The following is a 72,089-nucleotide window of genomic DNA, read 5'->3' as shown; positions in this document are numbered from 1 at the left end:
AAATTGTAGTCTCGTTTTCATCATGACCTCGCGTGACTTTATAAATTATGGCCGCTGTCAGCCATTATGGCGCCCGAGGCAGCAAATCTCTATAAAATACCTACCCTCCACTAAAAATCCCCGCCTACGGTGAAAAATTACGAGGACCTGAGCTAAACTGCCGAAAATTGTTTTCTAGATGACGGGGTGAGGCTGTGGAAATCAAAATATATGAGAAATACCCATAAAACGTGAATTAAACTTAGACGGCTGCTAACAGCTGTTACATTTACCTCCCTAATTAATCTCCCACGTGAACGGCCATTTTGACACCCCGAGTGCCTCGACCCAATCTCGCCCTATCGTCCTTATCTTGAAAATTCTGCATTTATCTGAGCTCACTGGGAGGGGGAGAAGCGCTATGGATACATTTTCCTTGTTCCTCTTTCTTAGTATACTTGCAGGCTATCTTAAAAAAGAGTTGTTCACGCGTACACCCGTGGATATTTTATCAGAAAACTCGCTGGTGTATAGAAAATGAATACTGATAAACAAATGCATTTCATGAATTAAAATCTGATTCGATGCCTTTTTTATTCTCTCCTTTAAGCACTACGGCTTCTGTTGTCTGTTTACTAATAAGCCGTGTTGTGTAAAAATGAAACAGTGTATTTGAATACATGATGTGGTTCTCTGGACAAGTCATCATTGTTCATATAGCGTCTTTGTTTTTAAAATGGTTGGTGCGACTTTCTAACCGTTACTCGCCATTTTGCAGATACTAGATATTGTATTTTACCTTTATTGAGTAATCGCTACAGTTCCTTTAATATTGCTAATGAAAATCATCGCAACAATAATTAATTAATTGTTATTGGCGTCACATTAAAGTAAGTAAACATGAAATAACACTAAACAAAGAACTCAAATATATACACGGATAAACAAAATCCAGAACAGACTTACATCACGATATTTATCAACAAAGACATCGTTTACGTGTTAATTCACAAAGATCAGAAAATTATCCAACTTGATCCTCACGCTGATTATGGTATATAGACAACAAAATGGTATGACTCTGTTACAACATACCATTAGGAATCGCTACAAAAAATGGACAATAATACCTTACATAAAGAGAGAGAGAGAGAGAGAGAGAGAGAGAGAGAGAGAGAGAGAGAGAGAGAGAGAGAGAGAGAGAGAGAGAGGAAACAAATAACTAAATAACACCGTAATGTTAAAGGAATCATAATTGTACTGCAAATCAATTCAACAACTACAATATATATAAGATTTCACGACTTTTCATGTATCCCAGAAGAGTAAGCGTCTCTTGGTTTAGCGTGGCAGCAAGTCCTATTGAATTTGATATATTAGTCGTCATGTAGTTCTTCATGTTTTTCTATTAGATAATCTTACCTAACTTACTTTTGTGTTGGTGTGACTTCCATATCATCGATATTACAAGCATTGCTGTTGGACGCAGAATTATATCAATGTTATCAAATTATATCTCCTTGTACGAGTTTTTCAAGATTCAAAGCCTTTCAGGAGAACTCAACCTTTCCATGAAGACCTGAAGGATATGAAGACAGGATGATGACCTTGACGGTGGAGAGTTGTCCATGCAGTGTATATGAGTTAACAAAAGTTTGATTCTGAATGCTTCATAAAATGTCAGATTGTTTTAGAATATGTTTAGGGTTATACTCAAATGGATGTGCAATATCATACTTCATCAATTGAAAACTGGACCAGGATTTTTGGAAAAACTTTAAAATACATGCATGTCTAAAATATAGCATTTGTGGCTTTGTGTAATAACAAAATTATCTTATAACACAGATTACCTTTACATACTTGTTTTCAGGGGGTTCTCGATTAATGTGATTTTTCAAAAGAAACGTTGTCAAAAAGTTTTATCCATAATTATTTTTGTAATTGTTATGCCTATTTTAATTTCGTTTCACTTTCGATTTCTTCATACTTTTATGTTACAGATGTTGATGGTTGATCGACGATGTCAATATTTTGATGTATTTTTTTATTTACAAACAAAACACTACCTTTGATGTTTGTTTATCTGGAATGCTGCCTTGTGATCATTAACGGGTACACCTCAAGACATCAGGTGTTATTGCGAGGTCAACAAAGATCAGTGCACATCCGCAACGGAGACCATGGCACCACCTAGCGGTGATTAACCTCTATGCCTTGGATGGATACACACCTTGAAAGACTTTTTTAACCACCTACATTTATTTTTTTCATTTCGATCAGGTGCCAATTTATAATGTAGTACTGTACTGTATGGTGTCAGCGAGGGAATGCCTCATTTGCGCCTCGTCAACAGAAGAACTCCTTATCTTCCGAAGGTCAGAACCTTCGGAACTACTTTTGGTTTCATCAATTAAAGGTACATTTTGACTTTTGTAATTGCGACAGGAGCGAAATGTTTTAAAGAATTTATATGAAAAAGTTTCAAGCTGGTCGAGGTAATGTCTTAAATTTGAAAGGAAGGTCGGGTCATTAGTTCCGGAATTTGGCAAGCACGTGCGTCATGGGTCATGTAGATAACAGTACTGTTACCTCAATCGCAGTCAATGGCAAATGCCATATTGCGCAAGACGTACAGACCAACATTCCTTTCACTTCAATCCTTTATTTCTGGCTCTCTCTCTTACTTACAGTTTTTATTTGGATTTTATTTCTATTTCATTTATTTCATTGTACAATTTCAATTGAAAATCCTTGCAAAAATGCAAGGAAACAACGAATTCTATCGTTGCATATCTCTTTCTGTTGTTATTCTTCAAGACGATTGTACAAACGACACACAAGTGAATAGCACCTTTTTATAATTCAGAGTAAGATGCAGTAGAGCCACACAATGAATAAACTACAGAGAAAATTAAGACACACAAATGAATAGCACTTTTTTTCATAATTTTGAGTAACATACAGTAGAGCCAAACTATGAATTAAACTACAGAGAAATTTAAGATCATCTGTAGAAAAATCTTACTTAATTACCAGAACCGCCTTAGTGAAAGGCAATTGCGTTAACCACTGCATCAACAAACGACCCAGTTATAAATTTTCTATGTGAATTTTATTCCCTTCCACTTGTCCATAGTTTTATATCTTTACCATTATATCTTCTCACTCATTCTTTTTTCATTCCATTTGCTTAATTCTTTCATTTTAATTCATAAACTATTTTGTTTCCAGAGTAAACATTTAGCAAGAAAAAATAATGAATCAAGCCATAGATTAAGTAAAACAAATTAGATTATTAATGTTTTTTAAACTCACATCGGCGTAGTGAAATTAACCTAATGATAAGCAGTTACTCGTCGAAACAGATAAACACGAATAACACTTATAATCATGTGTTGAAATTTCATTCTAGTCCATTAAAAATCTTAATGTAGTACAATTAAATGCCTTTGCCGTTTATATAATTATGTTTTAATTGATATTGCTTTCACTTAACAAATTTGAAACTGAATACACTTCTGTCATTTGTTTATAATTTAAAACATTTTTGTTTGAAATTATGTGGAATTAAACACAGCATATAACGATATGAAGAAACACATATAGTTATCGGGAAATCTCATCCACGTGACCTTTGGTATAAGATAACATGACCTGTACGAGATTTGTTTCCGTGTTTGGCTCTGTGCTTGACATAGAGTTATAAAAATATAAACTTTCTCACCAGCAGAGAGAGAAACCAAATCTAGTTATGTAAAATTTTCACTGCAGTGTTTAATACTTTATGTGGTGTTTGGTCTTGCATAATATGATTTAATAAAGTATACACATGTTTTTGTGCAGAAAAAAGTAACCGTTATCGCTATCGTTAAGTGAAGTTTATTGTATAATAATGATATTTTGCTCTTATTCTCACCCTTGAGATATGCTGGAACTGTGCAATACACTGCCAGCAGGTGTGATGACGACTGAAATGTTTGACACTAGAGAGACGTTTAGACTAGAACGGTGACACAACGTGTCCTTGTGGTGGTTCAAATTTACTTTCCAAAGTTAAGCACTAACTCAAAACTGCTGACATTATATTATCAACACTTAGAATCAATATGTATCGATATTTCAAATGTTTTATTAACATAAAAGTCATTGAATGATAATCACTTTCACCTTGTTTGGAGATTCGTTCGTAAAGACTTAAATAATGGCTAATTAATTGAATACACATACATGATTAGAATGATAGTAAGGCAAATTATTTTTTTAAAATCATATCATTTAGCGATTGATCGCATTCTAAATCATTATATCAAAACGAAAATGAATGTACATGAAAATTTGTACAAGTAAATATACAATCAAACTTTGTTATCTCGAACTCATCAGGACCAAAGAGAAACTTCGAGATAACCAAGTATTCGATTTAAGTGAGATCGAGTGTTTTGTTTAAAGTTAGGCACCGGTGAAATGCTTCAAATTAAACGCGTCTTCGAGTTCGAGATAACGACGTACGACAGTACCTATATTCGTAATACTGTTGTCTCACTGACAATTCTGAGTGTGGAATTGTTTGTTTCAAGTAAATTAGCATAAAAATCATTTTAAAATTAAGTTTTCCAATTAATATTTCATTTTGTCCTTTGATATGTTAACGGTTTTGATGATACAAATTGTTATTTTCAAATAACAATATTATCTTGGTTGTAATAAACGATAACATTAGGTTAAAAATTCGCTAAATATAATTATAATCTTGTTTTATCTTCGTAAACGTAACATGAACCAAAGTTTAAATCAATTCTATGAAAATTAGTTATCCTGGGTTTTTTAAGGGTATGATGTATTGTGCAAAATATTCATTGTAAGAAACACTTATCTGATACGATTTCTGTGAATAAACAGTTGGTTTTACTTGAAACTATTACATAAACTGCGAAAGTTTTATCCCTTGCAAAGGGCGTAAGAGAAATGGTTTGTTCTTATTCTTCAAATTGTTAAAGTTACGACTACACAATAAACTGTGAGCAGTACTGTCTCATAATACTTTAACAAAAGTCATATTGTTTACATTTCATTGACATTTGAAATCAGTTAGATTTTTTGCAGGTCAATTGAAAAGATGCGTGTGTTGTGAGTACAACAAAATTATATGATTAGCAGTATGTAATAATACTCACTCATATGTTAGTGGAGAACATCTAATGACATTGTATGAATATACTCATCGTTTAAGGCACTGTTTGCTCTGTAGGTACTAGTATTGATCTTTCACTTGTTTTACCATGAGAACTGTCATGCAACCGTGCTATATAACGTTGTTATGTAATTTGTTAGAAACAGTGACTTTACAAAGGGCATTTCTGTGGCTGACTGTGAGTTTAAGTAGAAGTTTTCACAATTTACGTTACGTGATTAAACAAATATTTTTTGTCTTCCCATGGTATAAGCATTTGCTCCTCGGTGCTGGAAGTCCTTCCTGTATTATTTTCCACTCGACCTGCAATTGCATTTACGAAAGAAATCACTTATATATATATATATATATATATATATATTATATATATCGGTAACCGAATCAGAATGGATGTCATCAGGAACTATTTCTACACAAATAATCGCGAGGGCTGAGAATTTGCAATTGACTTTCCTCGCGAATTAACGCGAAAAATCAAATTCAACGCGATATAAGTGATTTACAGAAATTGTGATTTTGTTTACGGTAGTTTTCCTTTGTTATGTCAGTATTTTTTTCAAAATATTAATACTGTTTGCAAGAATTATCGGTATTTTTGTATTGTTGAGTGTTCCTATAGTGAGTGATTATTTGTCTATCTTTTAATTTTTAACTTCTGTAACGACCCAGATAGAAAATGAAAATAACGATTCGTAAAATAAAATGAAAAATGCAAAGTTCATTATCAAAATGAATCTTACATACATATATGCAGCGAAGTAATTTTAACACAGTGTTTCAAAAGATGCATGTTGATGAAAATCATGGGGAAGTTTTATGGTCGCAAAAGCGATCCCATGGAGAAATATGCTTCTTTGTGTATGTGAAGCTGTGCGTGTTTGATGCTCGTTAGTTTGCCTGTTGGTTCTGTTGCTCTCAACTAAGAACGTGACATTGCTTACTTGGTTGGACTGAGGTTTACATGGAAGGATTCGTCGACGAAGCAGAAGACGCTTAATCTTCTGGAACACCTGGTCTTATTCTCCTTGTGCGTTTTCAGAATTATCCGTGTAAATTTTTCTTTTGTTCACATTTACCGAAGTTTTTCAGAGTTTGATTATGATTCTGTTGACATGTTGACCCCCAGTACTATCTAGATTTTTTTTTTTTTTTTTTTTTTTACAAAAATGAAAAATAACAAATTTTCTTCATATGGTAAAAAGGAATAAATACATAGATGCATAAAGTGCTCATAATAACTATTGGAAAACGAAAAATGCTGAATCGGATAGAAATTGACAGCTTCATTTTTTTTAAGTTAAGAAATGGCATTTAAAGTAACTGAAAACAAAAAATGTGATGATCTATTTCGTGAAATGATAATATCATTTCTTGCACAATGGCAATTTACTTGCCATAATAGATGTCCACCAGAGACAAGCAACTTGCTATTCTCAGAAAAGCCTCAATAAAGTGGTAAGATATGTTTAATGTATGAAACAGTATGAAATTATCGTACGAGATAATATTTCGCCCCAGAATATAACTTCTGATACTAACTGTATTTGTTTAGTTTAATGATACGCGTGCCTGTTATCAAACATGCCACTTTCTTATTAGATTTATTTCTTTAAAAAATAATTTAGAAATATTTTAGATTTATTTCTGAATTAACGTTAAATGGGTAACGTTTAAATTTGTATCGTTAACACTTACAGGTGTTCACTGTGAACACATCGGCATTATACATCTAGAGTAACACATGGGGAGATTTAAATGGAAATTTTTAAAACTAAAATCCTGTTGAATGCATGTATTATTTTATTTTACTGTTAAGATGTTGGCGTGACAACTCCAAACAGATTTTAAACAGGACAGAAAACCGTCAAACCCATAAAGCATTTTTCTTTATTGCCCATTATGCCTAGATTGGATCAAAGGGTATCAAACAAACGATAAACGTTAGCGTATGTAACATTTACTATCGGCCAGGTCGTTCATACAAGGTATGTTATCATTGGTTTTCTAGATATGGTCTTTATTACATATGTTTTAGAGGATATATAGTCTTTATGTTCACTCGTACGCGCCATAATCGTCTTAGTATCGCCTAATGTTCAGTCTTGTTGGCTTAAAGAATTATTTTTTTAGTCGCTCTCACTGTCATAGTGTATATTTTGATATTCTTATACATGGTCTTCTCAACAGATGTACTATTGGATAATTTAAATGATATTCAATAACTTCTTCTTTTTTAAAATAAGGTATCAAAGGAGCCTTTTTTATCTGTATGCTACAAGCACAAGCATTGGTATACGACTTGCAATGCCTTACTACAAGACAGTGTTCCTTTGTACTCAAATACCGCCGTATGAAACAAATCAGACCGCCCAGACACTAATTAATTAATCAACATTTTTATCGTTTGCCAATAAAAATAATTTTATGACATGAAGTCCTGAAGTTTTACATCTATACGAGAAAAAGGTTATTGTCAATTTGGTAAATATTTTGATGGTTCTAATGCAAAAAGGAAGCTTCAATATCGTGTTGTTTTCAAAATGTTATTAATCATATCTCCATTTCAAGTTGTGCGGGAATTTTAACATAATGGCGTTCTGTCGTTGAAATAGCATAATTTCATAAATGGGTTTTAAAATATATCTATAGTTATTTTAATATTTTCCCATTTTACGAGGTTGTAAAACGAATTTGTAAATGCTTGTCAAGAAACCAGAACAGGACACCACTGTACTGAGGAAATAGCATTTGTAAAACTTGCCATCATTTAACATACTTTTAAAAGCCAATCCCAAAATCAAAAGACATTCTGGAGAGATAGCGATCAACTCGTGTATATTGGAATAAGAACGGCCGAAACATTCACCATAAAAATAGGATTTCAGATATATGTGCCGAAGACATATATAAAAAAATGGAGATAAGAAAATAGCATGGTGCCATTTTGACACAACATCTGTATACAAATGTATCACCATAACATAGCAAGGTATACTTAATATAAAAAGGGAAGAGAGAGATTCCTAACGGAACAACGTAGGAGGCACTAACACACGGAACCGACTTCCGCCATTACATATCCGGAAAATCTGTATCATTATCTAAAAGCATCTACATTTAAATAGATATGGCGTGCTGTGTACAGACCGCTATCACAGCTGTTGTAAGTAAAGTCGGTCTGATATTGACGATAACTGCAGCATACGGAGAAAATTTATTGAAAGTTTGACGGCTGATAGTTTAGATATCATTTTTTAAAGCTAATTTTCACTTCGTTTTTATTTCGATTTCTCAGTGTGAAGAAAGAGGAAATTTAATGGCACTGTATCATTTAATCTTGAATTCATGAACATCGGACTAAATGTGTGTCTGTATAATTATACGGACAAGAACAAATGCACAGTATACGCCTAGAAATGCTCTGTCCTTCCTACAGTTGACTTTTTTAATCTAGTTGATTCTGCTTATTTGCAACTCTAAAAAAATAGACATTTTTTAATTTTTCTCGTCCAATTAATAATGATATCATTCAAAATGTATGTGATGTTATTTACCAAAGAAATTATCAAATTAATTATACCATAAGCAATCATTAGGATTTTTGTACCATAATTGTTGTCAACAAATAATTTGATGGGATGAATTATTTTTAAATGTTATAGATATACGGTTGCTTTGTCTGTAATTGTGAGTTTGATTTTATAATGCGTTACGTATGAAATCTTTGTATAAAAGTAAGTGTTCTATTTTCTAATGATGATTAAAAATTTAAGTTGCATTTGGTATTGTCATATAAATAATATCAACCGAGTTTATTATCAACTAAATCAATAACGAATTAACTTTTTTTATGGAAAGCTGATGCAACTGGACATTGAAGAATTAACTTGGATTGTTTTATGTTGTTGAGCCTTAACACAAAAAACATGGTGTGTATTCTAATTGAATTGCGAGTATGGATCAACAATATTAAAATGATTAAGTTTAAGATTAATAACAGATTGCAATATCTTTGATATCTATATTAAACTCTCTATTTTCAATAATTCCTTGCACAAAAGCATTAGCCAATCAAACGCAACGTTACAAAATGACGTCGATCTCTTTATGTTGTTAGTTGGTTGACAAGGTCAATGAAAATATTTGTTTCATAGAGGATTGAATTATATAGACATAACGTTATATTTTATTCATTTCCAAACACTTGTGTGAAATGGATAATATTGAAAACAAAATATCATGTAACGCACGTGCCTTTAATGATTACAACTATATTTTGAAATACTATAGTTCAAATACACGAACACTCCATGCAACAAGCAGTGGTGGCTATAAATACGACCTTTTTTCCCGACTAGTGAACGTAATACAATAACCTTATCAATCTCTGACAACAAGACTTTAGGATAATTTATGTCCATGTTAGCTTGCCAAACACCATGTGCAGTATTCCCTTTACCATTAGGTCCGTCTTACAGCCTCTTTGAGGTTCACCTGTCGTCGTCCACATCTTTGACGTACCAGGCAGATCTCAAACTGTGATAACAGCGGATGAATACCCAATACCAAAACAGGTGCGTCCTTTGATCCTGCTAACTTCGACTCTGGAATCACGTGTCGACATGATCAAGGAACATTGCTCCAAAGGTCATTTTTAATACCAAAGACATATTTATTCGTCCATTTTTTTTACATGTCATGTTCTAACATTTTTATGAAGCATACATGTATTTATAAACACAACACAAGAAAACACAGGCATGTCAACAAAATCTTAATTCAAATCAGATTTGATTAAACCAGGAAAAATGGGAGGGGGTAAAATATATTGTACACGGAGAGCATTGAATTTTTTCAAAAAAATATACATACCAGTAAATAATATTGGTCATATCGCTATCATATTCGCATTATCTACTACCCATAATATTATTTCCGCAAACACCTATTGGAGCTGTAATATGTTTTATGTTTCTTTTTTTTTTAAATTATGACGTCACTTTCTTATAGTACCATAAATAGTGTGAAGTCTTAAAAGGATAGTGCAAAGGAACTTATCAATAATATTTACTGAAATGTTGGTTTGGCCTTGAACAGAATCAAATATGAAGTTATATAACAAATATATAATTACTAGCGAATACACTCACTCTATAGTCACAGAAATGGAACATTTTTAACAAACTTTATCTCAGTTGAAAATGGATTTAATTTAATTTCAGCTTCATGATATTATCGTTTCATGGTTAATGTTTAATATTCCATTTCGAAACATAACGACATCTTAACAAAGAGACTTCGAAATGAAACGAATAACTACCCTACACGATGTTTATCACCATTCAAAATAACATTACTTCTGTTTACATCTGTATGTCAGCTGTTTTCTTTATAAAAGTGATATTTCACATACATAAAGAATGGGTAATACATTAAAGATTCTCAAAGAATTCTGTTTCGGTTTCATTGTGTTAAATCAATCAAATTGTGTTATCGTCAAAATCTACTCACACTAATTTCGACGTCAATTCTTTTAATGTCTTTCCCAAGAGGTTATCCTGTCTTAAACATCTGTTATCAATATCGAAGTTTGATAGTTAATTCTTGAACGAACTGTAATCACTTGCTATCTTATCTGTGTTGTAATGTACCATATATTCACAAGTGTATTAAAATGTTTGCGTATCTGTTTCTAAAATCCCAAATTATCGACAAAACTTGTGATTTTTTGTCACGCAATTAAAATCTGATAAGACCGTTGAATGTCGATTTCGCACATGCAGTTGTACATTTCACTCTAGCGTTGATGATGCCCCACCCCAGGGAGAGAAATATATACCCTAGGATTCCCGTCCGAATATCCCGTAAGCGTTTTCACTAAGACACAAACCACCGCAGTTGTCTGACATAATGACCTTAACAGATTTAGAACTGCAACGTTGAACAAAAGTAGAAGTTTTAATTATCTATTCTTGGCTTGCTGATGGATGTGAAATATTGGTTCAAGTCAAAATTTCATGCGTCATTCATGTAGCAATAAATACTTGAACTATGTGCACAAGAATCCATTTTCAATGAAAATTTTTGAATTTCGATAATTTATGAAATATAGATTCCATAACGAAAAGAATATATTAATACGACACAAACGTTGTTTTTAATCAGAATTAAATGATTGTGACATATTAACAGTTATGTAATACACGGATTACTGATTAGTGATTACATAACACAATTATTACACAATTATAACGATATTTAAAGTTTATGGAATTTTGTGTATGTTGTAACATGCAGGTCAACTAATATCATCATATAAAGTCCAAATACCGCAGCTAAAATACATGATACAATAAAAGTCAAATGAACGAGAATTGTGTAAAAAAAGAAATTGGAGTGTGTTGGATAAAAATATTATTATCTATTGATTCGTCAAGGCGATTATGCAGTGTTTCAGCAAGTCTAATCTGATAGACATATCATTCCTAATTATCAGTTTCTGTATATGTTTAATTAGGATAAAAAAAAATCTTTGAAAAACAAACTGAAAGAGAAATTCTGAAATTCTACTCTGGTTATGATGTTCGCGGCAATATGTTTACCGCGAATATTTGTACACTCGAAAAATACAACATTGGCGGTAACTCTAATACAGTTGCAATGCATTACTAGGGCGACTCTTAAAAAGACTAAATGTTGATTATCAGATATCAGCAAAACTAAAATTTTTTAAAATATATCATACTCAGGAATGTATAATGATTTAAACACCTATCCTAATACTATGATAAAATGTCCTAATAACTCATAAGTCTGTTTTCGCAAAGATTGTGCAAAAGACACACAAATGAATAGCATCTTTCAATACAAAAGCGGTATATATGGTGTATGCTGAATAAGGACTTTCACTCAGTCTCTGGGTATCGTTAGTGACGGTGTGTGAAAAAAAAACATAAGAGCTGAGCCTGAAGAATCAACATTTATCTAAACAACCGTTTATGATACGACATGGTTGTCATAATCTTACTTATTATAAGACAAATAATTTTGACTTGTCTCAGTGAACACTTATGTGTAAAATAATTCGAGTATTTCATAAAGAAAAACTATAACATTAAGTATAAATTGGCCGAAATAATTATTACACTGAAACATAATCCCCATGACACATTTTTTTAACTCTACCAAACATGGCATGTTCATTTCCCAGATTACCGTGGAATAAGTATTTACTATTACATAACAATCCTGTGAACAATAGATACGACGGATAAGTAATTCTAAAGTAATGTTTAGAAAATTCAGCGCATATGTGTACTACAGAATATAGCACTATCTTGTTCAACGTATCCTTTATTGAAGCATCCCATTTACTTTCGAAAATTTATTTCTGACAATTTCATCTTTCCGAAGTCACTTCCCATGCATCCGGTCCCCATAGCACAAGTCAGAAAAAGACGAAACAGCTGTATATGATGTAGTTTGATTCAATTTCAGGCTATACTCAATCTCATTTTGCATTTGTGTTGAAATTTGTTCAATCAGCTGTGTGTCTTTTGTGCAATCCTTGTTAAGGAAATTGTACCGAGCATGCAGATACCGTCAGAAAAGTTATTCATCATTAGTTAAGAAAACTTGGAGGAAATAAAAGAAATAATAATAATTAATGAACGGGAGCGTGAATGTAAATAGAAGCAGTGTTTCCTTATTTACAGTTTTCTTAATAGATTTCCACCAGTTGTTTCAACGATAGGAAATCAAACAAAAGAAGTCGTTTGTCATAATTGTGATGTTGATATGGCGTTCATTAGCAAGAAACCCGTGTTTGTTTCACAGATAAAGTCATTCAGTTGTTCATATCTACACAAATCAAGTATTCACATTTTCCACCTCGTTCCATCTGGAGGCTCCTTTGAACATAAATTTGCCAAAGTCGTAATCTTTTTTTCAACCCAAGCAGAACGATCTACGGCTTATGCCAAAAACCGGGATGAAGTCACGCGCGAGCCACGAGACCTCCCGAGACCTAACTCAACAAGCATTGGTCGACCTCGAGTAGAAGGTCGTCGCTTTGATCATTTAGATAAATTATTTTATCTTTCTGTTAAAATTAGGAATTAAGGTATCTCTTTAAAATATTTTTATTTCAAAATTTGGCTTAAATCATAGATTTTTTTTAAACAGATTATCAAAAAAATGTTTTTAACGTGAACGATTAACTACTTCATGTAGAGCGTAACATCGCTTAAGTTGGAAAAAGTAATTGAATTCATTCCTTTGCTGCAGGGCCCGATGTAGTCTACTATGACAAGCAAGGTCATTCTATAATACGTTTTCGCTTTCGATTCTACAATACCTCCTACCACATTTTCGTCGATATAATATTTAAGTTAAAATATAAATATCACCGATATTGACATGGAAGTCAGCTTAATGAAGCAGTTATGTAGGTCAAATTTGAGAAGACTTTGTACTATAAGAAAGGAAGGTGTAGGAAAAAATATTTCGGAACATTTGCGATAACTATTATGATGCGGTGGACCTTGCGAAGTCCTTCAGTTTCAAATATATTGATGATGTCTTTGAACAACAAGAAATTTAATTTGACTATGTCAATCGTATATACACGCCTGATATATGGTCATTAAGGACACGACTATTTAACATCAGCCGCTTATTTCCATCTTTCCCAATCAACAGGGACAGCTTATTGCCTAGCTGTATGATAAGCGTGAAGATTTCGGTCTGCTTATTTGTCCGTTTGTAGAGAGTAATACTCCTGCATCACTAACATATCATGCTAACAAGGCTTGTTTTCAATATCACAATTTTTATGCAAGACGTTGGCAACGAAAAGACAAACGAACAACATAGGGTTTCAAGAGATGCAAATTGAGGAAAATGATGGAGAAGTTTCACGGTCGTCGTAATGATCGCTTTGGGAACTATTTTATTTTCCTATGCAACATGAAGCTGCATTTGTTGGTTCCGTTATTGTTTATTGCCTTTTATTTGAGAACATGACATTCCTTACATGGCTGAAGTACCATGTCAGAGAAGTAGTAATATATTGTAGTACACACTGTAGTAAGTGTATAACATGGCGGAGTAGTAGTAATACAGTGTAGTACACACTGTAGTAAGTGTATAACAGGGCGGAGTAGTAGTAATACATTGTAGTACACACTGTAGTAAGTGTATAACATGACGTGTAGTAGTAATACATTGTAGTACACACTGTAGTAAGTGTATAACAGGGCAGAGTAGTAGTAATACATTGTAGTACACACTGTAGTAAGTGTATAACATGGCAGAGTAGTAGTAATACATTGTAGTACACACTGTAGTAAGTGTATAACATGGCAGAGTAGTAGTAATACATTGTAGTACACACTGTAGTAAGTGCATAACATGGCAGATTAGTATATAGTAATACATTGTAGTACACACTGTAGTAAGTGCATAACATGGCAGAGTAGTATATAGTAATACATTGTAGTACACACTGTAGTAAGTGTATAACATGGCGGAGTAGTATATAGTAATACAGTGTAGTACACACTGTAGTAAGTGTATAACATGGCAGAGTAGTAGTAATACATTGTAGTACACACAGTAGTAAGTGTATAACATGGCGGAGTAGTATATAGTAATACAGTGTAGTACATACTGTAGTAAGTGTATAACATGGCGGAGTAGCAGTAGTAATACATTGTAGTACACACTGTAGTAAGTGTATAACAGGGCGGAGTAGTAGTAGTAATACATTGTAGTACACACTGTAGTAAGTGTATAACAGGGCGGAGTAGTAGTAATACATTGTAGTACACACTGTAGTAAGTGTATAACAGGGCGGAGTAGTAGTAATACATTGTAGTACACACTGTAGTAAGTGTATAACATGGCGGAGTAGTAGTAATTAATTGTAGTACACACTGTAGTAAGTGTATAAAAAGGCGGAGTAGTAGTAATACAGTGTAGTACACACTGTAGTAAGTGTATAAAAAGGCGGAGTAGTAGTAATACATTGTAGTACACACTGTAGTAAGTGTATAACAGGGCGGAGTAGTAGTAATACATTGTAGTACACACTGTAGTAAGTGTATAAAAAGGCGGAGTAGTATATAGTAATACAGTGTAGTACACACTGTAGTAAGTGTATAACATGGCAGAGTAGTAGTAATACATTGTAGTACACACTGTAGTAAGTGTATAACAGGGCAGAGTAGTAGTAATACAGTGTAGTACACACTGTAGTAAGTGTATAACAGGGCAGAGTAGTAGTAATACAGTGTAGTACACACTGTAGTAAGTGTATAACAGGGCAGAGTAGTAGTAATACATTATAGTACACACTGTAGTAAGTGTATAACATTGCGGAGTAGTAGTAATACATTGTAGTACACACTGTAGTAAGTGTATAACATGGCAGAGTAGTAGTAATACATTGTAGTACACACTGTAGTAAGTGTATAACATGGCAGAGTAGTAGTAATACATTGTAGTACACACTGTAGTAAGTGTATAACATGGCAGAGTAGTAGTAATACAGTGTAGTACACACTGTAGTAAGTGTATAACAGGGCGGAGTAGTAGTAATACATTGTAGTACACACTGTAGTAAGTGTATAACAGGGCGGAGTAGTAGTAATACATTGTAGTACACACTGTAGTAAGTGTATAACAGGGCGGAGTAGTAGTAATACATTGTAGTACACACTGTAGTAAGTGTATAACAGGGCGGAGTAGTAGTAATACATTGTAGTACACACTGTAGTAAGTGTATAACATAGGTAGTACACACTGTAGTAAGTGTATAACAGGGTAAGTAAGTACATTGTAGTACACACTGTAGTAAGTGTATAACAGGGCGGAGTAGTAGTAATACATTGTAGTACACACTGTAGTAAGTGTATAACAGGGCGGAGTAGTAGTAATACATTGTAGTACACACTGTAGTAAGTGTATAACAGGGCAGAGTAGTAGTAATACATTGTAGTACACACTGTAGTAAGTGTATAACAGGGCGGAGTAGTAGTAATACATTGTAGTACACACTGTAGTAAGTGTATAACAGGGCGGAGTAGTAGTAATGCATTGTAGTACACACTGTAGTAAGTGTATAACAGGGCGGAGTAGTAGTAATACATTGTAGTACACACTGTAGTAAGTGTATAACAGGGCGGAGTAGTAGTAATACATTGTAATACACTAGGTATGAAGTGTATACTATGGTGGAAAACAACAAGAAAATACCAGCATGTGAATAGATTCATCGTCCAAACTTCATTTCAATAAAACTAAAGTAAAATATGGACAAAAGAAATATTCATACGGAGGCTAATTGACAAAGTTGAAGGAAGGAGAGTAGAAACAGGTGTTCCTGAAAAGTAGGCGTTTTCTGCTTCATCGATAAACCAGGCATATTAATCTTAGTCAGAATAAGTAATGTCTCAAATGAGAACAAAATATACAACAACAGAACCAACATGCAAAATAACGACCATTAGACACGTAGGACTTCATATCGCGCAAAGAGATAAAATATTACCGTGAAGAATGTAACACTTCATCATCTTTATCAAAGTTCATCTCTCGAAACCCGGTGTTGTAATTTGGTCTGTCAGTTGCTGATATCTTGCATGGAAATTTGGGATATTTGGAACAGACCGTTGATATCGAATCAGTTGGAAATGTAAACACTATAGGTTGGTGATGCAGGATGTGACTAACGAGAAATGGAAAATTCACAGTACGGAAATTGAAATCTTTACCCTTATCAAAAAAAGCTGTTTAAAAGCTTTCCTGAACATATCGCTGTTGACAAAAAACAAAGGCACACGGATGATGTAGGAAAGTCCGTCTTGTAATTGATTTCCATTTCCGGTTAGTATATACGACGGATGTGTTACATCAATCTCTGTGTTCGATAAATTCATCCTCGTATAAAAACAATAAGAAATCAGACAAAATCGGATAGGGTATGGATGGAAATAGTCCGATGGAAGATCTTACGACCGAATTTGACTAAAATATTGTCAACCAGAAACTTGACCGTTTTTATGAAATCGTCCTCTGTATATTTCTTCTTTGATTTGGACAAATGCTTAAAGAAATATTCTTCAGTATAGATCCCCATCATAAACCGCTTTCCTTTCATTGAGAAGAAAACTCTAGTAACAAGAAAGCGAAGGGATTACTTATTCTTATTATGGGGTTTCAAAGAGGGAAAAACCAAATATTATGAAAGAACCACTAAGTTTTCAGAAAAGCTCTCCGATGTTATTTAAAATCCACACAACATTGATTCTTCTTCCTATGAAAAAAATATATCAAAATAACGATTGATGTAACCTGATTTGATTGGTGATTTCTAGGAGGAAGATTCGACAAAGGTTTGTTAGAACAACTAGACAAGCCAGCAATAACTTGTTTTTACTAAAGAAATTTATCGATATATTCCATATTAAGCATCATATTTGCTGATGGGGTTATTTTGCAACAGATCATCCTTAAAAGACAAGAAATAATTATCACTTCGACGGATCACAAAAAATGGAATCTTAACAGTGCGTTATTTTTTACAGATCACTTCAAACCATTTATTAAAGAAGATTATCACCCAACTCTCTGCTGCTATGATCATTAGCTATCAAAAAAGCATCGTAATGGACAGTATTGACACGAAAATAGGAAAAGGGTGTGATAGTGTTAATCTGAAAAACCCTGATCGCTTCAAATACTTTGAATTAAAAACTTAATATGGTACTATTGAGTGGCAGATTGCTACATCTATGGATCGTTTGAAGCAACAAAACATGTTAAGCTGCTGTCTTCTGATTAAAGAAGTTATTGTACAAGTACTGTACATCAAATCTGTAGAATGAGCGGCTCTGTGATTGATGTATTTTATTGTAAATTTTACCTCGTTGACCCTAGTATTCAAACACACATTGTAATGAAAAGGGGAGAATACATGATAATGCTGAGATAAGGAAAAATAGGGAAAAATTTCGCCAGACTATCAGAAAGTATATGAAATATTATTTCTCCGACATCCTTTATAAATATTGATGATAACAATGGTCTCAAATCTCACGATATATCGCAACCATTTTGGACTTCTTTCAAAAGTGTGTTATCTTCTTCAAATAAGATGAGAAAACATTACATTGTTTTCTATGTGTTTATTAACAGTAACCGTAAACCAACTGATCCCGCTTCCAATCTATTTTCGGGACTGAAACCCCTAACACAAAAGTTTAACGCAACGAACGAAGACATTGGTTATACAACGTGTTATTAACCATAACATTATAGAAGTGTCTACATAGACATGTGCGCACTTCATATTAAATCTTATAATTTCTATATCGAATTTATTTTCTCATTGACATTAACAAAAGTACAAACGAATCATTCAAATACACAGTGTCATTACATTTGAATAGTATTGACCGAGAGGTAATTCCTGGTCCCTGTATTTCTCGGGTTCTCATATAATCAGTTTTATAAGTACTGACCGAGAGGTAATTCCTGGTCCCTGTATTTCTCGGGTTCTCGTATAATCAGTTTTAATAGTATTGACCGAGAGGTAATTCCTGGTCCCTGTATTTCTCGGGTTCTCGTATAATCAGTTTTAATAGTACTGACCGAGAGGTAATTCCTGGTCCCTGTATTTCTCGGGTTCTCGTATAATCAGTTTTAATAGTATTGACCGAGAGGTGATTCCTGGTCCCTGTATTTCTCGGGTTCTCATATAATCAGTTTTATTAGTACTGGTCATATCCTGCTCTGTTGTATCTGCCGGATATTCGATATATAAGATATACATACACAGTGTTTTACAAAACATAACATTTACGGTAACGAAGACGACATTTCAAGCATGTTATTGGATCTATTATGGTAAAACAGTGTTTTCTCACAGTAGGAAGAACGATAACTCGTAAATCAGTGTGACGTTTATGAAAGGATAACCTTATCATTCGTCACGTTTTTCATGGTTTGCTCTTTGTTTGCACAAATATTTTGGGTGGTAAATTTCTCAATGTGCATGAATCAAAACCAAACATCCACCAGATATGAAATCGTTTACAACAACTATCTTCGATTTTTTTTCTTTTTTTATTGAACGGCGTAAATCACCTGTATGTCTGTTATATATATCATTGGTTATCGTCAAGTAGAAAAATATCATACATTTAAACTGTTCAATACAACAATTTCAATTTTTATTGATAACTCTATTTCGAAAACAATAATATCAATAGATGACTTTTTTTTATTTATGATACATATAATGTAGTTTATGAAATCAATGAAACCCTTAAAGATTAATTTTCATTAAAAGTTGTGAGTTCTCCTATCAAACATCAAAACCTCATCAGTATCATAAACAATAAATTTTGCTCAGATACATGTTTGTGAATTGTCTCCAGTTTACACCTGCCAATTTTTTCCCTTACAATTTACACCTGTGTTGCACGTGCTGTCATAATCACCGGGCGTGCTCGATTGACACTTTTATCAGTGCTTTCTAACATAAGATGTACTGTATGTTATCGGATCACCTGTGCTGTGTATGGACAAGTACGTATCTTAACGATATCGATAATTAACAGGTGAAAACGACGGTGACGTTGCTTCCTTAAGAGAGTATCGGGTGCTTATTGGTTGAAATTACGTCCTATATTTACTAATTACGGAGATTCAATCGTGGTATATAAATAGATCAAACGTGGCTATGATAACGGGTAGTCTCTGTCGATATCGGAAGAATGTTTGTTTGTGTTTCATTCATACAATTGTTTAGAACTGCAATGATATGTATGCTGAATACTACTCAGATAATTACATAGCAAGAAAGATAACTCCTACGCGTGAACGAAACAAGTGAGACTTTAAATATATCACTGAAATGAGGGCATCGAGTCATAAACAATTTTATTTAGAAATGGTATAATAAATTTAATCTGACAAAATCGATAGATAAATTACATTTCAGGCTAATTAAGAATTTATCTTAATTAATTATTTAGCTCTACTGAAATATACTCGTCTTTTTTGTCTCTTGTACAGTCTACAATAACCTAAATAAATTGCATTGTAAATGTTGAAAATGAAATGTACAAAAATGAAGAATTAAATAAAACAGAAGTTTTATTATCAACAGATTATGATAAAGCTATAACATACTTTATTTACATATAATATGTATGTGTGTGTGTATATATATATGGGAAATAATTGGCTACAAAAATTCAAAAGGGAAATTGAATTTCGAATAGGTTGTTGTCGCTCTCAGTTAAAAAATATCTAGTATTTATCAATTTTCGAAACAAGTAAATTGAGGACAGGTATCCTTGACAACGTTTATCGTATGATAACTCCCATATCTCCAGGCTTGACACTTACTATATATCACTTGTAATAAACCTTAATCAAGGAGACAAAGATGTTACTCTGTATGTTACGAAATATCCCAAACGATGTTTGTTTACCGCAAGTTTACTTCCCTGTGGTGATATTAAAGTATCCCTGTCGCCGGTTTCTATTTTACCACCAATAACTAGGAAACAAGATCATAAATTTTACAGATCATTTAGCTAATCATTCATCGAAATGATGAAAATCAGAATTGGGAGATATTCACGGGGATATTTATATTTAAATAAAAAATTCGTGGCGAATTTCATTTATCGCTTATGAAATGGAAACGAATGTGATATTCTGTTTCTCATATGAATTGAACATTTGAAAATATTTGCAAAAACACCTTTTCACTATACAGATAAAAGGTACAAGTTAGCGATATTATTACACTGTATCTCTCTCTTTGGTGACGTTACAATGCATATGACGAAATGAAGCTATGACGTCACAATTAAAACAATGGGAACCTTCAATCAATCACAGTGAACTAGGTCATATTACACTTAAAGTTTGGCGTAAATCCTTGTAATGGTTGTTGTTGTTACGCTAACAAACTGGTAGCTATGCAATCAAAAATTATTTCAAACCATTTGCCGGATTTTAAAAAAATTCTATGTCATAAGAACAGTGTGATTGCAGCGAAAGTTATGTCCCTTCAATTCTCAACAATGGTCTTGATAAGAAAGATATGTATAATTTGAATTATGACCAATGTATTATTTTAAATATTTAAAGAAAACTGATCATTCAACAAATTTTATAATATAAACAATATTTGTAATCTGAGCAATATTTCTAAATTGAATTACATTTGTGACATCTAGTATCATATTCCGTTTATATGTCAGCTCAGCCTGGCACTGAATAAAGTGCTTGACCAGGATGAGGGGTCCAGAAGCTTAAGAAACTTAGGAAACAAGTAAAGAACATAAAACATAGATAACTGACAGGTGTCTATAGGACGTCACGATGATATCTGTTCATATACTTCGTCAGAACCATGATATATATACACTTCTAACACCTAACTGTTGACTTTGCCTGGTCACCATCTCAATTGAATAATTTTCAGACGTCAATGCCTCGTTTAGATTGGTTCTTTTGCCTCCTTGATGAATGTGCCTTGTAGTAAAGCTCCAGAAATTCCAAAAATAACACCACTGACCACGGCCAGGGCAAATGACCAGGACAGGGATATCTTGATAGAAATACCGTAGATAAGAACCGACAGCAAAATACATCCACCTGTGAAAGGGTCAAGGACAAAAGCTGATTTAGTAGGTAAACGTATTGATATTCGTGGAGATAATGAAAATATTATAACTTATTCGCAGCAGATATAAATGAACCAGATTTCAGAGTAAAATTATTGTTGTGAATTTATAGATTTATTATGTGAATCATAGTGTACATATATATTTATTGACAGCTGATGTCAATATACTGTAAATATTAACTTATTGGTAGCTGATGTAAATATCAACTATTGATAGTTGATGTAAATATAGACTTATTAATAGTTGATGTAAATATCAACTATTGATAGCTGATGTAAATATAAACTTATTGATAGCTGATGTAAATATAAACTAATTAATAGTTGATGTAAATATAAATAAACTGATAGTTGATGTAAATATAAACTATTTGAAAGCTGATGTAAATATAAACTTATTGATAGTTGATGTAAATATCATCTATTGATAGCTGATGTAAATATAAACTAATTAATAGTTGATGTAAATATAAACTTTGATAGCTGATTGATAGCTGATGTAAATATAAACTTATTGATAGCTGATATAAATATAAACTTATTGATAGCTGATATAAATATAAACTTATTGATAGCTGATGTAAATATAAATAAACAGATAGTTGATGTAAATATCAACTTATTGATAGCTGATGTAAATATCAACTTATTGATAGCTGATGTAAATATAAACTTATTGATAGCTGATGTAAATATAAACTTATTGATAGCTGATATAAATATAAACTTATTGATAGCTGATGTAAATATAAACTTATTGATAGCTGATGTAAATATAAATAAACTGATAGTTGATGTAAATATAAACTTATTGATAGCTGATATAAATATAAACTTATTGATAGCTGATGTAAATATAAACTATTTGAAAGCTGATGTAAATATCAACTAATTAATAGTTGATGTAAATATCAACTATTGATAGTTGATGTAAATATAAACTTATTGATAGCTGATGTAAATATAAACTTATTGATAGCTGATGTAAATATCAACTAATTAATAGTTGATGTAAATATCAACTATTGATAGCTGATGTAAATATAAACTTATTGATAGCTGATGTAAATATCAACTAATTAATAGTTGATGTAAATATCAACTATTGATAGCTGATGTAAATATAAACTTATTGATAGCTGATGTAAATATAAATAAACTGATAGTTGATGTAAATATAAACTTATTGATAGTTGATGTAAATATAAACTTATTGATAGCTGATGTAAATATCAACTAATTAATAGTTGATGTAAATATAAACTTATTGATAGCTGATGTAAATATCAACTTATTGATATCTGATGTAAATATAAACTTATTGATAGCTGATGTAATATAAACTTATTGATAGCTGATGTAAATATAAATAAACTGATAGTTGATGTAAATAAACTGATAGTTGATGTAAATATAAACTTATTGATAGCTGATGTAAATATAAACTTATTGATAGCTGATGTAAATATAAACGTATTAATAGTTGATGTAAATAAAGTCGTATAAACAGCTAGTGTACAGAACTAAACTTTCAGTCGATGTGAATTTTATTTGATATTAAGTTTTCAAGACGTGTTTTCTGATATCTACAGTGACAAACCATTCCTTCTCGAACTTACCAGTGACAATGCTAGAAATGGCTGACACAAGGAATATTAAGAACCTCTGTCTGAAGTCTGATTTGAATATGTAGCAAAGTAACGTTGTTATGGCAATACATGACCCCAGGAGACCCATACTCTCAAAGGCTCGGACAGCTTGTAACCAATCTACAAGAAAAGATATCGTGTATTGAACATTCAAAGAGAGAGTTGATAATTCCGTAGTAGTTTTGTACAGGTAAGGAGTTTATAATTCCAAAAAATGGGATCGATATGGTCCGTATCTGCTTTATTTGCTAATGGAAATTACAAAATGGCTAAATCACACTTCAGTTTAATATGTTTCAAAACAAATCTAGATTTTCTATCTATTTAACTAATCAATGGTTGTGAGAAATCCATTTTCCTTAGTTATACACTCCATGAATTAACATTATTTTAGAGGCAGTATGATGTGCGTTGTTGATATTGTTTGGTATTTTCCGTATCAATATTTAATTTAATTTTAGTAAGTTATAGGTCTGTTTTTTCTTCCTTTGTATATTTTATTGATAGTTTTTTATTTGAAAATGTGAGGAAGGCATAGGAAAATAATTACCTCTTCCGGCCACATCTATATCAGCACAAATACTATTGATACATCGTCGCCATAGTCCTTCATCGAAACCTTGAATAGCAATGGCGGTCTCAAGCCGAGTTCCCTGGTCGTCATATAAACGGAACTCTTCAAAGTGGACAGAACGCCAATATGGCGTTGAAAAGGCAATAACGTTGATTACGAAAGCAGCTACTTCTAAAATAGCAGCAATCTTTACCAGACGTGGTGCGTCTAAAAACTCCGGCATTATTTCATAGAATAAGTTAATCCCATTAACGATGTCACAATTATAGTAATGATATGTATCACGGCAAGTTAGTACAATGATTTGAACGGACACGACACTATCTACAATCCTTGGTCAATAACATCCATACGAAACTGATAAATCACCGTATTCACAACCATGACGATGTCGACAGAACTATGAAAACGATTTTGTTCGTGTTCTGATTGACGGTTAGCCCTCCTTTTCTGATTGACGTCAAGATCTTCCCTTGTAAAAATGTTAACGAATGTGTCACAATTTACTTCGCCTTGAAAGAAAGGCTGTGTCCTTCCCAATAACTTTAAGGACGTGAATAGCATCCGGTAATGCCTAACAAAATATCATATTAATAACACTGCACAAATATCTGTGCAAAATATACACACGATAAACGTTCATGTACATAAAGTTCGTGTAAATCAGTGAAGCGTGACCACGTGGTGTAAGTCATCTTCCCCTAGGGCAATACCGTGACAGGCTAAATCTTACACATCATGATGTATATAATTATCATTTCGCCGAGTATATTGTCTTGTGTTATATGACGTGGCTCTGAGAAGCCCCTCAAGCACTCAGTCCCATTGTGTGCAGTGTCGAAAATGTACATGCGGTCAAACCTCGTTATCTAGAAGTCGACAAGGGGAACTTCGGGTTATCCGAGTATTTGATTGAAGTTAATTCGAATATTTGAGTATGAGATGAGATATTGCTTGGACCGACAGAATGCTTCGAACTAAACGGGGTGTTCGAGTTATAGAAATGCGAGATAACGAAAATCCACGGTACGGGTTACTTCTGTGAACAAAATATTTTGAAATTGACAAACACCTTTGTAGTAATGAGTAAGTGATTCGAACCCTGATCGTCCAGGTAACACGTAATCGCAATATTCATCAATCTTGTCACCCAATATGCTACTGTACCTTAATCATAAATTACGATATTCCATTCCGTCGCTTTTTCAAGGTAGTGCTGGGGTACTTTTCAAAAATAACACTCGATGACTGATTGTTGTTCTAAAACACAAATGGTATAAGACATGTATGTAACCATGGTAACTCTAATTGGACTTATGACTTCTGGTCAAGGTCACTGTAAGTTCTTCGTTGCATTATTCAACAATTATACACCAAATAAAAGAATACAAAAATATATTTATACTGATTTAATCATTTCATTTCGACCAGACCATATCATTCTAAGGAAGAAAACTTTGGAATAAATTATGTTTACTCCTGTCGCTTTCAAAATTAATGAGATTTTATACTGTTATTGAAAACGTTTTTTATCAGCATAACACAAGCTGTCATTTTTTCACGTTAGAATATATCATGTCAGCTGTTACTAAGGCAGATATAAACCCGGTTGTCCAAAGCATCGTAACCTAAGAATAAACCACGTGACATATATTGGTTTATTACGCAAAAACATTTTCCGTTCAGTTATTACATTGTAATAATGGGGAAGTAAATTTTGGTTATATATTACATTGAACGATGATGGATGTCATCTTCTTAAAGAGAAAGATTTTCGTATTTTGTCACCTTGGGGCTACCGTAGTTGTCTGTAACGTCACATTTATCACTGGCATAGTAAAAGATAATTTGCGTTTGAGTATGAACATTCACGGTCAATTTTTCCACAACTTTATTCATTTATCTGATAAACAATACTTTATCTTAATTCATAACGATGTGACGAAAGCTCATTTTACATATATTAATGGACATTTACATAATTATCAAGTTAGTCAGTTTGGCTCGTTGATCTTGAATTTGTGACCATTTGAAAATGTGATATTACTTACCGGGATCGATTAGATTTTATAGCGAGTGTCGTCGTGGAAACAGAAAACGCTTACCTTTCTGGAACATCTGGTTTAAGTCTCCCTGTACTTCTTAGGAGTCTCCTTGTAAATCTTTCTTTTATTCATATTTTCCCGGCTTTGTTTTATTGAATTTACGTTTAAACTGAGTTTGAAATACGATTCTGTTTAAAAAAATTATTCTTGTTGAATCATTAGAACACTTGAATTATTTGTTTATAACCTATCAACCCATCCCATATCAGTACGTGTCACTGAATGAATCTTATAATCCCTCCGTTTTTTTGTTTGGTTTTTATTATTATTATTTCTGGGAGGGTTACTTTTAGTTTTGTTATTGTTTGCTTTTTTGTTGGTGTTTTTTTTCAATTTTTTTTTTTTTTTTACTTTTTCATTTTTGTGTGTTTGTTTGCTTTTAGGGTTATCTAACCCAAAGTGACCTATTGCTATCGTGCATCGTCTGTCGTTGTGCGCCGTCTGCCGTCCGTAAACTTTTGCTTTAAAACAATACTCCTGCTTAACGCCAGAGCGGATTCTAACCTTATTCGATCAGGAGCATCACTGGGGGTAGGAAATCAACTCTACCTCAATGCTTGAATGAAGAATGTATTTCAACCAAATTTGGTCTGAAAAATCATTGGGGGTGGAGAATCATTTTTAAATTCAGAAAGTTTATTCGATCCTCAGGGACTTAGGGATAGTGCTTCAAAAGGGGAAGTCCATAATAGTTTGCTATAAAACACCATTCCTTTAATGCTTAGATAAATTTCAACCAAATTTTATCTGAAATATTATTGAGGAATGGCAATGATATCAAACGTAGATGAAGTAATCTTGAGGTTGTCCTGACCAAATCTTATTTATTCGCTTTGGTCCAAAGTCCATCATATTTCCTTTTGAACAAACAGTCTGAACTACTTCTCAAGTTACATTCACGCCGATGGGAAAAATGTTTGGAGTTTGATTTGTTTAGGAAAGAGATGATATGTAATTATTTTTCTGTCTGAACAAAACTGCAACCACAAAGCCATTTAACATGAAGGTGGAACTATTTTTTCATAACTGTACAGAACTTAATATCTATTGGTTTCTAATACTTTCAAAGTATATTCAAAATTTGAATTATTTTTGTTGATGCAATGTAACATAATCTTCATAACCAGCAATTATTATACAATCCCTTCCTGTCAAAATCTCTTGTCACCAAATGAGAAATAAATATATAAGCGGATATTTTTATCAAAAAAAGGGCGGGGGGGGGGGAAATGCTTGGAGGACAGGAGCACAGACAATAGTTACGATCTTCTCTGTTCGTATGAGAGCGTGACTCCAACAGAGGCGAGGGATTGGATAGGAAACTAACTGGCCATTACATGACAGTTTATAACAAAATTTCATGCCTGGAAATTAAGAATTAAATTATTGTATAATGATAATATCATTTAAAACAGTAAAAACTGATTACTTGTGGATTTTTTGTGTGGAATTTTTAGCATGCCTTGACTCTGAAAAACTAAATTCTATGTAAAAAAAATAAACTTTAAAGAAGGCAAAAGACAACAATAAACATAACAAAAAACAAGAACAACATCAACAAAAATTTTTAAAAAAAAACAGTAATTTTATTGTTTTTGTCCTGTGCTTCGAACTTAAAAAGTTTTTTTCATTAAGGAAAGTCTCGAGACTACCCGAAGGGCTACATACTATGTCCCGAAATTCAAGATGTCTGCGCCCATATAAACTTTCACCATGATGTGTCAATGATCTGATAACAACAGACAATATGAAGCGAGCGTTTGATTCTTTTCAGTCAGACCATATTTTATGCGGTTGTCCTGATTTAAAGAACGATTTCTGTGATTTAAAAGATAAAAACACAAAAGGACACGCAGACGGTTTTGCAGACGCCATTACTGTTTGGATAAACAAACCTCATGTCTTGAACAGACGTTTGTGTGGCTCCAGAATAGAGAGTATAATACACTACTCTACTCTGGATGACGACACACAAATACAGAAAAAGTTTGAGTCGGCTGTGTCGACGGCTTTGAGGAATGGACGACTAGATACGATAGATACGGTAAATGTAAATAGATACGAAAAAGGCAAAAACGTCACCACCAAAACGCAACCATGACCCATTAATAGGAGATGTCAAGCCTGCAGATGACACTGACAGGCTGTTTATAATTTATGATGATGTTTATGTTATGATAAATACAGGAAAAATATAGCAAAATAATTATTTTGTTTGATGTATGTTGATGCTGAAACTGGCCAAGGGGTAATTTTACAGGATTTTATTGGCCAATTCCAGAAAACTAATTTTAAAATTTTGATGAGTCCCACAGGGAAAGCATGAGTCAAGGACTCAAAATATCTGAGTCCCAAAAGCAACTGTAAATACTTTATTACTGTCTTGTACAAGGAATGGCCTTTTTTAAGATGGCTGACACAGTGTTGTTATTTGGAAAGGCATATTACTAGAGTACAAAGTCTGAAAGAAAATAGGAATTAGTAGGTTGGTTTATGTCTGTGTGTCTGAAGCTCAGTTTGTTTGATGATTTCATGATTCAATCTAGTTTCAGGCTTCCAGCTCAATAATACAATTGTCGTATTCAATAACTACATATATTGAAATTGTTTGTTGGAGTTAAAGTGCATGTTACAACAAGACTATGGGTGGGCCTATATGAGACCCTGCTGTAGGAAGGGAAACTGGTTAACAACTAGCTCTATGATTTCAGAAGCTCTGTGATTATCACTTTTACAAATTTTCCAGTGAAAATGTATATAACTTTCTTTGATCCACCATTGATTCATAATCTGTCAAAGAAAATTATAGTAATGATAAAGGAAGATTATGAAAATAGACAAACAGAATGTACACAATTCAGAAGGTAAAATTATGAAACTTCTCTTAAGGATCTTGAATCTTCACATAAAATATCAGGAGGAAATTGAAGCCATAACAGGTTTTCATTTTTTTTATGATAACTGTGTAATGACTTGTGATGAGGTAAATGTAGCTGACGTAACATTTTGTCTAAAGCAGAAACTTCGGGAAAAGCTGTACATTTTTATTTTTTATTTTTGATTGATATCTTACTTTGGGTGATATCATCATTTTTTTTTTATTTTCCCAGTTATGGCTTAAAGCAAAACATTTAAAAGGCATATTCTAATAAACAAAACTTAATTGTACATCCTGACCAAACCATTTGAAACCTAAAGAAGTACTAAAGATATAAAATATTGTCTTTGGTATTTATGTGTTTCCAATTTATTCTAAATCCCATTGCAGTCATCAATTGGACCAATTCACAACTGGAATGGATAAGTTTTTGGAACCAATCCATAACTTTTTGTGTCAATGTTGCTATATAATTCTGAGGACCAGTCAGTAATATAAACAAAGATTGTTTTCCTTGGTTTTTGTGAATATTGTAGGGAGATGAGCGTAAATGATATATCACTTAGAACCGAACACAATTGCAATGTCTCGCTGACAATGAAAAGAAAACTTAGACTGCTTAGATATTTCATAATGAACAAAAATTCACAGCAAACGCTGTCTCGATACCAAATTCAACAGATCGCTAAACTTCGTGAAGGGCTAACAATTAAATATGACCCTTATAGCACTGTTCAAATGCTGGAATACAAATTTCAAATATTTCTGGGTTTTGTGTGGTACTTGTCCCAGTCAGATACTTTTCATAAACCAGAGACTTTGTAGTATAAAGTGAGCACTCGCCTTTCGTGGCTGTCTCCATTCATCATCTGGAAAAGGCCGTTCCTTATCCGGTACACGGACAGTGTTTATATCATTACAGTGTACTCTGTTACTGTATCTTAATTACCAAACATTTTTCACACAATTTATTTGTGCTCTTCCCAATTTCCCCCCTCTTTTTTATTTATCGCCTACATGTATACTTGCACACTCCTAATATTGAATCCAAAGCACAGAAGTTGAAGAAAACAATTTTCTCTGTACATATGATTTAACATATTAATTTTCCTTTTTTTTTTTTCTTCTCCTTTTTTTTAAGGGTGATGATAATTCCTGTATGGAAGTTCCTGGTCTGTCCACTATCCCAGAGGGAGAAGGTGTGATCGTGATCAGGGACATCTACCCCAAAAGGGATGATGCACACCCAGTAGTAAAGGAAGTTATATGTTATGGTAAGTCAAAAGAAAATGCATGTTTTCTGTTTCCTTACTTTGATTAATAGTCATTCCACAAGACAAAACTGAGCAGTACAGAAATTCCTTTTTTTGTGTTTGTGTGTGCATTGCAATCGACTAGAACCATCTAGAAGACAGTGCTGTCTCTAACATCAAGGTAGAATCTTTCAAACTTAACCTGGTGAGGCACCACGACTAGAGTACTCTTCCTCCATCATAACATGTAGCCTTGCTGAGAACATATAACTTAACGATACAGATACAGATACTTTTTATGAACCATGTGCCATCCTTTAGTGTTTTATGACAGTTTTTCAAAAAAGCATGTTAAAAGTAAGAATAGTAAACCTCTAACAGGAAACATATGTTTAATTCCATTTGGCCTATGTTTGAATACATGTACAAGAAGTATACTTAAACCTTTGTGTATATTTATATATGTGTGATTAGAGCTGATTCTATATGATAAATTTCAGGTTAATATCTATTGGTACATAACCAAGCAAACTATTTATCCAGTAATAAGCCCGTGCCTAATGATAAGCCCATCCACATTTCCAGTTACATTAAAATTTCCACAGTTAGCTGTGTCATTATATCCTGTATTAAGGCCGATACCTTCTCTGTCCCTCTTTTGAATTAAGACCAAAAGGGCTGTCCAAAATTTTCTCCATTTCTCAAACTAGCCCCTAATTTCCCCTTTTCCACTGTTGGTAGTATTCCCCAAATTCTGTAATATATTTTTAATTAGATGCCACTTTGAAGAGTGCCTGGTTTTGCCCAGTAAGTGACACCTACAAACAGAAGTGTGTAGAAGCTTCCAGAAATCGGTGCTACCAGCTAGTGCATTGTGAGCGGAACACCAAGCCAAGGTTTGCCTGCATTTTCTCTTAAAATAGACAGGAAAATATATGCTTTACGTATTTACCCATACATTATTGTAGCTACTGCTGGATTTTCAACCACGTCAATCTGTCTGGCGCATTTAATTCATATTTTGTGCAAAGTGACGCCATTATCAGTCAGAATCCACAAAGGGGAGTAATTCTGTCACTAGTTAATATCTAGTTAGCTGTTTTCTAAAATCAAACACATTTTTTGAAATCTTAGTGAAAACACAGAGAAACTAATCAAGTAATTTTTTTGTTCAATTTCGATGCTATTGATTTTTTTTTTTTTTTTTAACAGAATTTTATTGAGGGTTTTCAAAACTGAAATGGACTATTGGTGTTCAAATACAGAACCCTCTGCAACTGGACAAAGCAGAACAGCACTTGATCTCTCCACTTCTCAATGTGAACCAGTTGACAGTGAATTCATTGGTTCAGAATCTGAACTGGTTTCAAAAGACATAGACCTGAGTGGTTCTGATCAAGCACTTACCACATCTACTACTGAACTGGACACATCTATAATTCTCTCAGATGTCTGGATTACAAATATTCTTTTGCGAAAGATTGCAAACTGGAGCGAACAGAAAAAGTTGGAGACAACTGTGAAATCTCTACGTCTGGTCAGAATAGACTTATACAACGCTTTGTACAACCAACTCAAAGTCAAGTATGGCAAAAGATTTGTAGAGGTGGGTTTTCTTTATTTGCTGTTGATTAATCCAACAAAATTTATTGATATAGCAGCAACAGAAATACTGATATCATATCAGAGTCCAGTTATCTAATCCCATTCTTGTTTAACATAAACTTATTTTATCGTCAAAATAAGCAAACGGATTAAGCACAAGTTACAAAAACATTATTGATGCCCTTTCCTATTAATATAAATATATACATATATATATAGCATAAGATGGCTTAACTAAATTTAAAATTTTACTCATGAAATTTTGACATTGTCCTGTCTGAACTTGAAAAAGAAAATTATATCCTTCATACCCAGGTATGGTAGGTAATGTCTATACCATTTATTCAATCTAGAGTTTTTTACCTAACTTCAACCCCACCCTGTTGTATGTACTCATAACATTGTCGTTTGGATGTATGGATGTTTCAGAACTGGCCTGAGAAAACAGATCCATCAAAATTTGTTTATGAAGATATTGGTATAGCTGCTTATCTCTTGGTGAGTAAGGTATTGTACTGTATATAATCTGTTCATTTGGATATGATATATAATACTGACAGTACATTAATGACTTAGAGTTATCTCCCTTGTAACAATATAATGTCATGGGATACCACATTTTGGGTACTTCAGCGGCTGAAATTTGGTGTAACTTTTCCCGAATGAGCCGTAATTTGTGAAAACCTTGGCAAGGAATAATGGATTTAAAGGATACTACCAACGTCTAGTCGGAAGTTGGTTAATTTTAAGAACACTCCTTCCTGTTGTCTTAGAATTTATAGTCTTTAGAAATTACAGCTGTGCAGGCAAGATTACATGAAATACTGTGTCATTTACACTGGCTATAAATGCCATATCAAGAAAGTTGAAGGATTCTCTTTACATTTCCTACTCTTTTCACTATTGTATGTAAATTTGCTTCCAATTTATTCCATAAATGGATATTTGACAATGTGATAAGCAATGAAACAACAACTCTGTTTGGTGTACTGTTGTTTTTCAAAAGTTTATTAAGTGTAGCCATAACAACCATGTGAGTAATGGTATTTATATTCTTATGAAGTTCACTTTTGTGTCTAAGGTTCTAATTTATTAATGAAGATGAAAGCATTATGCAAATATAGATAAAGATGGTTTACTGAAAGGGTTATGTATATATAAACAATTAATTTAAAAGTGACATTTGATGTTTGACTTCATAGTACACATTCATAAGAAACCAACAATAATTTTTTTAAATTTGTTTAAAAATACGAAATGTCTCAATGATTTAACCTTTTTATCTTTTATAACAGTTAATCTGGGAACAAGAGCGAAAGGAGAAAAACCTGAGTGAGAAGCAGTCGTTTGTAGACATGGGATGTGGGAATGGATTACTTGTTCATATCTTGGCTTCTGAGGGTGTAAGTATTGTAGCCTGATTTAGTGAATAACATTGATTCTTTATAACTGTTTGGGGCAAATTTTACTTATGGCTAAAAGGCAAGGTAGTACTGTGATTATTCCACAGTAAGCCCACAAGCTTACATATTACCACTGATACAAAGGGGTGGGCTTATTATGGGACATTGAAATATCACTTGGTATCATTCTGCGGAAGAGAAATAGATTTGGGTGGGCTTATTACAGGACAATGAAATATCACTTGTTTGTAAATTCCAGGGGTGGGCTTATTACCAAAAATGGGCTTATTGTCAGATAAATAAAGTATGTATGTTTTTATGCATTAACAAAAAATGATGTACCGTCTTCATTGTGCGTTACTTCACTTTGATTGGCTGGTAGAGATCTGTAAAGTAATAAACACCTTTTATTGTGGTTAAAGGAATATTCTGCCAAAGTTTTGAAATATCTGGCTGTTCTGAACCTTTTAAGAATTCATTCTAGTGACTTTTAAAACTATTTTTAACATCAAATTTTTGTTCCTGTGGCCAGTTTGGTCGTGTGACATTTGTAAATCAATATAGTCAGATCTATAAAGAATTTCTGCAAATCAAAAATGATATGATTGTTCAACTGAGAAATTGAGGTGTGTGATTTTCATAAGAACAGAAGTAGATACTTTTGTACAGTTTTCTTCAAAAGCATCCTATGAAATCCTAACTTGTGCAGAATACGTTTAAGCTTAATTATAATAAAATACAATTATGAATTATCTTTTGCTTTCTTAAGTTACGTGACAAAAAAAATGTATAATACTTTGTACTCTGTGTCCTTCATTTTCTTCAGTATAATCTACAGTTGTAAAATTGCTTGAAATTTTGTCCAAACAAATGTTAATGTATTTTCAAACTAATTCTCGCAATAAAACACATTCCCTTGAGTTAAGTTATTTTCTATATCAAACACGTTTAAATGATTAAACAAATTAAAATATTTCTTTATTCCACAACTGTTTAGCATCCTGGTGTTGGTTTAGATATACGGAAGAGAAACATTTGGGATATGTACGGTCCGGAGACTGACCTCAAGGTAAGTGTTGATTATAGTAATATATATCTAGATATGTTTTCACACTCATAGCAGTAAATAATACATGCCTACTTCACAGATTAGCTAAAAACATTTAGACCCATGTTAACTAAGAGAGAGAGTTCTAAGAAAGTATTTTATCTTTCAGTTTAATAGACTAGGACACTCTGCCTTATATAACTGACTTGTCTATCACATGGACAGACAACCACTTGTTTTTATATGAACCAAACTTTAGAGTTGAACATTGTAATCTTCTATTTTCAGGAACAGACCATCATTCCATCATGTGACTCCTTGTTTCCACAATATGATTGGCTGATTGGTAACCATAGTGATGAGCTAACACCATGGATACCAGTCATGGCAGCAAGGTACATTATCTGTATCTATATATATATATACAGCACTGACCTAGTCATCCTAACATATGTTTCGTGCTTGTCATTATAAGCAAAATATGCTTTACAAAAAAACTGGTTTGTCATCACAGTGTATAATGCTGCCTTTCCACTGTAAGTCATTTTTTATTTTACATATTTGTTGACATTTTGCACTTTGTCATGACAAACATACATATATATATATATACCAAGAAAACAATGTTATAGAGTAGAACTTACCCATGAAGAATTTTCTGGAGCTCCATTTCTTAAATTCATACAGGTCTATTTCAGTAAAAAATCTATCCCTACCCAGAACTCCAGGTTTTGCTAAGGGCACCACCCATAGAATTTAATTGATGATTTTTCTTAGAAGTAATAGATGGAGAATCAAATAAAGTGGTTTATTTTGGAGTTAAGTAAATATACATGTAGAGGATTTAATGGAATAGGCATTATTTGATATCTATGGAACTTCTATCGGATTTCTCATTAAGATTGTGAATGGATAGTATACTGGTATCAAGATTTGTTTTATTGATGACCTCTCTACTTGTTTTCTTTCCTAGGTCATCATACACATGCCGTTATTTTGTCTTACCTTGCTGTCCATTTGACTTTGACCGCAAGTTTAACAAGAAGGTCAGTGGCCAGAGTAGTTACCGTTGCTTTCTCAACTGGGTTATAGAGGTAGGACAAGTCTGTGGCTTCCAGGTGGAGGAGGACACCCTCAGGATTCCGTCTGTTAAACGGGTGAGTCTGAAATCTACAGGACTTGGTATTGTACAGAGTTATGTCCCTTAGATCATATCTAATGCTGCGGTATGTTGGGATTGTCACTGTTGTTTTATTTCTCACACTTACACCAAACTGACGATAAATGTTTATATCTTAATTTGATAAATTGAAAAACCAGCCAGCCTTCAGTCAGTGTGTGATTTTGAATAGCTGCAATACTTTAAGACCTCATCCTCATCTGATCTGGTGGTCTAGAGTGGAAAGATGTTATGTAAGCTACCTATTTCAGTTTGCTGAAATCCAATCCGATCCCATCTATCCCTTCTTTTCTCATTCCAACCATTTCAAATAAATTTTATTCCTTCTTTTTATGTCTCCACTATTTTATAGGGGGTGAGTGGGGAGGGGCATATAGTGCTATCTGTGTCTATTTGTCTGTCCATTATGCTCTGAATCAGTGTTATGTTCTCAAAAACAACTGAACAGATATATTTACCCTATAGTATCATAACATCATGTTCTACACCTTATCAGATTCTGGTTCACACTTACCCTATAGTATCATAACATCATGTTCTACACCTGATCAGATTCTGGTTCACACTTACCCTATAGTATCATAACATCATGTTCCACACCCGATCAGATTCTGGTTCACACTTACCCTATAGTATCATAACATCATGTTCCACACCGGATCAGATTCTGGTTCACACTTACCCTATAGTATCATAACATCATGTTCCACACCTGATCAGATTCTGGTTCACACTTACCCTATAGTATCATGACATCATGTTCTACACCTGATCAGATTCTGGTTCACACTTACCCTATAGTATCATGACATCATGTTCTACACCTGATCAGATTCTGGTTCACACTTACCCTATAGTATCATAACATCATGTTCCACACCTGATCAGATTCTGGTTCACACTTACCCTATAGTATCATGACATCATGTTCTACACCTGATCAGATTCTGGTTCACACTTACCCTATAGTATCATGACATCATGTTCTACACCTGATCAGACTCTGGTTCACACTTACCCTATAGTATCATGACATCATGTTCTACACCTGATCAGATTCTGGTTCACACTTACCCTATAGTATCATGACATCATGTTCTACACCTGATCAGATTCTGGTTCACACTTACCCTATAGTATCATGACATCATGTTCTACACCTGATCAGATTCTGGTTCACACTTACCCTATAGTATCATGACATCATGTTCTACACCTGATCAGATTCTGGTTCACACTTACCCTATAGTATCATGACATCATGTTCTATACCTGATCAGATTCTGGTTCACACTTACCCTATAGTATCATAACATCATGTTCTACACCTGATCAGATTCTGGTTCACACGTACCCTATAGTATCATAACATCATGATCTACACCTGATCAGATTCTGGTTCACACTTACCCTATAGTATCATAACATCATGTTCCACACCTGATCAGATTCTGGTTCACACTTACCCTATAGTATCATAACATCATGTTCTACACCTGATCAGATTCTGGTTCACACTTACCCTATAGTATCATAACATCATGTTTCACACCTGATCAGATTCTGGATCACACTTACCCTATAGTATCATAACATCATGTTCCACACCTGATCAGATTCTGGTTCACACTTACCCTATAGTATCATAACATCATTTCCTACACCTGATCAGATTCTGGTTTGTATAGGAGCAAGGACATTTATATCTTATTGACAATTTCCAGTCTTTAAAGATTTTAATCAAATTTGATAAGGTCAGTACAAATGTAGAGCTAAACCTTGGCCGAGGATGTATTTCATGGTAGCAGGATTAATGCAACCTTTTTTAGAAATTTGCAAAACATTTGTATTGGTTTGTATGGGAATATGAACATTCATTTTAGTCAACTTCCATTACAGGTTTGTTTTATCGGAAAGAGCAGAACCTACAGCAAAGAAGAGGAATCTGTCATAGACACAAAAAGAACTACGTATATAAAGAACAGGTGTGAAAATAGCAGGTTAAAGGGAGAAAATCTGCATTTGACTTCTATTGACAATAAATCTCTTATCAACTCAAAAGCTTCAAACTCGGACCAAAGCTTTCCTAGTGACAATAAGAAATTAAGACTTGACAAAGAAAATCCCGGTGGACTGCAGTGGACATCAACGTTCAAACCACGGGAAAGTACAGAACGGACACGCAATTGTCAACATGTGAAAAAGGAAGTAAAGGAATTAATTGTGAATAAAGTTTTCGATAGGATAATGGCGGCAGAGGATGCAGAGGTTCGACAAACTAAAGATGGGAGGACCTGGCACAAGGGAGGTAAGTCATACAGACAAAATAAATGTTGACTTTCCAGATTGGATAATGATATTTTTGACATCAGCCAAATTATCGAGTGATTTAGGTCATTGATATATAATTTTTTTGAATAGGATCTGTGGCCTTGTCAGACGTAGCTCAGATGTTTGACAAAGATGTGCTAAAGGAGCTGAAGTCAGAATGTGGTGGTCTCCAGACACTGCTTAGAAATCACAACATGGTGTTTAATGGTGAGAAATAGCTACAGAATGATATATATGTTAACTAATTCCTTATACTGGATTGATGGTTTACTCTGTTGTTTCAAGAAAAAGTAGAAGATGTTTGAATATTGATGAAACAGAAATAAAAATCACAGTTTGAGCCTGTTACTAAGTATTTTAGGTCAATTGTTGTTTTGGTTGCCTGTTTTCATTTTGGTACTGCTCAGAAAAAAAATCAAAAGGGCCAATAAGCGTCCATCTTGGATTTTGACTTCGAAAGTTTGTTGTCACTATTTCTTGAGAACTACTTTATAGATCTTTCTCAAATTTCATGTATAGGTTTCTTAGGTTGTTCCCTAGTTGTGCCTGTTTGAGTTTGAAACTGATTAGAATAACAAAATGTTCAACAGGCAGCCATTTTGGATTTGGCAGGTAAAGATTTTCATCACTATTTCTGCAAAGGAATGTTCAATTGTTCCATCATTAAGGGCAAAAACAGAGAAGAAAATTGAAAAGAAGGGAAAAGATCTAACTTTCAAAGAGCATATAAAAATCAAACAATGGTGGGTGCCAAGATCCCTCCGAAATCGCTTGTCATATGAACAATTTTGCTTTTAGTTTAATTTAAGAAGTGCCATTGAGAATATATTTTTCATGTTAATGAAGAAAATCGCCAAAGATTGACTTTTAATTTCAGGGTAAAATCTGCTTTACAATATTTTGTATTATCTCTAATGGCACCTATTTATTCTGTTTATTGTTGACAGTGTCTGGTGGTAAAGTACAGCTAAGAGACTTGACTCTGTCCCAGCCATTCAGTAAAGCCTCACAACTAAGTCGAACCAAAAAAATCAAAACCATGCTGTGCTGGTTTCATGCCCATCATCCAGACGGGTGTCCTCGGACGAGAGACATGTGTTTGTTTGCTCACGGAAGTGACGATATGATACCAAGTGATACAAATCTATCATCAGTCTCTCAGATATAGTAATTTATTCTTCAACTCAAAATGGTTATAGTGATAAATGTGAAAAATAGTTAGTTTGGTGTTTATAATGATTTATTTTGATTCAACGAAGGGAAATTGCATTTTATCTTTTTATATGAACATACCTATGTGAAGGTCAGGGCTGGAGATTGATGGTTTTGTTAATTAAATTCAATCCTGTTCGTTTTAAAACTTATTATTACAACTGTAATCAATTTAGGTTGAAAACACATTAAATAATGGAAATAAAGGAACGTATTTTCAAAATTACCAAAAATTTGCAGATTGCAAAATTTTGCTGGAATAAAATGAAGCTTACATCTAACATTGGTGACTAGACAGGTACACATCTGCAAAAATATCTAGTGGGTGACAGAGATTTCATAATATCACCCTCATTTCTATGCCATTTTGAGGAAAATGGAGCATATAATGCTACCAGTGGCCGTCTTGTCGAATCCATCACAAATCCATGGCATATCTCGAGAACTTTTCAACAGATAAGGTTCATATTTATTCTGTATTTATTCCGTGTTTTATTACACACCTACACCTTATTAAATCGTGGCCATACTTGGAATCATTCGCAAATCCAATAAACCATGATACTTATGTGGTTGGGAGAAGGGGCATGTCTTACAGATATTTTCTAGTTTTGCCTGCATATTATATAAAAGATAAATACAATATAACAGCCACTGTACCGTTGAATGTGCAACAAATCAGTTACAGAAACTGTATATTTGTGTTGATATGAAAATGTATATCCTTTACCTGTACTTACAAAATCGTTCACATCGAATAGAATGACAATTACAAAATCATGAAGGTTGAAATGATTGTAGCCTTGGATAATATCATTAACAAATATTATATCAATAATCACACTCAGATTTTGACTTTCCCCGTGTTTATCAAGTCTATTTTAAAAAGAATGAATGGTTGGGACTGAAAATACATTTTCCTGAAGATTAATTCTAGTTTTCATGACACATTTGACAAAGGTTTGCTTATGGAAAACTGCTTATTGTAAATTTTCTATGAGTAACCTCTTGCTTTTTGACCCGAACTGAACTTAATAAAGATTGAAGATTCATTCTCACAGACATTGTTGGTTATTTTGTAAACCTATGTCATACCACAGTTTTTTCTCCTGTTGCTCAGATGTTGTAAATTTGGGTTCCTTAGTAGCTCCAGTTAAAATAGATTGCAGATTTTTGAGAAGTTGCTCTCCTTTGTGTTTGCCTTTGTAATAGCAATATGTTTTTATACGCCCGTTGAAAGACGGACATATTATGGTATGGCGCTGTCCGTCTGTCCATCCGGCGTCGGTCGTAAACTTTAATTTGTGTGGAGATCTCCTACATTTTTCAGCCGATCTTTCTGAAACTTGGTAGTCTTAATCACCATGATATGAAATTGTGTTTTCCTGAACGGAGTGTTTGATTAGACGATTTGAATAAGAGTTATGCCCCTTCGTTTATTTCACTATAGAAATCTTGTCCGGAGATCTCCTCCAACATGTTTCAGCCGATCTTTATGAAACTTGGTAGTCTTAATCACCATGATTTTAAATTGTGTTTTCCAGAACGGAGTTTTGATTAGACGATTTGAATAAGAGTTATGCCCCTTTGCTGTTTTGGATATTCACGGGCGTATTTTGTTCCGCTTTGCGGTACTCTTGTTTATAATCAAGGATGCCATATAATTTTGAAATTGTAGCTGATGCCTCACTGAAGCCTTCCGCAACAAACTGTATTAAAAATATTTTATTGAAAAGTGGTAAATATGCACTTAAATGATCGTCATACCCGAGCGATCCGTCTAATATATGGTATGTATCCATTATCTAATTCTTTCTACACTTTTTCCTAGAGGTTGACACCAAAGTGTTTGGCCATCGGGTGCATCGTTTTGAAGGTTAGAATTGCAGAACCCATATCTCATACAACACTAGAATATCCACACCAACAAGCCTTCCTAATTTAGTACTGTTTCATCAGCAACCCAGTTTTCTTCTAAATAAAGTATCAATAATTTATCACAAACAGATATTGTCGTCCGGTAACTTATCCTCGAGAAACCCCTTTGATCAAACAAGTTTTAAACTTTCATCTTTCCTCTTAGCACACTGATGAGTCCTGGAAGGATGAAATAGCTGTATAATGCAGTTTAATGTAATGCTTGGCTCTTCTGTGTCTAACTCTGCATGCATGCCTTTTTTTACACATTTTTAAGAAATTCATTGCTATGTTTCGGAAATATCAGAAATAATACATGATAGACATGTTTGGAGAAGTATCCATTCAACCTTATGGTAACAAAAGAATTCCTTGCAGTCAAACATTATATTATATTATCTTTAAGATTGTACAAAGTGATGGTAGCTAATACGTGCCATTTCGTTATTCAGTAGAACAATGGTAAAAGGGTCGAAATAACGGTAATTGATGTGGTGTAATAACGACAATCAGTGTGGCAAAATAACGAAAATTATCATTGCAAAAAAACAATAATTAGTTGGGGATATGATGTTGATTTGATGGGAAAATAACTATAAGTGGGACGAAATAACTTCTGTAAGTGGGGGGCGAAATAACTATAAGAAGTGGGACGAAATAACTACTGTAACTGGGGCAAAATAACTAATAAGTAGGGCGAAATACCTTCTGTAAATGGGGCGAAATGACTATAATATATGGGGCGAAATAATTACTGTAAGTGGGGCGAAATACTGTAAGTGGGGCGAAGTAACTACTATAAGTGGGGCGAAATAACGATAATTAGACGGGAGAATACATCAGGTCATTTTAGTTCGTGTTTTGGTTCGCAGATGTATTTTTCCCCTTCGCTATTCCGTTCTGTTGATTTATTTTATCATCAAAGTTAAATAACGATATGGCACCTATCGGCCACCATAACTACTCCATGCTAATATTTTGTAGCTGAGGTGTTGTTGGTGTAATCCCCCTTTACAGATCTATTGTATTTTTTATTGGTGTGGTAAGATTTAGATGCTTCAGTCAGTCTTATGTACAGGATCGACAAACTCACCCTCTGTTGTCACAGACACAGTAAGTAATACCTTCATCACGCTCAATCATGTTTGTTTTGTTTTGTTATTGTTTTCTTTTTCAGGGATTTTTTGGTGGGGGGTGTTGTTAAGTGGAGGGCGGGGGAGGGCGTTTTTACATAGATATATTTGTATATTATTCTGTTTTCCTCTGCAACAGACTTTCCTCTGAGAATCGCAAAACCTACCAAATAATGTTAAACGTAATTCGATTTTTAACGTGGCAAAATAGCAGATTGTTGAAGTACAAGTGTTTTGTTAAATTCAGACAAAATTATTTTTTTGAAATCATTAATGTTATTTATCAACATTTATTTCACGATCATTTCTTGCTCTTTATCCTTGTGAAATTGCTCAACTTTCGTAAAAATTTCTATATTAAATTACCACCTGTAACCTGTTTCCGAGGGCCTTATTCTCCACTGACCAATCACTTCTCCTGGCTACGTCAAACAAGATAAATAAGCAGGACATAATTTGATTGCAACTTGTGTCCAATGTGAATTAGTTCTTTAATCAAAATATTAAGTTGATGACTTTGTAATACAACTTCCAAGAAGCAACTGTTGGTCACAAGGATGGTTAACGTAGAAACAAAAATGGCTGACGCAGAGATCGCTTCACAATGAGTTTTAACTTCTATATCTGCGTTTGAAATAGTTTTCATGAAATATGATTTCCTGTCAAATGTATCCAGGACTAATTAGGTCAGTGTTTTGTTAGAGAGTTTGCTTTCTATTACTCTGTCACTTCCTCAAGGTCAGGATTTCATAGTGGTTATTGCAGAGACACATTCAAAATGTTGATGAAACGTACGTTTCTAGAATCTCCATTTTACCTATTTATGGTTTAAAATGATGTAATTAATCCGATAACGAGACAAACAGTACTTGAAAGGCAAAATGTTAACATCTGTACAAATCTTTATTATTAGACACATTAAATATTGATAATTCAAATGTTGATTTAAAACATTTATAAATTACTAGGATCTAAAAAAAAGGCCAACTTTCCCCCCCCCCCCCCCCCCCCCCCCCCCGATGATGATAAATTCTACCCTACCACAATCACAAGGATATAGTATAATGTGTGTATGTTATACGTTACCGTGTTGACCTATTTCTCTCCGTAATAGTTTCGCCGGTCGTCAGTATGTCAGAACCACGTGCAACCAATGAGGAGGAGCGGACGGACGGACAGACGGAAGTACATCAAATACAAGTCACGGGTTGGTACAAAATCGCTTAATCGGCATTAAATCACTTGTGCATATGTATACCATCATATTTGTTATAGCAAAGTTGTATCATTTAGTGTTTTTATTATAAGCTAGCTTGCTGTCATCATCCTCACTTTCGTTATTTTACCATTTAAGTGTTTATCATAATGTAAGTAGTTGTCAGTAACCATGTCTTTTCCAAACTAAAATTTCCAAAACTAAAACCAAATTCAACATGATCAGCTAACTTTTAAGTAAATCTATTTCACCATAGATATAGGTTTTAATTGTAGTTTTCTGATGGTAGTAAGGACAATAAAGCAAGGCTTAACGCGGTTTACCGAAAAAAAGTACATAGATAAATCACGCGACATTTCACTCGAAAGTATACAGTACCAAACAAAAATATCCACAAGATTATGAAATCCTGTTTCAAATGTTGGTCACGCTAAGTTGATGAAAACTCTAGTATAATGGGCGACATCAAAATATCATGAGAAAACATTATGTTATTCTGCAAATGAAAGTGTTATATGTTTGATGCCCGTTATTATTCCTTCACCCTCGATACTCCAGGGCTTACAATCACTTTCGCTATCACCACTCCTGGAACATGTCATGGCAAAATTGAAGGTCAAGCGAAGTAGTTTGATTGGTTCCAGGAGGAAAAGCATTGACCAATCACAGGCTGATACGCTCCGTTTCAAGATTACAAAGGAGCGACATACCGTTACGCGACCGCGAGATACATTCGATGTACATCAAAGGATCGAACTAATATTTTCGTCTTGTCCACAAGGTGTCGCACATCGAACGTTTAATTATGCCATGAGATGTTCCAGGGGTTGAGAGAGCGGAAGTTACCGTAACCCTTGAGTATCGAAAGGCGACATTCCGTATTGTTAAATTGTCAGCACTACCCCTTTTCCAGTATTGAGAACATGACATTACTGTGATTGCCATAGGTGTATATGGTAGATGTTGCCGAAACATTTCAGAAGACTTTGTGTTACTCCCTCGTACTTTTTTGAAGTTGACCATGTAAAGTTTTCTTCTGTTATAAGATAAAAGCTCTGTCAAAGAAAATGAGCTTCGAGAGATGTTTGACGCCATTGATATAGACAAAGATGGACGATTGTCTGTAGAGGAACTCATTAAATGGCACCACAGTGTCGGACTCAACCCGACACAGGAAGAGGTTCAAACTTTACTGGCCGAGTGTGATGCTGACGGTGAGAATTATATGGATAATCACGAGAATGACAGATGGGTACTTACGATCTGAGGTTTTTGCTGATACAATTTTTATTAAAGCCCATAAATCGCTGCTGTCGTTTGCAACTAATTTGAGTTGGAAACGTGTCTGGGTAACGTATATCGGGATATATTTGCGCTGTGAATTTTTTCAAATATCCCCAAAATGTACTCTTTGCAATTTTCGCATAGTTCATTTTTTTCGGCAATTTCTTGGTCCAGAAATTTGACAGGCCTCCTCTGAAGTATTGAATATCTCACAAAGGGCATGTGTTACATAAACATCAGTATAGGGTCTAGCTTAAACTGGAGATCTATCTGAGCAGTCACACCAAGATACGAAATTTATTCATTACACACATATTCACGACAAGAAAGGGTTCAGGGGCATGTAGGTTCGCCAACTCTATATATTCACTACACATACGAATACAATATCAAAGGAAACATGTTCATTTCACGATTTCATTTTTTTCTTGTAGTTTTGAAAGGGTCTCTAAATTCGCAGAAAATTAGATTCTCGCAAAAATTTCCGATATACACTATATCACCAAGTGTTAACATTAACACTTTTTAAGGTGTTCCGTGTTCACAGGGTCCACATATATCGAGTTTGACGAATACAAAGACAAGTTGAAGACCAGAATGGACGCGGCTGTGAATGAAAGGGACGCTTTAATGGACGCCTTCCGGACGCTTGACAAAAAAGGCGACGGGACTGTTTCGTACCGTACTCTTCGGACGGTATTATCAGGGACTGGTGATGTTCTCGAAGAAGAATTACAGGACGAGATCTTTCAAGATATGGATGTGAAGAAAGATGGTATTATAATATATAAAGGTACGAGAATTGTCGAAATTCTTCTGAAGTGCCCGGATATTATCGACATATTTATCTTCTTAGTGTCTTGCAAATGCTAATTTTTACACTGTATGTAATAAATTTTGGTGATGAAATGAAGAAACAAGAAAACACGACCGTGAGATCAAAAGCCACGTTTTATCGTGAGAATTCTCTCTCTTTTTCGATAAACAAATACAGGGAAAGTTGTTGATAAGGAAAGTATATTAATTTTCAAATGTTTTCACGACGGACTAGACTTAGATATGTTGAATTGGCCTCGTTGTATGTAACAGCTTATTTACCTGTCAACTGCTAATATACGTTGTTATTTCAAAGTAGATAATCTTATTTAGCTAAATCTGCACTGCCGATTTGAAACCATAGCTTCTATTTTATGTTCAGATATGGTTGGAAAGCTGTGCAGGACGTGAAAGGCATGCTACAGTAACGTACCGGCGTCAGAATGCCTATCCTGATAACATCGTTGCTAGGGGAATATTACCTCATCAGTGTCTCCCATAACATTATATACAGAGCAATGACAAGACTCGTAAAACCACAATGTTCTTAAGAGTGAAGTCCTCTATAACATTTCGACAATGAAAGGATTAGACCTACACCACGCCATTAAAACATGTGGCTTCTGTTAGATATGGGTCTGTTGGTATTTATTGAATAAACCAAATATTCAGTGTCTTCAAAATTTTAATTGTTTAATTTTCACAATGATATCAATCGGAACTTCTTTTCTAACACATTTCACTAGTTTAGGGGCTGAAATGTTGTTTTAGAGGCTACCTGTAGGATACAGTGATGGTGTGACTTAATGGTGAGTGACAAATTGGTCAACGTCAAATAAAATTGGGAATTTATGTATCCACAACTATTTGTCTGATTTCGCTGTAAGCGTGTAACTGTTAATGCCACTAATTTCATGTTGATTCAAAAGAATTATTATTTGATACATGAAAATATACTTTATAGCTTACGCTTCAGAAATGTATTTTATTGTCGTGTACGCAATAGAGACGTTTTTCCTTGCTGTTTACCTAGCACGTCACAATGTTTAATGTTGGTATAAAACAACAAAGAAAACGTCGACATCAGTACAGAATCTTAATTCAAACCCAATGCTGATGGGACATTTGGGAAACATGAACAAAAGAAAAGTTTCTACGGAGACTCTTTAACGAGTACAAGGAGAAAAAGACCAGGTGTTCAAGAAGAGCAAGCGTCTTCTGCTTCAACGACGATACCTACCATATACATTTTAGTCAATTCAATTAAGTAATGTGATGTTTTCAAAATAAGAAGAAGGTAAATAATATCGGAACTACAAGCAAACTAATGATCATCAAACATGTCGACCTTATACCGCACAAAGAAATAGAGTATTTTCATTGAGATCAATATCGAATCAATAGTGACGCATATTTATGTAGGTTGAGGATGCATGGCTATTGTTATTCAAAAGTAGAAAATTCCCAATAGAAAGATATCGCCATTATCGTACAGATTGGTGAATTGGTTGTGAGCGAGGAGATTTCTGGATATTGGTGCAGTAATAAAGACGGAAAACATCAAATTCACGACAGAACATGTTAAACGCAATTTCCGGTTTTCATATCACTGACAGTTCTAGGATAAACACAAACTATTTCAAACGTCGAGGAAATCTCTCTTGAAATTTTACGATATTTTTTAGGAAGGGGTCTGTATTGAATCTCGTTAAGTGTCAAAATCATTCCTTTTTATAATCAACCAATCACGTGGCCGTATGATTAAGTTAGTGGAGTACAGGTACTTCAATGTAATACTATCTGTAGATCGTTCAATGTTGCAGGAAATTAATAGTGGGCGCTATCTGGAACTGTTGTTATACCTTCATTTTATAAGCTGTTATTGATAAAATACGGAAACAGAATATTGATCAAGATAAAATCGTTTTACATCGACATCTCTCGTCTCTCTTTTCATGGTATGACAAATCAATGTGCACGCTCCAATGTCTGTGTCATACACGCCACCTGCATCTGTTCAACCATTTTCTTACCTGTGGCATTTATTGTATTCTGACATTGTGTTCGCCTGTCTCTGTTTTGAATTTGTCACGGACATTTTCCCAGAAGACGCCATTATGTTGGAATTTTTATCCAATTTACGTATGTTTCTCACTTCAGTAACTTTGGCCCTTTCTGAGTTATAGATCGATTGCCGTATTTCAAGAGCTTCCTCAGAAAGATACAAAACATTAACGACAATCCGTATATTTTCGAAATGTGTTTTTCTTGAAGCTGAAGCGCGTCTGATCTTCATGATGATCAGCTATTGACTTTTGACGCATTACAACACATGCGGAGAGATATTCAGATGTTCCGTAACTACACTAACCGAGAGGATTGAAAATTTATTTTAAATGAAGAATTGCATGTGTATTTAAGTCCTTTCGGCACAGGATTTATAGAACCACACTCAAGCAATTGAAAGTGAATTGCCGAGGTCATTGATGACGGTCAGAGTATGAAATATGAAAAGTATAATAACAACAAATAAAGTAACGACAAAAACAAAACACAAAGAAAAAAACATGTCTTTCTTAATGAAAACGTTATTTTCGATAACTATTCAAAGTCAAATCTCAAAAAATGAACAAAGTATATACCTGTGAGATAGACAGGGTGTGTTTAAGTCCAGTTTTGAAATATGTTTTGTGATGAAATGTCGGAACTGTATCTATTAATAAATCCCAGGCACTAACATGAATCACACGTCAAGGATAATGCATCACAAACCAAAAGGAATTTAACATCTACACATTTCACATCTAAACTACACATTTCATATCTACACTACACATTTCATATATACACGACACATTTCATATCTACACTACACATTTCATATCTACACTACACATTTCATATATACACTACACATTTCATATCTACACATTTCATATCTACACTACACATTTCACATCTACACTACACATTTCATATCTACACATTTCACATACACACTACACATTTCACATCTACACTACACATTTCATATCTACACTACACATTTCACATCTACACTACACATTTCATATCTACACTACACATTTCACATCTACACTACACATTTCATATCTACACTACACATTTCATATCTACACTACACATTTCATATCTACACTACACATTTCACATCTACACTACACATTTCATATCTACACTACACATTTAACATCTACACTACACATTTCATATCTACACTACACACTACACATTTCACATCTACACTACACATTTCATATCTACACATTTCACATCTACACTACACATTTCATATCTACACTACACATTTCATATCTACACTACACATTTCACATCTACACTACACATTTCACTTCTACACTACACATTTCACATCTACACTACACATTTCACATCTACACTACACATTTCATATCTACACATTTCATATCTACACTACACATTTCACATCCACACTACACATTTCATATCTACACTACACATTTCATATCTACACTACACATTTCATATCTACACATTTCATATCTACACTACACATTTCATATCTACACATTTCATATCTACACTACACATTTCTTATCTACACATTTCACATCCACACTACACATTTCATATCTACACTACACATTTCATATCTACACTACACATTTCATATCTACACATTTCATATCTACACTACACATTTCATACCTACACATTTCACATCACATTTCATATCTACACTACACATTTCATATCTACACTACACATTTGACATCCACACTACACATTTCACATCTACACTACACATTACACATTTCATATCTACACTACACATTTCATATCTACACTACACATTTCACATCTACACTACACATTTCATATCTACACTACACATTTCATATCTACACTACACATTTCATATCTACTACACATTTCATATCTACACTACACATTTCATATCTACACTACACATTTCATATCTACACTACACATTTCACATCTACACTACACATTTCATATCTACACTACACATTTCATATCTACACTACACATTTCATATCTACACTACACATTTCACATCTACACTACACATTTCACATCTACACTACACATTTCACATCTACACTACACATTTCATATCTACACTACACATTTCATATCTACACATTTCACATCTACACTACACATTTCATATCTACACTACACATTTCATATCTACACTACACATTTCACATCTACACTACACATTTCACATCTACACTACACATTTCACATTTACACCAAACATTTCACATCGACACTACACATTTCACATTTACACCAAACATTTCACATCTACACTACACATTTCACATCTACACTACACATTTCATATCTACACTACACATTTCATATCTACACTACACATTTCATATCTACACTACACATTTCATATCTACACTACACATTTCACATCTACACTACACATTTCACATCTACACTACACATTTCATATCTACACTACACATTTCATATCTACACATTTCACATCTACACTACACATTTCATATCTACACTACACATTTCATATCTACACTACACATTTCATATCTACACTACACATTTCATATATACACTACACATTTCACATCCACACTACACATTTCATATCTACACCACACATTTCACATCTACACTACACATTTCACTACACTACACATACACTACACATTTCACATTTCACATACACTACACATTTCACATCTACACTACACATTTCACATCTACACTACACATTTCACATCTACACTACACATTTCACATCTACACTACACATTTCACATTTACACCAAACATTTCACATCGACACTACACATTTCACATTTACACCAAACATTTCACATCTACACTACACATTTCACATCTACACTACACATTTCATATCTACACTACACATTTCACATCTACACTACACATTTCACATCGACACTACACATTTCACATTTACACCAAACATTTCACATCGACACTACACATTTCACATTTACACCAAACATTTCACATCTACACTACACATTTCACATCTACGCTACACATTTCATATCTACACTACACATTTCATATCTACACTACACATTTCACATCTACACTACACATTTCACATCGACACTACACATTTCACATTTACACCAAACATTTCACATCGACACTACACATTTCACATCTACACTACACATTTCACATTTACACCAAACATTTCACATCGACACTACACATTTCACATTTACACCAAACATTTCACATCGACACTACACATTTCACATTTACACCAAACATTTCACATCGACACTACACATTTCACATTTACACCAAACATTTCACATCGACACTACACATTTCACATTTACACCAAACATTTCACATCGACACTACACATTTCACATTTACACCAAACATTTCACATTTACACTACACATTTCACATTTACACCAAACATTTCACATCGACACTAGTGATTAATATAGGAAAGTGAAAAAGCATAAAGATGTGCGAGTCTGCAAAGTTCGAAGTGATTCACCCGGTAAACATATAAACATGATATGTTACTGTGTATCATGTATAACATGGGATTTAGAAAGTATAAAATGGTGAATGATTAAACGCAAATTTCACTTTTTCTCTATGTCTCTGGTCTATAATCACTTAGAATTAAACAGGTCTATACGCCGTAATTACGGTAATTTTAACTGCGTAGGATTGTGTGGATGTTTGAGGGTCGTATCCATGTAATCATTCAAGTTGTGAGAAGTTGACCGTGGTCAACACTTGTATATAGGTGACCGCTTAGCTGTATCCACGGGACACATTACAATATATACAACGTCTTACAAACGTGTACATTAAAATTAACGAAGGGTTATTTCACACAACTGAAATTTGGTCAAATTCGTTGGTATCCCAGGTCCGTTTAACTATAGCTGGAATTTAAATGTTTACGTTGGTTACGACACTTGACTGGGCATTCTCCTTGTGATAGTTGTTTGTAGACATTAGTGTTCCAGTTTGTGATCCCTACCCAATATTTGGACGCGGAATTTAAACTTCAAAATTGTTTGAACATTTACAAAAACACGGTTAGACCATTTAAGACAGAAATAACCTTCGGTGTTGGTATCCCTGATAGTTGTTCATGCTTGATTGAACACAGTCGTATATGTTTGTTTAGTTGATGAAAAGATCTCCTAAAGCACTTTGTTTATCGTAAGATTAAGTTCACCAATATTGTATGATATCCATGAGCCTATTAATATATCGCCTGTCTTAGGTTGTCGATGACATCATCTGGAGACGTCTGCTCACCCTAATATTTTCATAGTACTGTGCACATGACTATACAGCAGGGTCAGTGATTTTTTTTTTTTTTTTTTTTGCGAAATCGATAATTTGTATCTATTTCCTTAAAATCAATAACAACAAATCGATAAAGCCTTAAATTAGTCAACCAAGTAATTAATCAGTGATTAACATTAAAGCTATTCATTAGAATAAATTAAGATAAATTTTAAAATATCAAATTTATAAATTCACCGATCTATTGGTACATTGATATGTAAAGTCAGGCGGCTTTCCTTTTAAAATATCACATCAAACGATTATAAAACCTATTCCATCATATAATTAATTATTTCCTTTTTATTACAAAATTCTGTGTCAAACTTAGTTTCCTTGAACATTGTATCTCTTTAATCTCATTTGTGACGTCATTATGAAATTGTGACGTCTTAATGAAAAGCACAGGTGTGTGACGTAATTTCATTAATTCTGACGTCATGATAGCTCGAAAAACATGAGTTTATCAGCTATAGTAATACCAATGTATATAAGAGAGTAAGTAAAAATATATTTTAACACTATAACAGGTCGTATGGCCCGAGTAACTATCTACAACCACAACATTCTTTCCCGCTAGGATATTCTTTTGCCTTTAACATGTTTCTACTACGTAACCTACAAAGTATGATACATGAAATGCTAAAGAAATAACAACTGACCCGTGACGAGAACTTTAAAAACTATATAAATACAAATTAACCAGTAAAATGCTGTCAGTGACACCATTGGTACTTCGCGGCTCTTCTTATCGCGAATAAAGGGTGACTGTGGGAACTACAGTCAAATAACGGGTGCTTGTGGGAACTATAGTCAAATAACGGGTGCTTGTGGGAACTACAGTCAAATAACGGGTGATTGTGGGAACTACAGTCAAATAACGGGTGCTTGTGGGAACTACAGTCAAATAACGGGTGATTGTGCGAACTACAGTCAAATAACGGGTGATTGTGGGAACTACAGTCAAATAATGGGTGATTGTGGGAACTACAGTCAAATAACGGGTGATTTTGGGAACTACAGTCAAATAACGGGTGATTTTGGGAGCTACAGTCAAATAACGGGTGATTGTGCGAACTACTGTCAAATAACGGGTGATTGTGGGAACTACTGTCAAATAACGGGTGATTGTGGGAACTACAGTCAAATAACGGGTGATTGTGGGAGCTACAGTCAAATAACGGGTGATTGTGCGAACTACTGTCAAATAACGGGTGATTGTGCGAACTACTGTCAAATAACGGGTGATTGTGCGAACTACTGTCAAATAACGGGTGATTGTGCGAACTACTGTCAAATAACGGGTGATTGTGCGAACTACTGTCAAATGACGGGTGATTGTGGGAACTACAGTCAAATACCGGGTGATTGTGGGAACTACAGTCAAATAACGGGTGATTGTGGGAGCTACAGTCAAATAACGGGTGATTGTGGGAACTACTGTCAAATAACGGGTGATTGTGGGAGCTACAGTCAAATAACGGGTGATTGTGCGAACTACAGTCAAATAACGGGTGATTGTGGGAACTACAGTCAAATAACGGGTGATTGTGGGAACTACAGTCAAATAACGGGTGATTGTGGGAACTACAGTCAAATAACGGGTGATTGTGGGAACTACAGTCAAATAACGGGTGATTGTGGGAACTACAGTCAAATAACGGGTGATTGTGGGAACTACAGTCAAATAAAGGTTGATTGTGGGAACTACAGTCAAATAACGGGTGAATGTGGGAACTACAGTCAAATAACGGGTGATTGTGGGAACTACAGTCAAATAACGGGTGATTGTGGGAACTACTGTCAAATAACGGGTGATTGTGGGAACTACAGTCAAATAACGGGTGATTGTGGGAACTACTGTCAAATAACGGGTGATTGTGGGAACTACAGTCAAATAACGGGTGATTGTGGGATCTTAAGTCAAATAACGGGTGATTGTGGGATCTTAAGTCAAATAACGGGTGATTGTGGGAACTACAGTCAAATAACGGGTGATTGTGGGAACTACAGTCAAATAACGGGTGATTGTGGGAACTATAGTCAAATAACGGGTGATTGTGGGAACTACAGTCAAATAACGGGTGATTGTGGGAACTACAGTCAAATAAAGGTTGATTGTGGGAGCTACAGTCAAATAACGGGTAATTGTGGGAGCTACAGTCAAATAACGGGTGATTGTGGGAACTACAGTCAAATAACGGGTGATTGTGGGAACTACAGTCAAATAACGGGTGCTTGTGGGAACTACAGTCAAATAACGGGTGATTGTGGGAACTACTGTCAAATAACGGGTGATTGTGGGAACTACAGTCAAATAACGGGTGATTGTGGGAACTACTGTCAAATAACGGGTGATTGTGGGAACTACAGTCAAATAACGGGTGATTGTGGGAACTACAGTCAAATAACGGGTGATTGTGGGAACTACAGTCAAATAACGGGTGATTTTGGGAACTACAGTCAAATAACTGGTGATTTTGGGAACTACAGTCAAATAACGGGTGATTGTGGGAACTACAGTCAAATAACGGGTGATTTTGGGAACAGCGATCCCCCAACAAGACTGTCATATAACTGTTGCTTTACTGTGAATATAAAAGCTTTTCATCAAGGTGTAACGTGTATTCCAGCACATTAGGTATGACTGGTAACACACCTTTGTACTTACTCGGCAATATAACGTGTTTGTGTTGATATCCCACCCAGTGACTGCAAACATAACAGAAGAGGATTCTGAAAAGGTAAGTCTATATGCCAGCTAATATTCCTCCGTAGACCTTTAGCTACCATTGTCTGTGACGGCGGAATCTCCACTCAGGTAAGATCATAACAGTTACTCACCTGTACTACATATCTATAGAAACCTTATTTTTGTTAAAGTGTAGCTGATTTCTACACGTTAAGGAATGTTTTTATTTTTAGTTTATCATAAATGTTTTAAACGTAATGGGGTAATTTCACCAAGATTAAAGGTAACTATCTTAGCCCTATATATAGAACAAGGTGAAAGAAGAAGTACGGACAAGACTGAGTATAACTCGTGTTACTATGACCATTAGTTATTGGTAGTTAATGTACAAAAACACGTGATTACTACAGTAAATCACGATCTTAAACAAGGAGGAAACATCATTTGTACAACTTTAAACGTTTTTATGTATCTTATACAACTAATATGTGGACATATACTTCTGACGTTTGCTATTAAATGTGATACAATTGTATGTGTTAACACACACGGTAGTAGAAAGTCCTATGTGACATTTGTTGTCCTCTATTATTCGTTATTTGTTTCTATAGTTACTATATAGAAATACCGATGATTATTTGTGCACGATATTGGATCGTAAACATCTAGGGTCTACACATCGAAAATATGTATTTCACTGTTATAATCCTGAATTAGATATAGGGAAGCGAGGAACTCCATTAGTGTAGACTAACGTTTAACAATGATAGGTTGTAGAAGATTGTACAATGACACACAAGTGCACCTTTTCATAATCTAGAGTCAGATACAATAGATCCAAACAATGAATAAATCTGCATCATACAGCTGTTTTGTCCTTCTATGACTCGTCAGTGACGCTACATCATACAGCTGTTTTGTCCTTCTATGACTCGTCAGTGACGCTACATCATACAGCTGTTTTGTCCTTCTATGACTCGTCAGTGACGCTACATCATACAACTGTTTTGTCCTTCTATGACTCGTCAGTGACGCTACATCATACAGCTGTTTTGTCCTTCTATGACTCGTCAGTGACGCTACATCATACAGCTGTTTTGTCCTTCTATGACTCGTCAGTGACGCTACATCACACAGCTGTTTTGTCCTTCTATGACTCGTCAGTGACGCTACATCATACAGCTGTTTCGTTTTTCTAGGACTCGTCAGTGATGCTACATCATACAGCTGTTTTGTCCTTCTATGACTCGTCAGTGACGCTACATCATACAGCTGTTTTGTCCTTCTATGACTCGTCAGTGACGCTACATCATACAGCTGTTTTGTCCTTCTATGACTCGTCAGTGACGCTACATCATACAGCTGTTTTGTCCTTCTATGACTCGTCAGTGACGCTACATCATACAGCTGTTTCGTCTTTCTCGTCAGTGACGCTACATCGTACAGATGTTTCGTCCCTCTAGGACTCGTCAGTGACGCTACATCATACAGCTGTTTCGTCCTTCTATGACTCGTCAGTGACGCTACATCATACAGCTGTTTTGTCCTTCTATGACTCGTCAGTGACGCTACATCATACAGCTGTTTTGTCCTTCTATGACTCGTCAGTGACGCTACATCATACAGCTGTTTTGTCCTTCTATGACTCGTCAGTGACGCTACATCATACAGCTGTTTTGTCCTTCTATGACTCGTCAGTGACGCTACATCATACAGCTGTTTTGTCCTTCTATGACTCGTCAGTGACGCTACATCATACAGCTGTTTTGTCCTTCTATGACTCGTCAGTGACGCTACATCATACAGCTGTTTTGTCCTTCTATGACTCGTCAGTGACGCTACATCATACAGCTGTTTTGTCCTTCTATGACTCGTCAGTGACGCTACATCATACAGCTGTTTCGTTTTTCTAGGACTCGTCAGTGATGCTACATCATACAGCTGTTTTGTCCTTCTATGACTCGTCAGTGACGCTACATCATACAGCTGTTTTGTCCTTCTATGACTCGTCAGTGACGCTACATCATACAGCTGTTTTGTCCTTCTATGACTCGTCAGTGACGCTACATCATACAGCTGTTTTGTCCTTCTATGACTCGTCAGTGACGCTACATCATACAGCTGTTTTGTCCTTCTATGACTCGTCAGTGACGCTACATCATACAGCTGTTTTGTTCTTCTAGGACTCGTCAGTGACGCTACATCATACACTGTTTTGTCCTTCTATGACTCGTCAGTGACGATAAGGGCCTAGTTGTGATGCCAAGGAAGCGACTAAGGAAAAATCCAAGATTGAAAAAAGATTGTACAAAAGACACACAAGTAATCTTTTTCATAATATAGTGTATGATATAGTAAAGCCACACATTGAATTGAACCTTATTTTGAAATGTATATGTTGTAACGAAGGTTATTCATGACTTCAAAATACTAAAATATGTCTTTTTCCCACAGGTAATGTCTTTGAATAGTATTTACGATTCACTACTTGACCTTAATGATAAATAAACCAATCTGGAATTCTTGTTTGAGATTCAACAAAGATCACTTATTTCAAATTTGTTACACCAAACAAAATCAAGAAAATACCAGCATGTCAACATAATAATAGTCCAAACTCAAATTCAATAAAACTAGGAAATACCAACATGTCAACATAATTATAATCCAATCTCAATAATAATAAAATAATTATATAATTATAATGATAACATATATACAAAAGTACAAGGAGAGTAAGACTAGGTGTTCCGGAAGATTAAGCGTTTTCTGCTTCATCGACGACACCACCATGTAAACCTTGGTCAATCAATTATCTTCGTGTATAGTTTCCAGATTCTACTCTCTGTCTTACCCTTGAATTTTTCAATCTAATATAAAGTGACTAGTTCTATTTCGACTCGAAGAAATTTCATTGTTGTTCCTCTTGTTTGGAACCAGATAGGTTTGTTCGGAGTTAATTCCGCATGCCGTTTCATTGGTATTTATCAGTGAGAGTTATGTGATATGATTAATTGAATGATAAACTTTAGACAAAGTCAGGGTAGTACTGCTTATAACAATAATGTTATACCAAGAAAGATTTATACAAATATTTAGGTAGTTTTGCCACGATCATTAGTGAAACACTTGTTACAGCAAGCTCTAGGTATGCATAGGTAGGGCACAATTAGTAAACTCTACTCTGGTAAAGCACGTACTTACATACACATACACACACACTCGCATCCGACAAAGCTCCAGACTTCGACTTCGAAGGGAAGTTCTATCGATTCTTTCTTTGATTAAAGTGTTCGCATTTGTCAAGATTTCATTTTACCTTCACTAACACGCTCTTGTGACGTGAAGATTTGTAAGATATCGATCCATTATGATAAAGCTGTGTTTTGATGAGCACATCATCCATGTAGTTGTGACTTAAAAGCGGAAGTATACGGGATGTGAAACGTATAACCACAAAGAGGTATTGAAATGAAGACGGACCACTAATATGAATCTTTACTGTAAATTAAAATAACATTTCCGATGAACTGTCAATATTTACTTCCAGTTTTTTAAATTATCGATTTGAAAACATGTACTTACTACATTATATAAAATTATATAATCGAATGAAACCATGTTTTACAGAGTTGTCGTTCTTCAACTCAAAAACACATTTACTGCAGGGACGATTTTTCAAGAATTAATTCACTTTTTGAGGCATTATAAGTGTATTTATTGTGCAATAATTTAATACTTTTCATACTGAGTTTGATTTCGAAGTATTTCATGCTATGAAGTGAAATGGTGACAGAAATGTGCATTAATCTATGACAGTCCGGTAGTTGTTGTTATCTTATGGTAAACATGGAGATGACATTGACAGACCGTGGTTTACCCTCTTGTCTGAATTAAACAATAAACATTTAAATATCAAATGCCACGGTAATTATCATCAATTAAGTGGCTTCATTGATCTGTTTGGTGTTGATTTAGTTTAACGATGATAGACAGTGATAAATGATGATGAATAATTTGTACATATTGATCCGAAAATTCTACTTGGATTAATGAAATGCCAAAGAGTGGATTCCTTTGTGGGGTGTATAAGATTCTGCTAGGAATATTTAGGCGGTTAGCAATAACTGATTCAGGACCTATACATTCAGTGTTCCTCTGGGTTTTATCTATCAATCTACATTAAAACAATTGGAGTGTGAAGCGACACGAACGATGGTGCTGTGAAAGCGGACTGCAGCTTAACACAAACAAAATGTGTTGTATACATGTTACACTTACAAAAGTTATCATTAAAACAACAACAAGAAAATACCAACATGTCAACATCATAACTCAAATTCAAACTATGGCAAAATATAAACAAAGCAAATATTTACATGGAGAATCCTGAAAAGTACAAGAAGAATAAGACCAGGTGTTGTCGAAGAGTAAGCGCCTTCTACTACTTGGTAAATCCAAATAAGTAATGTCACGTTTTCAAAATGAGAACAAGGTATACAAAACGAAACCAACAAGAAAACTAACAATCATCAAACGAGTCCAGCTTCATATCGCACAAAGAAATAGTGTTTTTGCACAATGACGGCGGTAAAACTTCCTCTTGATTTCCATCAACCTGCATCTTTTGAAACTAAGTGTTAAGATTCTGTCTGTCAGTTGACAACTCCTTGCACGGAATTCGTGATAACAGGAACATGTGCATAAGGTAACGTCATATGATATCAACAATGTACACCGATTACAATGGATGAATTGCAGTGACGTAACTATACATGTCCTTTACTGCTAATGAGTTGTATGGAGTAATAGAATCTTTGACTCCCTTAGAGATCTCAGCTCGTGAGGAAAGTGAAGATGAGACCCCCATGCTGGAGTCATTATATATGTGCAATAATGTGCATTGCGTTTCGTTTGTTATAAATTTGACATTACTAATGGATGTAGAAATAAGAGAGATTATTTTCTGTTTGTGTAAGATCAGTTCAACAAGTAAAACATTTTAACGTGTTCAGTGTATGTTTTAAAAAATGTACAATTTTCTTTGGTTCGAGATGAGATATCAATATCTTAAAATTGATGAATTTTCATTGACCACAAAAGAAAATCCACGCTTTTCACACCATTTATCTAACCTTGTGTAATGTATGACTGGAACTCTCCGGTCTCCAGAGGTAATAAAGGAATTTGGCTAGCAGTCAGCATGGCGTCACGTTTTGAATATACAACACCTTGTATGGTATGAAATCAAACACGTCTATTGAATAACGATATAAAAATCACTGCTCCACCCAATGAAGAAAAAACAGAAAATAAACCAGCATATGACGATTTCTTGTTTTAAATTCCAGGACCTGAGAAGTGACCCGAGAATATGGCAGACTACGATACACAAAGTCAATCCAGGGCCACGCCCACTTACGGTTACAACGGTACAGTATATCTATAAAGTGGTTTATCATTTCAATGGGTTGTATATGATGTAAACATCCTTTCTATAGATTGTTGTGTCAATATTCCGAAAGGTGAACACAGATCCAACATTATCTCCCCTACACCACCTATTGTATTCTATAATAATTCCAGTCCCCTTATCCGATAACACTACTTACATTCCTGGTTGCATATACTTTGAGTATCACAGCTTTTAAATTATATAAATGATATGAACTTCAAACCAAACCTTAAAATCTGCCAATCTGTCATTCAGTATACAAATAATTATATATCTATCTAAATCTATCTAGATTTATTAGGCGATCTGAATTTATTTCTCACACCCATTACAACATAATGAGTATCAATGTAAATATTTCTTTTTTTTCATAGTTTGCCCAAGTTTGAACACTATTTTACATATTATCAATATAATATTGGTACACCAATATTAAGGACTGAAAAAAAACGAAACGTTTATATAAATTCTACCCTTTTCACTTGAGTCCCTGAGAAAACATATTACGCGCTAGAAGACTCGTAGGTTCATGACACCATCAGCCCGACAATATATCCCCTAAGTTTAATGTTCATTTACAGAAGAGAGAGATTTTTTACAACATGTCTTAACGCTGCGAATCGTGAACAGGCCTATACCTACCTTTTTCCCTCGAGGCTCGGTAAAATGAAAAAATCTTAGATTCATAAATTTCATATGTGTACAAGATTGTCTTATCTATCAGTATGTTAATCACTTTTTGAGCAAATCATTATGAATTAAACTTTAAATGTTTCTACTTTACTTAAAAACGAATGGTGTGTACAAACATGTAGGGCTTTCAAACATTTTAAACGTTCATATGTTATAATGAATACGTTTTAAATGACATAAGCTACCTCAAACCAATTAATGATAAATTCTAATGTCAGACCAGAAGTCAAAATATATATACGCTGTTCTAAAATTGACCCCAACATTCCGTACCAATGTAACAAGAATATATATAAAGTTTTGATAGATACCTTATTGAAAGCTGGGACGTGTAATACAGTATTATTCGTCCCTGTTGAAAGGTGTGGAGTGTTGATGCTGTAAATCGTATTTTCATTAAGAACATTTGATAAGTTGTAATTTATCATCAAATAACCTTAAAAATGTTTCTTTACAATAAGAATACAGAATTTCTTAAGAATAATTCTATATATGGTAATCAGCTAGAAATAAATTCGTGACTAATTAGCTATAAATGACCGGTAATCGAAGCAACATGGATGACTTCGAGAACTATTTTCGCTCAAATCATCGCTCGGGATTTCAATTCTTTATTGCATCTCCGTGGTATTAACGAGAAAATAAATTCCTCCCAAAGTGTTAGTGATTTACAGTATATGTTTGCTGCTGTTCTCCATCATATTCGGAAAATGAGCCCATTTTCACTTGTGTTCATTCTTTCTCTCAGAGAACCCGGATGCTGAAGCTTACGAGAAAGCACGTGACCTGTTTGACCTCTTGGACGAAGACAGAGATGGGCGACTCGATGGGGACGAATTTATCATGTTTGTTCAAGGTATTGGTTTCAACCCGACCGATAAAGGGGCACAGAAAATTCTGGAGGAGGCTGATCCCTACGGTAACTTTCATCACTTCTAACATTTTGTGATGAATAACAGAAATATAAGTAAGCTAACAACTTGAGTTTCAACGAAATCGTAATGGAGTAGTTATAGGGACAATAATACTTTAAATTGTGTTTATTTCAACTTTACCAGGAAATTGTATTATGTTTTTGGAGCGAAATTTCCAGGTATACAATATTTCTCTCCAGAATTAATTAATATCAGTAAAGATGACAACAGTCAACTTTCATATGTTTTCTATAAAATCCACAGGCACTCGAGGCCAGGATATTATTTTTTAAACATTGATTTTTGTTTTAGCACTCATGACTGACGTTATTTAAACGAAATATCAATTCTGCTGATATTTCGTTTAAATAACGTCAGTCATGAGTGCTAAAACAAAAATCAATGTTTAAAAAATAATATCCTGGCCTCGAGTGCCTGTGATAAAATCCTGTGTGGTACAAGAATGCTTGTCGTAAGGCTAACCTTAATGAAACAATCATTACACTAAACAATTACTATATTAATGGCTTGTAACAAAGGTCTCGTAATGAAATAAGCCAAGAGATGGCGATATAAGGCTGACTTGTCTACATCCGGGTGTGTCAGTTATATTTCGCTTTTCCGGTCATTTCACCAGGCACATACAAATATGAAATTACTGTACTAACAAAACGAACATACTTTCCAGACAGTGGATACATAGCCTGGGCTGACTTTGAAACGACCTTGACACATCGGCTTCCTCAACTCCGAATGGAAGAGGAATCATTACGCGAGGCGTTCCAGGTATTTGACCACGACCGAGACGGAACCATTACAATAGACCAGCTAGAAACCATCATCAATGGTGACGGAAGGATTAAAGACGATATCATTGAAAAACTACGGGAATCTGATAGAGACGGCAAATTAGAAATTAATGGTAGGTCAATGATACCCACTTCTGTACACATGTACAATTGCATTTTGTTAAAATTTTAATGAAATTTCGTTTTAAAATAATATTTAAACCACAGGAGAGAAGCTGTTAAACAAAAATTGTATATATATATACACAATAAAGAATGTGTATCTCATTTACTGGTATCAGTTGGGTTCACTGGTACCCAACCTTTTTCTGATTAAGTATGCAGACATGTACTGCAGCTAAAAATTCTGGTAATATTTTCAAAATCGGACTGAATCATGAACTTATAAATTCGTGGATAAAGAACACAGAAAATTTCATTTTGTTTTATCAAAACAATAAAAATATCATAATCTTGATGATGTTATGGAATTTTTTATGGAAAAAATTGCAGAATATCATTAACTCCAAACACATATGACTGAGGAACAGTTCTGAGATTGTCATTTTAAATGTTATTAAATTAAATTAGTCGGGATTAGTTTGCAACTATTGTTAACAGTATATCATTATTATTTCATAATCAAAATGAAAATTAATTGCTCATTGGATTTCAAACAGGCAGATATCCATTATACTTCAAACTTTATATATGTCAATTACATTTTCAAATTTACTGTTTAATTTGAATGTAACATTTCAAAAATAACAAAGTTTTATAACAGGAGTGAATCAGTGACTATATGGATCTGACCAAATGTTTTTTTAATTAATGGTATTAAATTAGATCACGACACATCTTTCAAGGTTAAGCCCTATTGCACCTCTTGTGTGTACTTCAGTTAATAGAAATAAATGATAGCTCTTAAATATTTCATTTTGCCAGGAAGCACGTCAAATTACTGAAACACAATAAAACATGGTCGCAACAATGCATGCTTACTGTTTTCTCTCTATTTTCAGATTTAGTCAAAATGATTTTGGCATGAGATCAACTCCCTAGCGGTATAATAACAAAAATGACAGTCTACCTGTATCACATTGTTTATCGTGGAAGAATTTTTTTTTTCTTCTGTATTGATGTTTACTACTGTACAAATTACACATTCTAATTAAAACATAATTAAGTAGGAGATAAAGCATGTTTTGTTATTTATGCAGTCACTATCATGCAAGTTTTTACCATCTAAAATACATATAATGACATATGCTGGTATTCTGAATATTTGTCTCAAGAAATGATTAAACAAAATGGACATGTGATTAATGATTGACCTTTGGTTTTTTAACATGTTACAATAGATCATATATTTAAAGAAGTGTAAAATCACATCATGCTCTCTAACTATCAAATACTGGTTCGTTTGTGGTTTATGATAAAGAGTTCGCATTACTTTGAGATGTCCCTCTAGGACATCAGCAGTGATGCCAAGAGACTAAATGTTTGAAACATAGTAGGCAGTTGTCCAAAGTGATTGTTTGACAAGTCAAAATTTAGATGGTTAGACACATTAGCCCCATAGAGTTGTGAATATTAGCTAGAAATAGAATCTAGTGATAGATGTAGAACCTAACAATTAATTAATCTATTCATCATCTCTTGTGATAAAACTTCGTCTTAATCCAAAAATTTAATAATCTACAGTTTAGTTTTTTGGATTTTTCCCGTCTGACTTGCTATCATTTGATAAGAATGCTATCAATGTAAGGTTCAATTATGGCTGACGTGCACCTGTTTAACTTATCTCCTAACATCCTTCTCTCCAGTCAAAAATAGACAATTCTTTTAAGTATACCTGTTCTGTATGTTTGTCTTGGGCTGAGATCTTTCATAAATATATTTCCGTTTTCATTGTGTATGTTGTTCCCACTTGAGAAGGTGACATTACTTGCTTCGATTTACCAAGATGAAGCCGAGGATGACAAGGCCAATATCATCACACAATGATTGATGACATCATAACGGTCAAATACCTGTAAATATTTACAATCGACTGTCTGCATTCCAAACATGGGAAAATCAGTCAATGAAAATGTTATGACAAGTACTATAAGCAAATCATATAACAGGAGCAACATCACACACTTATTTTTTTCTTTTTGATCATTTATTTGATTAATCAATTTATCAAACAAAATTATATTAATACAAAATTATGTTTCTGTTTGAAAAAAAAATATTTCAGTGATCCTAAGCAATAAGTATTTCTTTATGGATGAAATATGCTTCATTTGTGACATCTTGACTGAATTCGTCAATTTTTTATCAATTTGATTTTCTTACAAAGGACAGTATAACTGTCTTTCTCGTACAAAAGGAAGATGTATTATGCTAAATATCTGAGTCTCAGTTCATCTTGATAGGTTCTACAGTAACAGAATGTTACAGTCTGCATTTCTATATCCCGTGCAAAACTTGATTTTTCTTCTCCGCATGCATTGATCTTAAGTTTCAATCCATCCATGTCATGAAAAGTTGGTATTTTCAGTCTCTTTAATGGTTTTAAGTTCTATCTTGTAAGTTTAATGGTTCTTGCAAACACTGATGGTCACTGTGCTTTCTTGTATTCTTTCTGTAAACTTTTCATATGAAATGAACATCGTGTGAACAATAAATGCAAACAGATTTCAAGTTTTCATCAATTAAAAAAATGTCTAAATAGGGAAACAAAACAGGTGTCGAAAATCTGTCTTTCTTCTTTTAAACATTACTGACAAGGCTAGAGATGCCTGAATCTCTCTTTGTACTTCATACAGATGAATGATGAATGATGATGATGGTGATGATGATGAATGTAATGAATTATGAGGATGGTGATGATGATGATATAGAATGATGATGATGATGATATAGAATGATGATGATATACATGGGGTAAAAAATCTTAATGAATTTAGAAAAGTAAATAAAAAGGCAGGCTAAAACTAGAAAAGAAAAAAAATAATGCGCCACCACAGTACCTCACATTTAAAGATTCCATCATTGATAAAATACATCAAAAAATGTTTCTCGTAGCATTCAATTATCTTGATTAACTATAATACTTCATTCACTTGTATCAAAAATATATCTACATGTCCATTTTGATATTATTTACAGATAAGAATCCAAATATAAGTAAAGCGTGTAGGAATATGTGATTATCTGTATAAAATTGTCATTCTTAAGAATAAGCTTGTGCATGATAAAATATTTATTGTATCTTGCGATTAGCATTTATTTCGTACTGTCCTTTTTTACATAAATAATACATGCTAGTCAATGATGTAACGATAATCAAAATTGTATGAGTTACTAATTAAATGCAGTATTAATTATAAACTGTCATAGCAGCATTTAGCACTTAAACACCATTCTTTTGTTTCTTGAATCAAAATTCAGAAAATCATATTATCAAAACTGTTTCAATAACTGCCCTTTTATCATCAAAGCTTTACTTTGTTTTCAGTGAATGCCTTTTGTGGGGGGTAAATGTATAAACAACTTTTTTTTTTTTATTAAACGTGAACAACATTTCTGATAAAATTGAAATAACTTTAAGAAATCTGCTCAATAGAGTTACATGTAGTACATTTACAAACAGCCCATGTCGCTGTTTAGCACTACTCTAAAATATGTTATTGATTCTGGTTTAATTAGTGATAATGTTCAATCTATGTCTAACTGCATGCTAATTAGTTTGATTAACAATTAATAAAAAAAAACAAAAGCTAGAATCCAAGCATTTGTTCCATCCCTAGCACCATCTCGGTGATGAATACAATTCTGATGTATATAAGCAATATTAAACAAAGCTATCGTCCATTTATACATTAATTATTGCAGTTGGCAAAGATGTTTTATTTTGGAATAAATCAATTCATTGCTGTGTGTACATTCTAAGAGAATAATAATCATTTGAATTCCTGGATTTTGGAAACTTTCATGTCTATCTTTTCAAATTTCATCCATGTCATTTTTTTTTTTTTTTTTTTTTACTTTTGAACACCTCACTTTAACAAAAGATAGGTGGAAAGAGGTAAAACAAAGCTATGAATATTCTCTTTGTTCTGAGTGTTACAATATTAATTGCACCTGTTAACCTGGTCTGAAACGTCAATGGAAACCCGAAAGCTTTTGCTGGTAACAAGATGCATTTTTTTCTGAAGGAAGCATGCATATTTAAACGTTGTTGCTATTATTTTATTTCGGTTTAGACCAAAACACTATACATTGATCAATGGTATAATTTGCCAATAAAAAAATTGAAAGTTCAAAGTTCAAATAAAAAACAAAATACTGCTGCTAATTATCTCGGCATTTATGAATGTAGCTTAAGTATCAAAATATTGTTTAACGAGAATCTCATTATCTACCATTTGATTACACTCCCATATCTACAGACAAACGTACATTGAGCTAATATTTGTGTACATTTTCATAAGTCTGCTTAATGTTGTTTTCTGAAACCATATGCAGTGATAATTATACAGCATGTTAAAAAAATAAAAGTTTTTTGCAGCTTGTTTTTTTAAAATTGTTCAATTATAGTTACAAAAGTATGTATTGCAATAGCAAATATGTACATATATTTAACAAGTTTCCTAAAAATACAAGAGAAATCATCTTTATATATGTGTACATTATATCACTTCACAAAACAATGTACAACATATGAAACAAATAGTTCAGGTGTCTTGCAGCCTCCCGCCACGCTACCCCACCTACAATCGTCCACACTAGCTAGGGGGAGACTACCCATCATCGTCCACGGTGTAAGGTGTAGGTTCATTTATTTGGAACAAATTTCTGTTGCTACCTGCAAAGAAATTTGATCAGTTTCAGAAGTGTGTTTTATCCCATGTAACATCTTTTCAAAAAAATAATTTCATTGTTTTTGGAATTCCATGGGCAAGAAGGGTAGCTCATACAATTTGATTATTACAATTAATACGGTCGCTTCATTATACTTCTTAGCTTTGAAAGTTGATCATAACTTACTAGGCCATCTTAGGAATCTTGACCTTTAACATAGCAAAGCCATGGCATTTCAACTAAATGAATTTTTAAATAGTAAACGCATTTCAGAATATACTTTTTAAAATAGGAATGTTTTTGTACATAATTTTATGTTATGATATACAATGTTAGTATGTAAAAATGAAATAACATGCATATTAGCCTATGACAGGCAAGATAACATGTAAAAGCATGAGCCAGATGACATCAGAAAGCAGGAGCCAATGACAGATAAGATAACAGGAGAAAGCGTGATGTTAGCCAATGACAGAAGCAGACATGAAATCTAAGTACTCTTCAGCAATGAGCAAAGCATGTGATGCTAGTTATAGGATTGTGAATGCAAAGTAACTAGAGTCATCAATGACCGGTGTGTGAAGATGGATGTTTGATGATGAATGTTTCCATAAAATATGGTACAAAGATTCCGACATTATGCAGGTCTAAGTCTGGTACACTATGTATTCAGTATATATACATCTTGTTTACAAAATAAACAACTTCTTTCACCATGTCAGGATATTTATTGATAAATGATACTTGGTCTTGTTTTAAAGTGAATGGACAGTTGCCATCTTATCTGTATAACTGAGACATATCTATATCGTGTAAAGAGGTATATCTGTCCGTCATTCCATTAGTAATACACCAGAATCACAGTAATGACAAGAAAACTGTTAAACCATCTAATACCTCTTTATTGAAGGATTTTTAAGTATTTTATTTTTAATATGGCATGTATATATTTATTTTCCAAAAGTATATCCATGTATTATCTTGAGCATGAACATATCTACAAGAAATCGTCTAGTCTTTTCTCCTCTTCTTTCACAACAAATCTCCTTCAAATTCCTTATACACAAGTGGAATATATAATGTTAATGCATGTTAACTAGACCAAATGATTATAGCAATGATATTTAAAACAAAGTGAATTTATTTACAAGTGACATATAAAAACCTAGTACTGTATGTACATATATATTACAAATTGTTTTCCCATTCTCCTTCTTTATTTTTCACCTTTTTCAATTATTAAATTTTAAAACACAGAAGGATTTTGACTTTTGAAAAAAATTGATCTGATTGATATTTTAAAATACATAATCATCATTCATATGACCATGAAAACTTTTGATATGCACCAATATAACTGCAAGCTCTGTAACCAGATAATGAATTACTTGTCTGAATATAGCTCAGACTTAGATATCTTAATTGTATTAGCACATAAGAATATTGAGAGTTGAAGCCAGTACCTGTGGCTTCTCAATATCTTTGAGGCCAGTACCTTTGGCTTCTCAATATCTTTGAGGCCAGTACCTGTGGCTTCTCAATATCTAAGTAATTATCAAGATAATGACCAGTGATATTAACACATGTATATACATTAAAATGGACATAATTTTGACAAAACTGTTTTTGCACCATTTAGATGTATATACATAAAGAAACTATTCATATTTCATACCATACATGCATAATCAACAGGAATGAAGGGGAGACATGCTTGATAATTAACATACACAGTAAATGCTGGAGAGAAAGAGAGAGAATGAGAGATGTTTTGTTAATGTATAATTATATTTTGGGATGTTAGCTGTTGATAAAAAAATGAAAAAAAAAAAACAAAAAAAAACAATGGAAAAATATAAAAGACATTTCCTGCAAACAAAACTGAAAGTTTCATAATGCAGGTAGCAAATTCAAGTGCACATCAGTCAAATTTTTGCCAAAACCAGCTGCCCATTCCAAAGCCCTACAGCTTCACCCAACATTGACCCACACCTACTGTTTCTACAGGCCTATATGTCATACTACATGTACAAGCTTGTAACAAAATACGCTGCTAGAGATTTAAAGAGGACTATCAAGTTTGCATAGTTTCGTCATTGTTATCCTGCTTGATAATCAAAATCAGTGTCCTGTGTGATGATCATTCTCAGTACTCCAGGGGTTATGCTCATTATTGCTCTCTGCACCCCTGAAACATGTTGTGACAAGATTGATGGCACAAGTAATTTGATTGGTTTCGAGCAAGTTCCAGGAAAAAACCTTGACCAATCACAAACTGATACACTCCTTTTGAAGGTTTCCAATAAGGACACCAAACTACGAGCCATTACAATATACCGTTATGCGACCTGCAGATTTGTTTAATGTACATCACAGGATCAAACTAGTCTTGTCCACAAGGTGTCGCACATGGAAACTTCAATTGCTGTGACATATTCCAGGGGTGCAAGATAATGAGTTTAACCACTGGAGTATCAAGGATGATGTGATGATATATGTTACAATTACATGTTTGTTGATACATTTTGCTATGTAGTTTTAAAGACCTAAATTCTAATATACAAATGTGGCAAGGGTATTGTCCTACAGACAGAAACTTCACTAGCCAATACATTAATACAATACACTTCAGAAGTAAGAGTATCGTATGAACACTTTACCATGTAGTGAAGTTAGACAGAGACACTCTCTTGTTTATCATTTACCATAACACATACAAAGTATATGATATCAATACATATATATATATATGAAAATTGAGGTCAAAGCATCTTTGTCTTAATAAACAGTTTTTAATGAAATATTCTTCACTTTACGATATGAATGTTTTCTAGAAAATTAATCTTAAAAAATATTGTCATTTTGTGGTTGAAGATCAGAGATTAGGGATAAGAGTGTTGAAGATATTTGAGAGATAAAACTAATCAGACATTATGTACCTATATCCATCAGGTTAAAGGTCAGACAAATATCCATGTTTATTTTCAGTCATTGTTTTTTTTTTACTTAAAAGCCATATTTATGAGTTTTATCTACCTGCATACTTTCTTTTAAGTTTTGTCAATATTCAAATTTAAAATAATTTTCAATGATCCCTGTGACACTGGTTTACGATCTCTTGTTACACATTTTGTGAGTTTCTTGATATTTCCTGTTATACAGTATGAAAATTTTGTCTGGGAATTGAAAACAGGAAATCCTGAGACAATCAACTGCTCTTAATCTTTTATGTCTTATTACAAAGAATGTACATTAAAAACTGTTAGTATGTGGACATGAAAACTTCCTCCTCAAAACGTTTTTTTAAATGTATCCGATCATTATTTATCTATATACATGGATTAAGAATTAATAATATCATAAAACGGTTAAAGCTAAGTTATGTTTTATAGTACAAATATGTGCGTATAAATGAGTATAAACGAATATACATATATAATACAATATGAATTGAATACACTTAAAGAAGAATTATGGACAGAACATTTGACTTTCAATTAGTTAAGGTAACTTAACACTTTTTTATAATTATAAAAAGAAAAATATTACAATATTTGTTTTAAGATTAGAAATTCTATAGTAAGATAGTATGTTTCTGTTTCTCATTCAAGTTCATGGCACATTTAGAAAAAGTGAGTTTAGGGAAATGGAGGTTAATTTAATTTTAAGAAAAACTTTAGTGTATGTAACCTGAAGGTAATCAGTACTGACTGCTATCTATATCAATCGCTAGTCTTAAGTGACAGTGAACACTTTTTATGAAATATATCTCAACTGTTGTTACATGAGTAATATTTTGTTTTTCAAAACTCAAATTTAATGTAGACAATAATTTTGAAAATACGTTCACCAATTTGATGTTTCATGACATTAATATTTCACTATAATAGATATAAACATGAAAAGAATGTATTGGTATTGGGAAACATTTAGTTCATAATTGATTTAGAACAGAACAGGTGTGCTGGTGGCATTAATATCATTCTCTTAACTACATAATGCAGACAAGATTAAAAAAAATCCTGTGATTCAGGTATATAAACTTTCTATTTTTATAAAATACCTGTTCTCTATCCTACATAGGCAAGTAAAACGAAATAAACTGATTTTGCTTTCAAATTAAATTAATGATACATGTATCCACTTTTTAAATTCATCGGTAAAGTTTCTCTTTTCAAAATTAAATTTTTTTAATTCAAAAAATATTTTTTAAAAAAGGGATTTTCTTTTCTTTTTTTCCTTTTTTTTTTGGTTTTATTTTTCAGGTTAATGTTGATTAAACTAACCTCATATATACTGAAGGTGTATAACGTAAAAAAAATTCTTGTATGCATATACTGTTTTCATAATTCACTTGCATACATAATCATCCATATAAAGTAACACTTGGCTTGGTAAGAATTTGTATACTTGTACCCAAATATAAGTTTAGAATCAAGTTATATTTTTCTTCAAAAACTTCAGGACAGAAAACCTAGGATTATTCTTTTACTTTGAACTCCAGTCTGGCGCCGCTTTAAAAATATCTAGAAATACATCAGCAGAAGACCTATAATGATTACAAACATGTATTTGTGTACATACGATAATAGTATTGCGTAATGTGAATTATCTCCCTTATCTAGCACAGCAGCAATTACTTTCCACATGTTTAGTGTTTCAATATCTTTTATATTCCGTATGAGAATAATTAAGATTTATTCAAATTAAGCTAAGTTATATTTTTTCTCTAGAGCTTTTAAGTTAAAGGTTTTTAATTTCAACTTTTTAGGATTTTTAAGAAATTTGAAATATTTGTCTCAAAGAAAAGAGCTATTTCAGCATATATTATTT

At 33.7% G+C, this 72,089-nt stretch overlaps 5 protein-coding genes across 5 annotated transcripts; 4 read left to right on the top strand and 1 right to left on the bottom strand.

The window, feature by feature from the left end:
* Positions 1-21,398: 21,398 nt before the first annotated feature.
* Positions 21,399-24,617, bottom strand: LOC132554621 (uncharacterized). The gene is made up of 3 exons (XM_060218942.1): positions 24,084-24,617; positions 23,504-23,653; positions 21,399-21,853 (listed from the first exon to the last, which is right to left on the bottom strand). Exons 1-3 carry the CDS (start codon positions 24,328-24,330, stop codon positions 21,696-21,698), a joined length of 555 nt encoding a protein of 184 aa, XP_060074925.1. The 5' UTR covers positions 24,331-24,617; the 3' UTR covers positions 21,399-21,695.
* Positions 24,618-27,915: 3,298 nt separating this feature from the next.
* On the top strand, positions 27,916-40,182 carry LOC132554615 (probable tRNA (uracil-O(2)-)-methyltransferase). The gene is made up of 12 exons (XM_060218935.1): positions 27,916-28,256; positions 30,232-30,364; positions 31,119-31,239; positions 31,556-31,949; positions 32,378-32,446; positions 33,244-33,351; positions 34,349-34,420; positions 34,688-34,794; positions 35,373-35,556; positions 37,479-37,887; positions 38,001-38,117; positions 38,858-40,182. The coding sequence occupies exons 1-12, from the start codon at positions 27,960-27,962 to the stop codon at positions 39,076-39,078; spliced, it is 2,232 nt and encodes a 743-aa protein (XP_060074918.1). The 5' UTR covers positions 27,916-27,959; the 3' UTR covers positions 39,079-40,182.
* Positions 40,183-42,950: 2,768 nt separating this feature from the next.
* LOC132554605 (calmodulin-A-like) lies at positions 42,951-45,899 on the top strand. The gene is made up of 5 exons (XM_060218927.1): positions 42,951-42,963; positions 43,287-43,379; positions 44,435-44,602; positions 45,220-45,465; positions 45,871-45,899. The coding sequence occupies exons 1-5, from the start codon at positions 42,951-42,953 to the stop codon at positions 45,897-45,899; spliced, it is 549 nt and encodes a 182-aa protein (XP_060074910.1).
* A 6,931-nt stretch (positions 45,900-52,830) lies between these two features.
* On the top strand, positions 52,831-54,501 carry LOC132554604 (PPE family protein PPE34-like). The gene has a single exon (XM_060218926.1). The coding sequence runs from the start codon at positions 52,831-52,833 to the stop codon at positions 54,499-54,501; it is 1,671 nt and encodes a 556-aa protein (XP_060074909.1).
* Positions 54,502-59,926: 5,425 nt separating this feature from the next.
* LOC132554610 (calmodulin-like) lies at positions 59,927-63,450 on the top strand. Its single transcript, XM_060218930.1, has 4 exons — positions 59,927-59,984; positions 61,449-61,619; positions 62,303-62,536; positions 63,425-63,450. The coding sequence occupies exons 1-4, from the start codon at positions 59,927-59,929 to the stop codon at positions 63,448-63,450; spliced, it is 489 nt and encodes a 162-aa protein (XP_060074913.1).
* The last annotated feature ends 8,639 nt before the right edge of the window (positions 63,451-72,089 follow it).

Source organism: Ylistrum balloti, unplaced genomic scaffold (assembly GCF_031769215.1).
Source record: "Ylistrum balloti isolate Yb309-2 unplaced genomic scaffold, AGI_CSIRO_Ybal_v1 Utg370418, whole genome shotgun sequence".
In the NCBI taxonomy this organism is placed as follows: domain Eukaryota; kingdom Metazoa; phylum Mollusca; class Bivalvia; order Pectinida; family Pectinidae; genus Ylistrum; species Ylistrum balloti.
Note: the sequence above shows the minus strand (reverse complement) of the source record. Positions and strands in the feature narration are given on the sequence as shown.

What these genes read in the sequence shown, in the direction of transcription:
- LOC132554621 (XM_060218942.1), bottom strand. Translation starts at nt 24,330, where the DNA reads ATGCCGGAGTTTTTAGACGCACCACGTCTGGTAAAGATTGCTGCTATT. An exon ending in TATAGATGTGGCCGGAAGAG is followed by an intron (nt 23,654 to 24,083) that starts GTAATTATTTTC and finishes CTTTTCTTGTAG; the next exon opens with ATTGGTTACAAGCTGTCCGA. An exon ending in CATTTCTAGCATTGTCACTG is followed by an intron (nt 21,854 to 23,503) that starts GTAAGTTCGAGA and finishes ACCCTTTCACAG; the next exon opens with GTGGATGTATTTTGCTGTCG.
- LOC132554615 (XM_060218935.1), top strand. Translation starts at nt 27,960, where the DNA reads ATGAAGCGAGCGTTTGATTCTTTTCAGTCAGACCATATTTTATGCGGT. An exon ending in GAGCGGAACACCAAGCCAAG is followed by an intron (nt 31,240 to 31,555) that starts GTTTGCCTGCAT and finishes TTTTTTTAACAG; the next exon opens with AATTTTATTGAGGGTTTTCA. An exon ending in ATATCTTGGCTTCTGAGGGT is followed by an intron (nt 33,352 to 34,348) that starts GTAAGTATTGTA and finishes ACAACTGTTTAG; the next exon opens with CATCCTGGTGTTGGTTTAGA.
- LOC132554605 (XM_060218927.1), top strand. An exon ending in GGCCGAGTGTGATGCTGACG is followed by an intron (nt 44,603 to 45,219) that starts GTGAGAATTATA and finishes CCGTGTTCACAG; the next exon opens with GGTCCACATATATCGAGTTT. An exon ending in TGGTATTATAATATATAAAG is followed by an intron (nt 45,466 to 45,870) that starts GTACGAGAATTG and finishes TTTTATGTTCAG; the next exon opens with ATATGGTTGGAAAGCTGTGC.
- LOC132554604 (XM_060218926.1), top strand. Translation starts at nt 52,831, where the DNA reads ATGGGTGATTGTGGGAACTACAGTCAAATAACGGGTGATTTTGGGAAC.
- LOC132554610 (XM_060218930.1), top strand. Translation starts at nt 59,927, where the DNA reads ATGGCAGACTACGATACACAAAGTCAATCCAGGGCCACGCCCACTTAC. An exon ending in GCCCACTTACGGTTACAACG is followed by an intron (nt 59,985 to 61,448) that starts GTACAGTATATC and finishes TCTTTCTCTCAG; the next exon opens with AGAACCCGGATGCTGAAGCT. An exon ending in GGAGGAGGCTGATCCCTACG is followed by an intron (nt 61,620 to 62,302) that starts GTAACTTTCATC and finishes CATACTTTCCAG; the next exon opens with ACAGTGGATACATAGCCTGG.